Genomic DNA, 72089 nt, shown 5'->3' on the forward strand with positions numbered 1-72089 from the left:
CCCTGCAGTTTCCGGTTAAAATACATATCTTTGATGAATTGTGGTTTATTTTTCTTTACTGATGTTAGTCTAGAATGGAACAATACAAAACTGCTATCTATTTTTAAAATCTTTGCTATGGTAGTGATACAAGAAGGACTTTATCAAGTTAGTGGCTATAAAAAGCAAGCAGTCAATTTGGTTTATGATGCTTTGCTGTGATAAGTATTCTTACATTTCTTGATATAGGGCGAAATACAAACCATCAAAACAAATTCATTGCAGAAAAATACCCAACAAAACAAGCCAACACAACCATTGAAAGAGTATTATTGAGAGAAAAGTTCTTCACTAAATGAAAACACCCAGTACTCACTTTAATTCAGATTTAATTTTAAAATCAGGAATTACATTACAAGGGTATCCATGTTGCAGTTGTTTTGACTTTTACCTAGGTCTGGTTAACATAATTAAACTATGAGGACTGGAATCCCAAGGAATTTGGTCATGAAGCAGAATGGTGGGTGTTTGTCAGCTTTGTTTCTGAGCTTCTGTAGTAAAATTTATTACATTTGAAGTCTTTAATTTGAAGATATTGGAAATATGAATACCTTGCCTGTAAAAAGAGCAACGATGGTTCCTGTGTCCCCAAATAAAACCCAACTGTATTTTTGGACACTCACTAAGCAAATTTCAGAAAAATAGTTAAGTATCCATGAACCAGAAAGTACTGTCTTCTACAAATGCCAAGTATAAAAGTTCGCACTCTTTTGCTTTAGAATGAGCAGGAACAAGTAATATATAAGTACAGTATTTGGTGCAATAAGGGATCAATTGTCATTAATATCATTAGTAACCCCAACATGATTTGTTAAACATCTGAATAATCATTTTACTAGTTACATGACTACTCCCCAGCAGATGTAGTTGCTTGAGAAAGGTTAGTCAGAATTAACTTGTCTCTGAAATTTTATGTTGTAAAAAAAAGTTATATATTTATATACGCTATTATTATTTTTTCTATTTCTGTTCCATAGCTATTCAAGGTTTTACATTATATATATTTCATATCCATTGCCGTTGAACTATGTGAAAGAGCACTTACAGATTCTCATTTATATAGGAAGACAGTGATTTGTCACCACTGACCTAATCCAACTCTTCTGTCAACCAAGAAAGAACTTATCTCACTGAGTATACAGGACGGCTGCAATGTACAGTACCTGTGTTCCTGTACCACAGGAATGGCATGCTGTGCAAGGACTTTACAGACAATCACTTTACAGTTAATCTCAATTTGCACATCCATTCTAGAAGCTGTGGATTTATCGCATATGAGCTGATCCAACTACATTGAGTATGTCCCTGGGACAAAACAAACAAGCAAACAAAAGAATTTAAACATACAGCAAAGAGAGCTTTAATCATGCTATAGATGCCTATGCAATGGTTGTGGCCAGAGACGCCTAATTACACTTACATGGATTAAGAAGACATAAAAACCCTTCAGTTGGTTAACATTAGAGATAGGAGTATTTTTTACAGATTCCAACATGTAAATTGTCACAAACAGCAAAGTTTATATTACAACAACAATTAACAAGGTGATATTGCAATTCATGCAAATATACCATTGTCTTGTTTTATCCTTCATTATTCAGTTTGTTCAGTGTCTTCATGTCTGCGAGCCCTAGTCAGCAGTCTTGACTGGCTTTTTTCTTGTATGGAGGGTACTTTCTTTGTCTGTTTTTTACATGATAATCCAATAATCCCTCTCATCAAATGTATGGCAGTATGTGAAAACTTTAGAAACATATCCAGCTTGTCTAGCCAGCCAGTACCTAAGCAAATAAAGTGCAGACTTCTCATTCACAGAATCACAGAATATCTCAAGTTGGAAGAGACCCATGAGAGTCATTGAGTCAAATCGTACTAACACACAGTATCTTTACTGATGCAAAAATGAGCCTAAATGGCTTTTAAACATAAACATATTCCAACCAATGAGAAAATCAAAGGGTTTTTACATGAAACTCTCATAGAATGTGTGTCTTTGCCCCCCAAAACAAAAAGACCAAATCTCAAGTTTGGTGGTGAGTATGACTGACACAAAAGAGATTAACTTTCTACTTGAAAGTAAAAGATTTTATTAAAACCTGTAAAACAGTAGAGAAAAAGAAATAGATAAAAGACTGTTACTGCAAAAGCTTTCCTCAAGTTAGAAGTTCTCATGGTAGAATTTTGTCAGATTGATTTGATCTTCCTATTTTATCAGAAAGAGTTTGCTTTTAAGTGTGTTACACATTTTAGGTTTTATTTGGTTCAGTTTCTATTTCTGTAAATTATATGTCAGAAGCATACTTTATTTACTTATGTATTAAAGTTGCTCACTGCTTCTACAGTTCTTATCTCATCTATGTAATCAGTACTGAAACTGATCTGATGTATTGCTGTTGCTAATAGGCTTTCTCCATTATTATATGGGAGGAGTAGGTAGCAAGAAAATGGGAATTTCACCTTTGGCAAGTTGCTGGCAACTTTTAAAATTTTTTTTTCTAATTTATATTTACAGGCCCTGAAGGGAAACTTTGATTAATGTGTATATATTAAACACCCACTCACTAAATACTTTAACATTACACAATGAGCTAATTTGTTGATTTTTGTTACTTGCAAATTTTCATCACAGTTTACTTTTAAGAAAATACTTAAATATGATTTTATCATGCAGTAAAGAATTTGTAAAAACTGTCTGTAAGTAATTCACATTCAATTCACCACTTGCTACATGCAAATAGCCCCACATATACAGTTTATTTTATAGGTTCAGGTGACTGACGCTTAAGTTGCTTCTTTTCTTATGTTAATATTTGCGTGTTTGATGCTGCCCAACTTGTGGACATGAAGCTGATTACACTGTATATATGAACAAGTTTCTCAAGATCTGCTGCAAATTACATTACCAAACCTGTCTACATTACATCTTTGCAAACAAGGAGTCTGTACAATTAATTGAGTCATTAAATATATCTCCCCATATGGAACTGCTCAATGTATTGGCTACACTGATTGAACAGTCGGAAATTACCTTTACAATGTGAAAATAAGGTCAATATCCATTCACACAGCAATAGCTTTCATCTGGTATCTCATTCTATCTCTATCTCTGTTAAGAGTATTATATTTTGAGATTATGTATATTGTGAGACAGTATCTCGGAAGGTTTGTGACTTTCCCCAGTGGCTTTCTGTTTGGATTAAAATATGTCTTTGTGTTGCATGTACTTGAACCTGGGTGAATTCAAATACAGATTTAAGTTACTTGTACTTGAAATTTTATTATATTCCTTTTATTATATTCTCTTTCTTCAAACACAAAATGCAAGAATTTATCTTTAAGAGAATTTTTAATTGCTTGTCTCTGTGCTTTGGTTTTGATTAGAATAATTTAAAAGAAAATGTCAATATTTCATTTGAAGTTCTTATCAGTGCAGAGTTCAAATGCTGTCAAGAATTTTATGGGTTTGAGTGCAGATTTTAATATCTGCAAACTTGCAGTTTACTGATAGAAAAAATATTTCATTTTTTATTTATTTATATTTCAAAGACATTGGCTTCCATTAGGGTAATTTTTAATTCTCTCATTTCCTGAACTCAGTTTGGGAGAAAAGAGAAACCATCTCTTTGACAGGTGATTCTTCAGTTACTGTAATGAATTATAGTATTTTGGTACTATTTTAGTTCAAAAATTAATGTAATTCATTTATACCCTTTATACTTCATGTCTGTGTGTACTGAAGCAGAGGCCCAGCACAAAGTGTCTTCTGACGTCAGTCTACAATGTTTTTATATCTCACTTCAAGAATATTAGGGGGACGTTATCTGCTACTCTTTATTTTTACCTTTTCAATCTCCTTACACAAAACCATGAAATCTTCTCACACACAAGATGTCTTATCAAAACAGGCAGTTGCTGAGAACACATAGTGTAAGAAAAATATTCTCTGGGAAATAATCCAAAACCGAAATTTTCCTATTCTTTCCTGAGTATAGATCAAGATCAACTTCACTGAAGTGGATACAAAGTTGGAAGGATGAAGCCCTAAGATTGAAATTTTGTGACAGTAACAGAATGATGATATCAGATAGAGCTATAGTGGAGACTTTCATTGGGGAGAAAGATAAAAAGGAAGTAGGAGTGTTCTAGATAAATTATATTTTCTTCAAAGGAAATCAAGCTGTTTTCACTGCACTCTTTTGATAAACCATTGTCTCCTATGGACATGCAAGTTATACAGACAAAGAAATCTTAGCCTTGTGTTTTGCAATAGTGTTCCGAATTCAGAAAGGGAATAATTCAGAAAGCTGGTCACTATACTGCATCTTCCAATCACAGTTAAGAAGGTGGGTTGTGCTAAATAACTTCTGAAGAAAATCCAGTCTCATGTGCATACTTGTTAATTTTACCTTTTTTGTCTGAGGAACTTTCATTGTATAGTAAATAGATGTAAGAATTTCAGATAATTTTAAAATAGGTTATCTGAAATTTACCCTTTCAATTTCTTGAATTCAGATTATAGAGTCTTAACATTCCAGCTCCTGTAAGTTTATTCAAAAGTTATTTTGTTTTCAAAAGTATTTTAAATTAAAAACATTCAGAGAAAAAAAATACACAGTGAAAGGATAAGAAGGCAGCTGTCAAAAGGGATGATGTCATACCACTGAAACATACATGGGGACAGCCTGCTTCTGTGCCATTAAGACTTCCTTCTTGAAGAATGCCCAGCCTTCCTGCACCTCTTTGTCATTCAGGACCATCTGCCAAGGGACAGTCTCAACCAGTGTCCTGAGCTGGCCAGAATGTGCTCGCCAGAAGTCCATAGCAGTGGTGTTGCTGACCTACCCTTCTCACTTCACCAAAAATTGAACACTGTATCATTTCATGGTTGCTGAGCCCAAGACAGCCTCTGACCACTACATTTCCCACTAGTCCTTCTCTGTAAAGAGCAGGTCAAATGAGACACCTGGCTCTGGTTGGCATATTGACCCCTCAGAAGGGGATAGTTTTTGTTCTATCAGGTTTTCACTGATAATTAAGTAATATCTTTTCAATGAGAAGGTAAGAACCAAGAAAGAGGTTCAGTAACAAAGCCAGAATTACTCAGTTTTCCTATTTTTTCCCCATTTCTTTTTATTTTAATCCAGTTCCATGTTCTTGTAAAATCCCTTCCATTTCTGAAGATTAATTTCTGAATGGAAAGCAACATGTAAACAGTCATACTTTCCCTTTGGTAGAGTGTTTCACTAGAGTTACAAGCTCTAGATATATTCTTTATAGATCCTACCTGTTGTTTCCTCTTCATGTGCCCTTGGAGCTTGATAAACACTTGAAGAAGAGTTTTTATGTTGGCTTGGGAAATGGAAGAATATTTTGTAGGAGCTGGGTTTTCATTTAACAGAAGCTTCTGACATTTTAGTATTTACTTTTCATTTTTTAAACCAGATGAAACACCGAGCTTTGAATGGACTAGTTCCATTGCATTCTTATTAATTGTACTAACTCAGTTTATGCAGTGATATAAATTGCCACTCTGTAAAGTAAAAGCTCATCAAAATGCAAACCTCAAAGTTCCATTCCAAATTTATCAAATGGTATTTTATCACAATTTTCTCAAAATATATGTTTTTACTTTTAAAAAGTTGGATTAAAGAAATGTCTTCTTTTTATTTAAAAGTACTTAATGACGTTGACAAGTACTCAGCTGACATAGCTGATATTTTCAGTTTTGAGAAACACTGAAAAATGCTCTAGTAAAAGGTATAAACCTGCTATTGTTATGCCTTTTTAAAAAAGTCTGAGGGTTTAAGTTCATTGTTTGTCTTCCTCAAACAACAGACACAATATGTCTCCAAGCAATGTCATAGCTGTTACTTCCTTAGTAGGAATTCCTCCTTTGGTGTTTCTATCTCCAACATATTTAGACTAAAAAGATGAATAGTAGTTCACTTTCAGCTGAGAGCTCAATACAAGGCAGGACCTGCGTGGCTGGGGAGCAGCTTTGCTGAAAGGGACCTAGTGTCCCTGCCTGTGGCAGGGGGGTTGGAGCTCTATGATCCTTGGGGTCCTTTCCAACCCAGACCATTCTATCATTCTATGATTCCTGGTGGACAACAAGGTGAAAATAAGTCAGCAGTGTACTGCTGCATCAACAAAGGCAAATTGGATCCTGGGCTTCATCCACAGAGGCGTTGCTAGAAAAGATAGAGATGTCATCATTCCACTCTATACAGTGCTTGTCAGGCCACACCTGGAGTACTGTATTCAGTTCTGTTCTCCACAATTCAAAAGAGACACAGCCAGACTTGGATGAGTCAAAGGAGGGCTATGAAGATGATCAAAGCACTAGAGAACTTGTCCTGTGAGGAAAGATTGAAGGATTTATGGAGTTGTTTTACCCTGGAGAAGGTTTGGGGGCACCTCATAACAGTTTTCCAGGATGTAAAGAGAATCTATATAAAGAGGACAGAGGCTCTCTCTTCACAAGGAGCCACATGGAGAGGACAAAAGGAAAGGGGCAGAAGTTGATCCAACACAGGTTTCAACTCAGTATTAAATAAAAAATATTTTACAGTGAGAACAATCAGTCACTGGAAGAACCTCCCCAGAGAAATGTTGGAGACCCCATCACTGAAAGTTTTCAAGATACCACTGGACAAGGCACTAGATCACAGAATCACAGAATCATAGAATACTGAGTTGGAAGGGACCCGTAAGGAAGATCAAATTCAACTCCTGGCTCCACACCAGGCCAGACAAGTCAGAGCATGTGACTGAATGCATCATCCAGATGCTTCTTGAACTCAGTCAAGCTCGGTGCTCTGTGCTGTGACCTGGGGAGCCTGTTCCAGTGCCTGACCTCAGTAAAGAACCTCTTCCTAATACCCAGCTTAAACCTCCCCTGTCGCAGCTTCATGCCATTCCCTGGGGTTCTATTGCTGGCCACCAAAGAGAGGAGATTGGCACCTGCCCCTTCACTCCCCCCATGTCAGGAATCCATAGACCACAATCTCCCTTCAGTCTCCGTTTATCCAGGCTGAACAAACCAGGGAACTTCAACCTCTCCTCACAAGACTTCCCCTCCAGCCCCTTCACCATCCTTGTTGCCCTCCTCTGGACACTCTCTGATAGTTCTGTGTCCATCCTGTGCTGTGGTGCCCAAAACTGCACACAGTGCTCAAGGTGAGGCCACACTAAGGCAGTGTACAGCTAGACAATCACCTCCCTGGACTGGCTGGTAATGCCATGCTTGATGGACCCCAGGATAGAGTTGGCCTTCCTGGCTGCCTGGGTACACTAGTGGCTCATGTTCAACTTGCTGTATCTCATCTAGGATCCATTTTCCATGGAACGTTGGACCAAGTATCTTTCTAGATTACTTCCAATCCAGGCTGTTCTATGATTCTATCATTTGTGGCATTCTAATTATAACACCTGCCTGTGACCACCAAAAATGAGCCAATGTCTACTTCTTTTCTTATCCTCCTTCATATTCCTTTTTACTATTAGTGACCACAGTTATATCTTCAAATCAATATTTACAATACAGCAGTGTCTTTACGCTTGCACCTAAGTTTTTCCTCTAAGCCTTCATATATAATTTAGGTACACAGCATGGAAAGAACAGGCAAAGTACATAAGATAATAAAGAATCTGAGTTAAGATGTTAGTTAACCTTACAGTGTGCTGTGAATTTTAGCTTGGACTTAAGTTGTTGGTTACTGTTCATGGAACTGTTTGGCTACAGATGTCCAACCTACCACAAGACAAGATTATTTTTATTTATTTATTTAGGTAATGCACTTATTTGTGTAAGCATTTGTCCAAAATAATGGAGCTGTTTTGGTAACCAGTATCCTAGGCAGCATGTTTCAACATGGAAAACTACTGTGTTTGGAAGGTCTATAATGAACAATTCATTAGACTCTAGAAGTTACCTGAGCCACAATGAAGTATAAGCTGAGTAAGGCTTTAAGTTTCCTTTTACAAAGCTTTTTTTAAATTGTTGTTCTTTTTGTCATAGAAATAGTTATAATGCAAGAATGAGACTAGGTGTGGCAAAATGTAGTAAGCTTCATCATTTTACAAGGAAATAAAGATTGGTAAAAGATACCCTTGACTCATGATTATGAACTGTCATTCCAATAAGAGTCTATGTCTATGAAATCTTTGCATTTCCAAAGTAATACTAACTCATGTAGAGAATAGAAGGAAAAAACTGCAAATAGATGTAAAAGCATAGTTGTCTGTAAGAATATTTTGTATATGCTGGGTCATTCTCTCATCATCTATTACAGAATAGTGAGAAGAGACAAAAAATAATACCTTGCTCATATTTCTCAATCACTGAAAATTCAGCTTCCTCTTGTAATCACAGACACGACTAAAATATATTCCCCATCTACCTCTGCCTCACCTAGACTTTTATACTTTAAAATAACTTTGCTCCCAACCCCCACCCCTGCAACTGCTCCAGAACAAATATTTATGCTTATTTCATATACGGAGTGCAACTGAGAACTGTACAGTTGCAGTGACAGTGGCATAGTATTAGATGAAATTACATCACAAAATGCTTTTACTTGGGCTGAGGAACTGTGGGTTCTTTTCCTTGAGCTACCTTTCAGCTATTGGAGAAAAAAAAAGTGCCTTTGCTCTTCTTTTACTTTTCTTTCATTCATCTTTCCTTTCTGTTCACCTTTTTTATCACCTTCAAGGTTCTCATCACATACCTTGAAAAGTCTAGATTGAAGCACGTCCTTAAACCTTTTTATTAAAATACTATGTGCATGCATTTTGCCCAAATTTCTGAGAGTTGAATGTATAAGAGAAATGGGAAAATAAATATATCCAAAAATTTAGTGAAAATATTATGCATGTGGCAAATTATTTCATCAAAGGCAAGCCTTCCTTCCTTCCTTCCTTCCTTCCTTCCTTCCTTCCTTCCTTCCTTCCTTCCTTCCTTCCTTCCTTCCTTCCTTCCTTCCTTCCTTCCTTCCTTCCTTCCTTCCTTCCTTCCTTCCTTCCTTCCTTCCTCCCTTCCTCCCTTCCTCCCTCCTCCCTCCCTCCCTCCCTCCCTCCCTCCCTCCCTCCCTCCCTCCCTCCCTCCCTCCCTCCCTCCCTCCCTCCCTTCCTCCCTTCCTCCCTTCCTCCCTTCCTCCCTTCCTCCCTTCCTCCCTTCCTCCCTTCCTCCCTTCCTCCCTTCCTTCCCTTCCTTCCTTCCTTCCTTCCTTCCTTCCTTCCTTCCTTCCTTCCTTCCTTCCTTCCTTCCTTCCTTCCTTCCTTCCTTCCTTCCTTCCTTCCTTCCTTCCTTCCTTCCTTCCTTCCTTCCTTCCTTCCTTCCTTCCTTCCTTCCTTCCTTCCTTCCTTCCTTCCTTCCTTCCTTCCTTCCTTCCTTCCTTCCTCTCTCTCTTTATATTTTACTGATTCAAAATAGCAGTGGGGCTTGACTAGCCCTTTCCCAAACCTTTCAACAGAGAGACATGTTCATAGCATGGAAGATGCAGTTAGGCAGAATTGAAAGGCAAATCCAAATAATCTAGACTTTGTGTTCAGATCTACAGTTTATGGGCTGAAACTACTAGATGTTGCTTTTTTGTATGTGTGTCTATCAAACTGATGTTTTTAGATGTTTCTTTAGCGCAATGCTGAGACTGTAACAAAGACAGACACAGCTTTTAAACATGTTCATACTCTTGCTTCCTTAACTCAAGCTTACCGTGCGCACTTGGGATTCTCTTAATGGCCAGAATCTAACTGATAGGCCGCGAGATAGGCTTTTGAGTTAGTGAGTGAGATTCACCTCCTTGAAGGCTATAATAATAGCATTATGCTGCCCTCTTTTGGGTTTTGCTGCAAAATTAAAGGACAAATAGAAAGCTTTTTTGATAAAGGACAGCTGGCGATAAGGGGTCTACTACAGACTGCCTGATGAAGGAGAGACTGCTGACGAGGCCTTCCTTCCTGCAGAAGGAGCCATTGAGTCCACAGGCACTCATCCTGATGGGAAACTTTAACCACACAGATACCTGCTGGGAAAACCACACGGTGAACTACAAAGACATCCAGCAGACTCCTGGAGTCCATAGATGACAACTTTCTGGTTCAGGTATTGGACAGACCAACCAGAGGTGATGCGTTGCTGGACCTGGTGCTCACCAGTGTGGGAGAGATCATTAAAGGTGTTAAGATTGAAGACAGCCTGGGCTGCAGCGACCATGCCCTGGTTGAGATTGTGATCTCGAGGAATGTGGGCCTGGCAAAGAGAGGGATCAGGACCCTGAACTTTAGAAGAGCAAACTTTGATCTCTTCTATGACTTAACAGGAGCTATCTCATGGGCTATGCTGTTAGAAGGTAAGGGAACCTGTGAAAGCTGGGTAGCATTTAAACAGGGAGCCCGGGATTGGTGCATCCCTTTGAGTAAGAAATCAGGAAAGGGTGGCAGAAGACCTGTGTGGATGAGTAGGGAGCCCATGCATAAACTCAAACGGAAGTGGAAGGTCTATGAATTGTGGAATGAGGGTCTGAGCACTTGGGAAGAATATAGGAATGTTGTCAGGGCCTGCAGGGACACAAATAGGAAGGCTAAAGCCCAGACGGAAATGAAACTGGCAAAGGACATAAAGGATAATAAAAAGGGGGGTTTTAGACATATGAATAGTAAGAGGATGACAAGGGAGAATGTGGGTCCCCTGCTGAACAAGACGGGTGTCATGGTGACAGGGGATGCTGAGAAGCTGGAGATACTGAATGTCTTCTTTGCTTCGGTCTTCACTTCAAAGACCCCTGGGGACCCCCAAACACTGGAAGAAAGTAAGAGAGTTTGGTGGGGGTGGTCCAAGAGAGTCTCAAAGGAATTAATGCACACAAATCCATGGGTCCAGATGGGATGCATCCACGTGTCCTGAGGAAGCTGGCAGAAGTGATTGCTGAGCCACTCTCTACCATTTTTGACAGGTCTTAGAGAACAGAACTGCCTGAAGACTGGAGGATAGCCAATGTCACTCCAGCCTTCAAAAAGGGCAAGAAGAAGGATCTGAGTAACTATAGGCCAGTCAGCCTCACTTCTGTCCCTGGAAAGGTGATGGAACAGCTTGTTCTGGATGCCATCTCTAAGCAACTGGAAGAGAAGAAGGTCATGAGGAGCAGTCAGCATGGATTCACCAAGGGGAGATCGTGCTCAACCAATCTCATAGCCTTCTATGATCTCATCACTGGCTGGGTAGATGGAGGGAGAGCAGTGGATGTCATCTACCTTGACTTCAGCAAGGCTTTTGATACTGTCTCCCATGACATAGGAAGGTAGGCTTTTAAGTGAAGGAAAAGTATGAGATATTCTGTATCTTATCTTATTAAGGGCTTTTTTTGCCTTCTTTTAAATGGTAGTGCTATGAGAAAATGATATCATCTTGATGTAATTCCCATGTAAACCATGTATAAAGAGTATTGTTTACTCTCCATGTGTGTTTGCCCTGGGTCCGCAATGTTCAATAATTAATAGCTGGAGAGTGACCTAGAGAGTGCCTTTATGGAAAATTTATCTGAGATTTGTTCATGGGAGGAACTGCATAGTTATGGACAAGAAAGCCTTAAAATTAAACTTGCACAGATTGGAGAAACTGAGAATATACAGTACAGTTCAACAGGGAAAAGTGCAATACACTGAGGGCAGATGACCTTCACTGCGGTTTGGAGTCCAGCTTTGTCAACACAGTTCCAGAAAGATTATTACCCAGTAGAGAGAAAGTAGAAAAATGCTACCAGAAAAAAAAACAGGAGAAAAGCACGAAGTATGACAAGCAAGGAAACAATGACTAAACATATAAAATATTAAATTGCAAAAAGTTACAAAGATGCAGATTAGCCCTTAGAAGAGAGGTTTGACAGTTAAAGAGCTGTTTTGTTAGGATAAAGGATAGCAATGTATGCTTGAAATGGCTGTGGTGCATCTGTCATTGAAGATGGTTTACAATGGGCTAATCAAACCTCTGTCAAGGCTGACATACATAAAGGTGATTTGCGCCCTTGACAAGGAAGTGACTCTAAAGGTGCAGTATTTTTGAATTTGCAGAAACCTTTTCTTTCACTGAGCATTTTTCTTAAAACCTTCCTTTTGCCTGCAACTTTGGTCCAGCTCTAGTCTAAAGATTGCCCTTGGTGACTGCTCTTCAGCTAACTGAAGCTAACTTTCTTTGGCAGCAAAATGCCACCATTTGCAGTTTTTTTCCTTCTTAAATATGTTATCACAGAGGTGCTATCACCCCTGCTGCTTGGCCAGGAGTTAGTCAGCTGCAGGTCTGTCCTTGAGCCAGCTGGAGTTGGCTCTGTCCGACCTAATGAAAGCTTCTATCAGCTTCTCACAGAAGCCACCCCTGCAGCACTTTAGCCCCCACTACTAAAACCTTGCCACACAAACCCACAACAGTAACTGTTGTAGGGTCATCCTTCTGATGCACACACTGGGGCATTTACGACAGGACCTTCCTGTGAGCAAATAGCTGGGGGATGGCATTCTGACACTCTTGTTAAAGGTGAAAGGGGGCATTAGCTAGGCCATGGTGTGACTGGAATTAAAATATCTTAGCTCTTCTGCCTACTCAGTGTCATGAAGGTCTGTTATTACTACATTTGGAAATGATGAAAACGAAAATGGTTTTCAGCATGTATGTCTTTTTTGTGTGTTTCATGTGCAACATGATACTTAAAAATATTGAAGAACTTCTTTGCAGGTGATCTCTTAATTGCAGCCCTTACTCTTTCAAATGCTTGTTCTAATGTTGCAGTAGTTTGATAGTGAGCTACCTAAAAAAGTATAACTTTTTAGCCTAGTTGGTCTGGTCTTGGTGGGTAAGCAGCTTGGTACAAATGTGCTGGATGATGGCAAACAGACCTTCAGCTTGGCAAAAGGGAAGAAAGAGACAATTCACTTAATCCTAGACTTCGCTTTCAGTATTGCAAATTGCTAAGAAATGCCTTAAAATTAATATTGTGAAATAATTGTACCTAGTCTTCTCTCTCAAAAACAATAACACTTTTTATATTCTGTATTTCAATTACTGTAGATCTGCAGTGGAGAATAATCTCATTTTCACTGACCATAACACCATTATTAATGTCTCTTTCTATGCAACTCTTATTTATGTGTTTTGATAGTATGTATATTTGTACAAGTATCGTGGAAAATATTGTTAGCCATACATTTCTTCTAGCTATCCTACATGGTGGTCTACTTTTCTGAATAGTTTGAACACCAGTTTCTCAAAGCAGTGTTTCTGGAAACACATTTAAATCCCTTCAGGGCTGGCTCAGTCTTTAACATACTTGACATTACTATCATCCAGTGTGCTGTTTCTTTTCAAACTAAGGTTTATGAAAAACTTTGATTATTTATGCAAAAATGAGAGGTTATGTAGTCTTAATTTGTAAGTATAAAGGCTTTTGCTGTTGCTCAATGTGATATCAGTTCCAGAAATATGTGGAAAAAAATAAAAACAACAACAAAAGAAGACTAGTACTGTAAAATGACTTCTCTTAAAATTATTACTTCAGTTATAACAGTCAAATACTGGGAGTAGGATCTATCTTATGGCCTTTAAATAAGAATGTGCACATGTAAAGCCAAGTATATGTCAACTCATTAAAGGCATCCCTTAACTTTTCCAGTGGAGATGGTAAATTAATCATTGTTCAGAAGTGTTTGGGTGGTTACATTATTCATGGAGCATTTACAAATCCTGGAAAACCCTTAAACATTTAGGATGAACAATCTGACATTGAGATGAAGGGTTCCAGCTTGTTCCCTCTGGGATCTAAACCGATTTTTGGTCTAACCAGTCTCTTTACTCAAGAAAAATTCCATTTATGTCAGTGGAAATTTTGATTTCTAAGTGCAGCTAGATTTGACTCACTGAAATGAAATAATTCTCTTTCTCATTCTCTAGGGCTAGATGAATACCCTTGCTCATGCTTACTTATGCATTGTGTGGTCCCATTAACTGCAGAGGGGTCATTTACTGAGTGGAAGTTTGTGAGTAATCAGATGTAGTCCTTATATAGAAGTTAAATGCTGTGTCTAGTCATCAGATCTCTTTTGATATCTCAGTTAAAAACAGTTAAAATTAACACAGAATTAACCAATTTTTAAAGGTGAACTAAATGTGTCACTATCTCATATTTCTTCAGATGTCTTTTATATGACATCTTTATCTTGTTGGGTAGTTGCTAATTTGGCAGCATGTTTAATCCAACTACTTTCTCCAGGTTTCATTAATAGACTCAACTGGGATCAGCTGTGAAGAGCCCTGAAGCATATTTGGAAATTAGTCATTAAGAGCTGGCACTAAAATGGACAGTAAAAATTGTACAGATAACAAGGGGTAGGATGAAAACTAGTATTACAATGGCTACTACAGTGAATGTAGAAGAAAAGGTCATCCTCGGACCCCTTAGTCACACAAAACCACGCTCTGACATTATTTCACAGAGAGGGCCTATTGGAATCATGCTCTGTGGGAATTATTCTTGATAACAGATTCTACAAGAAATATTATTTCTGTGTTAGTTTTCATGTAACCTACACACTTTCATATTTCAGTGTATAAAGAGGCTAATTTATTAACCTTGTACAGACCTGTTGAAACCTATTTGGTTTCCCCTGGTTGACTGCTGAATCAGTGCCCCAGCATAATAGAAAAATCTTGGCTACAATGCAACATTTATTCATTTTAGATGTGTATCTCCCGTAACAGATAAATATTTTTAGACACACCTAGCAACTATTTTTGGACTGTGTTACAACACAGATTTTGCTCTTATACTTTCTCCTGCAAATCACAGAACACTGTATTTATTTATCAATCTGTACTCACACAATTATTGTTCTCACTATTATGGTAAACTAACTACTTGACTTCAAATAAAATATTCAATGTATACTCAATGCAGTGTAAAGATTTTTATGCTCATACTAAAAATTTCCATAGTTACCATCGATCCATTGAAATGCCATATAGCACATGTAAATAGAATATATAAACAAGTTTTAGAACATTAAGCCATTTATAATTGCATGTGCTTTTTTTTTCAGAGGTATTAATTTTCATTTTTAACAAGTTTGTAATGTGACTTGTCTACACAAAGTTTTGCCAGTTTACAGGAGCTGGTGATTATGTTATTCATTATGTTCTAGAGATTTGAAATCACTTTGAGATTTAAATTTTAAGGTGGAAACTTGAAGGTCTCAAATTAAGTGTTTCCTTTGTTCATAAGCTTGCTATGTAATTTATTACTGTGTATTTATTTCCAAGTTTGTTCCCAAGCAAATAAAAAAAATTGCCCCACACAAACCAGTAGGTAATTAGTATACATCAATCTAATTGGATTTGGATCAGAGAGAATGACCTACAATAGACAGATCTGTTAATAGATTGATAAAGTGATTGTGTAGTGGACAAGACATACCAAAGTACTCAATAGTGTGGCACACATTTCATATTAGCACATTTCCAGCTTTCACCACTTGTGGAATAATGGGAACCACCCATATACTTGCTCTTTTATTTAAAATTAATCCCATGTAGGGAATATCCTAAAATACAGTGCTAGCTGTTCAGTGAAATATATGTAGTTATACAAATTGCATATATAAACTTGAATCAGTTGTGATGGGGGGGGCTGTTAACTCCGCTTGACTTGATACTACATTAAATCAAAGGATTAAACCTCTCCAGACATGGCTTCAGGCTATTGCATCAGTGAACTGACAGATTGTGAGTGTTGAAAGCTTAACAAATCAATCATAGCCATATACTTGACTCCACCTAGAAGTGGATTAAGCCAGGGAATTCAAACTAGCTGGTTTTATGGATGAACTTATCTAGAAAAGTGAAGTCTGAGAAAGGTTTCTGTCAGTTCCTTTTCTGAAATTATAATCTTTTGGTTTTGGAGGCAAACATGATTTCTGCTTTGCTAGTTAGTGATCATTAGAGCTGTGTGAAGCTTGAAGATATGGTTTGAGGTATTTCAGGAACTACACTTACCATGTTTTCTATTCAATCTTCTTGTAGTGCATGCTTTTTGCTGAATTTATTTATTTGATTTTTCAGTTTTGGGTTAGGGTGAGAAGATTAAGTGTAAGAAACATAAAGTATTCAGATTTTCCCAACTTTCTTAACAGTCACCAGTCTCCGCTACACAATTCTAAGAATGTCAAGATTAGCAATCATTTAAGACTGATAGAAACTTTTTTAAATTAAGAAATTTTGTTCCAAATGTTTACCCTCCTTCAGATAAGTTTTCCAGGAAGTATCTAATCTAAATATCTTTTTAGTCTCAATATTTTTTTAATATTTCTGGGATAAAATATTGCTCACATGAAAATCAGAAAGAACCTTTTTTAATTTCCATGAGGGGAACAAAGTCTTCCTTTAATCTTAATCTAAGACTGGATAATATGTATTAGGGTTTACATGATAAAAGGTACATAAACACATGATAATGGGAGAATGCAGTCACAGTTCCTTCCCTGTAATTTTCTTAACCTCCATTTTTGAAGGGTAAGGGTAAGGATATGGTGGCATTTTCTGTCTGTCCTGTACGTATCTGTTACACTGCTGACTGGTGATCTGCAAGATGTAAGTAGCAAATAGTAAATAAATAATAAAAGTAACCTAAATTGTCACTTTCGTCATGAAAGATCTCAAATTATTTCAAATGTATAAGAAAATTTGTGGCAGTAATAATATGGAAAGATAAATGCTATAATTAGAACAGCCACATAAAATATATTATTGTAAACAGTAAATATGCATGCAGAAACCTTAGTTGTCTTGTTAATATTTATACTAGTTTACAACAATACAGTATTTAATGGATGTATGGTCTGGATCTTCCTCTCTGGATTTTGTCTTTCTATGACTGCAAGGTTCGGTAAAGAAATTTTGAATTGTCCGTTACACCATGTAACACATGGCTGGAGAAAATAAGACAGTGAAGAAGGTTAGGGGTAACATGACTTCACTTAGAGAAGGAAAGGACAGTCTGCTTCATTACTCTTGGTTTTATATGGAGGAAGATGAGTGGATCAAAAATACCTACCTTATGTAGAATATTCCAGGATAGCTCTCCCTTTCCTTACACACACCAGAAGGCTTGCCCTCTAGCCAAATACTTTAACCCTAGAAGCCTGAAATTCTCTCCATAACTTGCAGAAGATAACAACTTGCATTAGCTATGAAAGGTAGACAGGACTACTCTAGGAAAAAATAAATGATGGTTATGGTCAGAGGAGCCTTTCCTAAAAAAGGAAATAAGTGAAACTGTTCTCTTGGGAGCCTACCTTGAGCTAAAATTCAAAACATTACAGAAAAGTTACATTAATATCCATCATAAAAGTTTATAATAACTTTAGGAAAGGACTGAAATCCTGAAAATAATTTTAAAAATCCATTCTTGAAGTCAAACAACACTTAGTTCACACTTCTATCAAGACAGTGCACATTTTTCTTCAATGTGCATTATGATCATCATCATAATTTATACTTGCCCATTCAGTTTGGGGCCTGTTTGTGATTGCCAGCTGCATAATGACACAGGCAGGGGTATATCATGATCAACACAGACTCAAAACCAGAAATAATTTCAGAGTTCTTCCCCTGCAAAGAATTGCAGATGATGCAATGTGCTTAACATCAATAAGGCTTGTAGTGATTAGTGTTTTAAGGTGTATGGAAGGTCAGAGCATCTTTTAAGATTATCTAGTAAAGGGTTTCTTCAATACCAAGGAGATAATAAGTAAACGGCAAAGTGATAAACAAGAACACATGGAAACACAAACCTGGTACAGAGGGTACAATAACAAAGACCAGAACTCTCCATGGATTGACTGATTGGCCATTAAGAAACTCCAGATACAGCTTTGGGGAAGGTCACTGGGAACCTCTAACTGATCACTAACTGGTAAGAGGAGGGGAAAAAAGAGAAACATGAGCATGACAGACAATAAAGCAGAAATCTGTGCAAAACTTATGAAGCAAGGCTTAAGAGAAAGGGGTTGGTAAGGAACAGGAATAATAAGGTGTGGTGGTTTAGCCCTGGCTGGAGGCCAGACGCCCACCAAAGTCGGTCTGTGACTCCCGTTTTCAGTTGAACAGGGGAGAAATATATATTGAGAGGCTTAGGAGTTGAGATAAGGACGAGATCATTCTGCAATTAGTGTCACGGGCAAAACAGACTCAACACAGAATGAAGAAAACTATCTAATTTATTACACTACACTACACATACAGTGAAACCAGAGTCAGACAATGAGAAGCACGACCAGATCTTAAAGCACCTCCCACCCACCCCCTTCTCAGCAGACTTTAGTCATGGTTTCACTTCCCTCTTCCCACCCATTGTGGCACAGGGAGGGGTAGGGACTGAGGAAATGGGGTTCTTAGTCAGTTCCTCATGAGCTGTTTTCCTTCACCAAATCATCAAACACCTCTACTTCCCCCCCTAACCCCCTTCTTATCAAACTTCACTTTAGTCATGGTTTTGGTCCCTTCTTCCCCCTCATCGCAGTGTGGGGCGGGGCAGGGACTGGGAAAAATGGGGGTTTTGGTCAGTTCCTCACAAGTTGGTTTCCTTCTTGGCTGGGGGCGGCATTGATTCCACACACACTTCCCCTGCTGCACCATAGGGTTCCACCTACAGGAGACAGTCCTTCACGAACTTCTCCAACGTGACTCCTTCCCCACAGGGCTTCAGCTCTTCACCAGCTGCCCCAGCGTGGGTCACTGCTATGGCGGGCAGTCATAAATCACAGTGTCTCTCAGTATTTCAGTCCCAGTCCTCCACGGAGTCACAAGCCTCCCCCCAGCAAACATGCTCTGGCACAGATCTCTCTCCGGCACATCTCTGTGTCTCTGTCTCTCTCCAGGGGCTGCAAGTGCTGGCAGGGGCTTGCTCCAACACAGGTCACAGCATCTCCTGTATGTCTCCATGAGCTGTGGGGGGACACCCACTCCAACATGGGTTTCTCCAAGGGCTGCTGGGGCATCTTTCTCTCTGGGACCTGGGGCACCTCCTCCTGCCCCCTCACCAGCCTTGGTGTCTGCACAGCTTCTTACATATTTTCACTCCCCTCTCTGGTGGCAAAATGCAGCTGCTTGCATTTTATTTTTATCCTAAATGTGATTCCCAGAGGCTCTGTGACTATTGCAGATTGGCTTGGCCTTGGTCAGCAGCAATTCTAGCCTTGAATTGGATGATGTTTACTCTCTTGGGCCTGCAGACAGCCTATAGCTGCTTCTTGCAGAAGACATCCCTGCAGCATCCCACTTCTCCACCAGAACCCAGACACACAAAACTGTAATATAAGGAAACACTTTTTTACTGAGAGGGTGATCAAGGATTGGAACATGTTGCTCAGTTAAGTTGTGGAGTCCTTGAACATACTCAAAAGCTGTCTAGCTGAGCAGCGAATTTTGTGATAGACATAAACCGATATAAAAGGGGCTAGACACATGTAAAAAGTAGCCACTCTGGACTAAATCTGGAAGGTGATTACCACAGTCTGCCCTACCGCCTTATAATCTTTCTGTAAGCATCCCCAGGTCTGTGATGCTGGTAACTAATTCTGGGGGTCTCAGCATCAGTAGCTGAGTAGGGGATATCACTTTGGATTGTTCTTTGGGGTTCTACAGTCTTTGTGCCCTGAGTGCAAGCTACAGCCAAATAAAAAGGTGTTTTTTAGATATGTGAATAGTAAGAGGATGACAAGGGAGAATTTGGGTCCCCTGCTGAACAAGGCGGGTGTCATGGTGACAGGGGATGCTGAGAAGCTGGAGATAATGAATGTCTTCTTTGCTTTGGTCTTCACTTCAAAGACCCCTGGGGACCCCCAAACACTGGAAGAAAGTAAGAGAGTTTGGGAAATAAAGAGCATTCCTATGGTTTTGGTGGGGGTGGTCCAAGAGAGGCTCAAAGGAATTAATGCACACAAATCCATGGGTCCAGATGGGATGCATCCACGTGTCCTGAGGGAGATGGCGGAAGTGATTGCTGAACCTCTCTCTATCATCTTTGACAGGTCTTGGAGAAAAGAAGTGCCTGAAGACTGGAGGATAGCCAATGTCACTCCAGTCTTTAAAAAGGGCAGGAAGGCGGATTCTAGCCACTATAGGCCAGTCAGCCTCACTTCTGTCCCTGGAAAGGTGATGGAACAGCTTGTTCTGGATGCCATATCCAAGCAATTGGAAGAGAAGAAGGTTATGAGGAGTAGTCAGCATGGATTCACCAAGGGGAGATCGTGCTCAACCAATCTCATAGCCTTCTATGATCTCATCACCGGCTGGGTAGATGGAGGGAGAGCAGTGGATGTCATCTACCTTGACTTCAGCAAGGCTTTTGATACTGTCTCAAGGATAGGCAAATGTGTGTGTGCTAGTGAGGCTACAGGCTATTATATGTGTGCATACACATACACTGTATGTGTGCATGTGATAGTACCACCTTCCTCTGCTAACCAAAGAGGAGGAAAGGGATGCAGAAGTCTGTGTTTTTTCTTAAGTGGTTGCTCTATGTAGATGCTGTCAAAGGAAATGCTTTATCTTAGGCAGTGTGTGTGACTAGCCATGTCAGTGTCCTGTGTGTGTCTCAAGGACAGATTTCTCCATTTTCCTGAAAGTGGAAAAGTAGCAGGCACATCCATCAGTTTGGGGAAGAGACCCTCAGGTCTCTAGGCTGGGCTCCAGAATTCAGGCAGGAGGAATCCACAGCCTCCCCAGCTACTGGGGACAGGGGCCACCTATAACTTACCTTTCTGTGTCTCGATATGGTCCACATGGTTCATTCTAACACATATTAATCAGTTCTTTATGTGAAAAACAGCTGCAGATCTGGGCACAGTAATCTGCAGTCCCTGACCAGATGGTAAGTGAGGGTGTTCTGGGCTCACCTGATGGTCAGCAAGTAAAATTATTCAGGAAACTGCAACATTTCTGAATTTTGTCTGGGTTTTTTGTCAGGTGTTTATAATGGAAAGTACTTTGGTTAGTAGTTATTGAAATAATGATAAACAAAGTTGCTACCCTAGTTAACGAAGCAACAGGAGCAACCTCAAAATAGTAACCTCACAAAAATAGTAAACCACAGCAAACAACCGGAGAAGATAATACATGAGGAACATGCTTAAACAAGTCAGTGTAATTTGGAAACATTTGTAAACACCTTTGTGGGCTAATGTAGTCACAGATAACTGTTAAAAGCAAATATAGTATTCAATTTTTAAAATAATTAAAATAAACAAGGATCTAATAATGCAGACAGAGTCACCTTGATAAAAGATACTAGAGCAAACCTTTATGTGTGCAAAGGAAATGATAAATCATGCCTAAGATTGTAAAGAAAAAATCAGGTGAAATCAGTCTCTATTTCCTCTTTTTTTCAGACCACCTAGCTTTGTTAGTGTAAGATATATGTGTGATATACTACAACTTTAAAAACTAAGCTTTTACTTACCTGTTCTAATACATCAGACCTACACAAAACTGAGCCAAAAAATTGCATTACTTCTGCCCAACAGTGTCTAAGAAGTACTATATGCTGTGTAATCTCTGTAACAGCTGCAGCATGGAGCGTGCCTAACTTGGAAACAGGGACGTACAGTGAGCTAATTGCAAGTTTTGATGCCTTGTCCAGAAGATAAGCTTGTATTAATTGGTTAGCCACATCTGAGATATATGTTCTTCCCATCTGTAGAGCATACTTCTTGATGAAATTGTTGATGATGGTCAGCAGCTACGCAGACGGCTCCTATGTCCACCTACAGTATTCAGCATTGCTATGGATAGTGGCCTAAATGTTCCAGTGAAGATCCAGGAGGCAGAAGACAGTGTTGTTGATAAAGGAAGCACGAAAGGAAAGATGCTCGCAAAGCATGACGGTGTATGGATAGGTAATGGTAGTTTATATGGTGGCTTACTGCAGCATCAATATGGAATAGTGATTCGACATTGGAAACTGGATTCTTGAATGACCTACCTGCTTCTTTGGTTTGAAAATGCATGTCACAAGGAAACTAGGGAAGTATAATCTTTGTGCAATTGAAATAAATATAGGTGCATAGTGCTCTTCGAATTTCTTTCTCTGAAAAAGTATTTGTCGACACTTTCTTATCAAATGGTAGATCATTTTAATGGGAAGGGTTCTGTTATGATCCCAACTCTTTTCAATATTTTTAAATTAGTCTGAATGATGGACCAAAGGCTACTTTTCAGAATTTTGTAGATATAGTTATGCTCGGAGAGGACAGACATAACAGAAATTACATTAAATTGACTGATGACTAATTGGAAACAATGCAAAATTAGTTAGGAAGACTAAATAAAATTAATAGCAATGCTATATATATGTCTAGGGGAATTCAAATTTACAAAAGCATAAGGCAGAAAGACTGGCTGGACAGAAAGCTAGTGTTTAAAAAGTATGATGTAACAGCATGAGAAGTCTGTAAAAGCTCCATTGATTCTTGGAATGAATATTAGCAAAAAGAAAGTTAATTGTTATATAAAATAACAGTCAATGCTATTTCAGATAATAGGATTCCAAAAATCTTTTGATAGAAACTTGATCGAACATGATATTTCCTGCTGATTTCAAGTTTCTTGATTTGTATACGTAGAAGATGAGAAAATAATAAAATACTGACTGTTTGAACTGAGTAATATTTTTGACACAGCTAAGTACAATGACATTTAAATCCCTTTTTGTTGGGAAATAAATATCTAATATGATGCCTGATATTACCAATGAGTGATTGATTCCTCAATATAAACATGAAAATCATTCAAACCACTGCATTGATAATATTACCAACATCTCTTTCACATTATAGACAACTGTTTGATGACATTTAGAGAAACAGAAAGCACGTGAGAACCACCATAGTAGACATTTGTCTACTTATGAATATGACCGAATTGTAAGATTTCTATTAAAACCTTCAATTGTAGTAATTTAATGTTTTATCATTAAAACTGAATTATACCCTTTTACCCAATCTATACAAGTTTTTAATATTTTATGGGAAAAAAGTGTTTTTCCTTAGAAATATTTGTCAAAATTAAAAGTTTACATTAAAGTCTTCCTCAGAAACAAAATTCTACTTTCTTCAAAGCTATTATTGAAAAACTTGGCTTCAGCAACAAGAAAATGTCATTTTACTTGTGTGATTAGTTGCATGGCTCTATGAATGACTTGCAAGTATTCTAAAACTAAAGGCAGAGGAACATCTATTAATTTGATGGAAGTTTGTAAACTCAAATATTGTTGCCCCAGACAGTCTAAGTTCATCTGTTCACAGGATGCAAATAGAAAGAAGGGCTGAGTTTATCAGATTTTGAAAAGAGTCAGTAAAATTCAGTTATGACAACATCTATTCTAAGGTCTTCAGTGAGTTTATACTTGAAAGTTAAACAGCTCTCGAAGATATGGAACCAGTAAGACAGAATCACAGAATCAATCCCTGCCAGAGCAGGATCACCTAGATTCTTATGCATTCTCCTGTTTCTCCTGATACATTTACTGTCACCAGAGTATTCATTACAGGTTTTCATTACTGGCTCAGTTTCATGTTTAGGCTTGCACAGTCAGTGATCTCTTTCATCTTGGCGATTAGTCAATTTAATTTTTCTTCAGATTGCAACAGACTAGGAGAGGACACAGCTTGCACAAATACTCCATCCCTTCATCCGGGACAATGAAAAAGTAGAAGCACCCCTATTAAGTGCAGTATTACTAGAACTGTCTGCTCTTTTTGATTTTAAAGTTTACCAAACTGTAGTGATTCATACCCATCACAAAGTTTAAGACAGGAAGTGATCAGAGGCCAGGCAACCTAGCATTAACCACCAAGTCTTCCAAATGTCAAGGGTATATGTATTGAAAATCCCTCTAGGCAGACACAACTTGAGGACTGTTATTTTGAGAGATGTCTAGTTTGGCATTGCTGGGTGGAACACTCTGACTTCAGTATTTTCACAGGATTTTTTGTTTTGCAAGGGAAATGGAAGGAAGAAAAACAGAAAAAGAAATTATATTAAGAAACAAAACTACCATTAAATTTAATTGTAAGACTGGACTGCTGATCCTCAGGCACTGGGCTTTAAAGAAGAATCTAATTTAGAAGTTATAAGCCAAGTTTTTAAGAATGTAAAAATGTACATAAAGAGGTTTAATATATTTTTATCCACTGCTCTGTAAAATGAGAATGGTTTCCTACAATTGTGAGTTTATGAACTAGCATTGAAGTAATATCTTCCACTATTACATCCTTCAGAGACAGTCTTATCAACAGTGGCTGAAAAATAGCTGCCACTCTATAAAAACAGAATGGGAGGAAGGAGGGTGGACATAAGCAACTCCAGGCTTTTTCCCTCCACAAAAGTATACAATGCAATTTGACAGCAAAACTGGATTTAGAAAAATGTAAAAGGTAACACATTAGAAAATTTTCTACCTGACATTTTGATTTATGTCATGCTGATTTTTGGCGTTGACAAGATGTAGTTATCTAAATCAGTGTATAGAATAACAGATCAAAGGCAGACAAGTAAACAAAAGATGAAAGAGTCAGATAGACTGTTTCTGTATAAACCCTATAATTTTCCAATTTTTTTATAACATTTACAATGTATTTTTAATGCTGATATTAAATTATGACACAATACCTAGGCAATGGTAATGTAATAAATTTGTCGTCTTCAGTATTGCATCAAGTCAGCTAAATGCTGTTATAGCTCAGTCATACATGACATTACAGCAGTCAGTTTGGTGTAACATCACTTTCTACTGACACGGTGAGGAAAAGCAAAATTGAGAAAAAGTAGAATGTGAGCCTTTTAAAAAAATTTATGAAAGGTCATATAAAAAATTTGTGTAATTTTGATTCAGGGTATGGGAAAGAACTATTTCTTTTAGTAAGCACTCCCCAGACTCCATATTCAGGTTAGAAAAGCAAAAGCCCTGTTATAAATAAATCTGGCCAGGGATGTAAGCCACCCCTGCAGGCTGCCCTTCTCCAACAGACCCCAGCCATGCAAAACTACAACACTTCACTACGGGAAAATCATGCCTGACAAATCTAGTGGTCTTTTATGATGGAATAACAGAGATGGCAGACAAGGGAAGGATGGTGGACATCATCTTGGACCTGTGCAAGGCATTCAACACTGTCCAGCAGAACATCCTTGTCTCTAAACTGGAGAGACATGAATTCAACTGATGGACCACTTGGTGGGTAAGGAACTGGCTGTATGGCTGCACTCAAAGAGTTGAGGTCTACCGATAAATGTCCACTTTGAGGTCTGTGACAAGTGGTGTTCTGCAGGGATCAGTACTGAGACAAGTACTGTTCAATATTTTCATCAGTGACATGAACAGTGGGAAGGAGTGCACCCTCAGTGAGTTTGCTGACACCAAACTGTGTGGTGAGGTCAACATGCTGGAGGGAAGGGATGCCATCCAGAGGGGCCTTGGCAGGCTGGAGAGATGAGCCTATGCAAACTGCATGAAGTTCAACTAGGCCAAGTGCAAGGTCCTGCATGTGGGTCAGCACAATCCCAAGCACAACTACAGGCTGGGCAGAAAATGAATTGAGAGCAGTCCTGGGGAGAAGGACTTGAGGGTGCTGATCGATGACAAGCTCAACATGAGCTGGCAGTGTGTGCTAGCAGCTCAGAAGGCCAACTGTGTCCCGGGCTGCATTAAGAACATGACCAGCATGTCAAGGGAGGTGATTCTGCCCCTCTACTCTGCTCTCACGACACCCCATCTGGAGTACTGTGTCCAGCTCTGGGGTCCTCAGTACAGGAAAGACATAGAGCTGTTGGAGTGAGTCTAGAGGAGGGCCATGAAATGATCTGGGGGGTGGAGCACCTTTCCTACGAGCACAGGCTGAGAGAGTTGCGCTTGTTCAGCCTGGAGAAGAGGGGGTCCAAGGAGACCTAATTGCAGCCTACAAATACTTAAAGGGGTCCTACAGGAAAGTGGGAGAAGGGCAGTTCATCTGGGTTTGTAGTTATAGGACAAGGGGCAATGGCTTCAAGCTGAAAGAGGGTGGGTTTAGATTAGACATTAGGAAGAAATTCTTTACTGTGAGAGTGGTGAGGCACTGGAACAGGTTGTCTAGAGAGGTTGTGGAAGCCCCATCCCTGGAGGCATTAAAGGCCAGGTTAGATGAGGCATTGGGCAACCTGATCTAGTGAAGACCATCCCTGCCCATGGCAGGGGGTTGGAACTAGATGATCTTTGAGGTTCTTTCCAACCAAAACCACTCTATGATTCTATGAATCTACACAAATACACACATATATATACAGATATAGTGCAAGAAGAAAATAAGAAGTGTAATTTTGGTAGTTCAGTGTCTGTGAGTAAATGTGCAGTTTGAGAACACTTTTGCCATAGTTGCTAATTGAATCCAATGATTAATTTCAAAAGAGTTTGAGAAACAACAATGATATGATATCTAAATCAATCCTATGGCACAGCTGGAGGAAAGTATAATTGCTTTACATCCTAACTTCCCACACCTAACTTTCACAGTCTTTTTAGTTGGTCTTGTGGATTCCAATGTAAATGATCTGTTTAGGTTGAATCTTAATCTTGATGTCTTTAGTCATCATACTGTCTAAACAGATTTCTTAATATGTGCCTAAATTGTGTTGTTTCTTGAGTTTGATATTAAGTTACTGTGTTCTTCAGAGACTCCTAGACTCCTTGCTGAACAAGCAAAAGACCTTACACCCTTCCTGGATTTCAGGTTTCTTTATAACTAGTCTCATTCCTGGAGTTTAAGCTTCCTTACCCCCATGGTGTGTTTGATAAAGAGGGCTGGAACATTCATTCTTATATACTGCTAGGAAGGCAACATGTAATTCTTGGCCATAAAGCATTTAGCTGTGTCTTTGGGTGTGTCATCACCATTGTGTTGAAAGAACCACTAAATACAGCCTATTCAGTGATAAAATTTTGGCCTAGCAAATCTGTAAATGCAGTAATGCCCATATGAAGCAAGGGAATCCAGTGTGGTTCCAAGTGGTGATTAAGAAGTAACAATTGTACTCCAACAGGTGACAGGGGGAGTATGTCTTCCTGTAATACTTCTTTTATGAAGGTCAATGCATCTGAATCTCCAAAAAGGCAGTAGGGGGGGAGGGGAAGAAGGAAATTTTTTTTTTAAAGGAGGAAATTTCTTCTAGATTGGATATTATTTTTATCATTGTTACTCATGCATAGCAGAAAGTGGCTTTGTTCAGCAGAGCATCTTTGGGAAAGCAGGATGAGTATCTGTATTTCATAAATGGAAAGCTATGGAAGTGAAATTAAATGGCTCAACAACCATGTCAGAGAAAATCGCTGGCAAAACTAAAAATCAATGCCAGGTCTGTCATGTCCTTGTCTTACTGCACACTGGTGAATTCCTTTTTACTATTTATGATTCTTATTTCCACAAAATACTACCCTAGCCTTATGGAAAGCACTAGAAAAAGTGAAAGAAAAGAAAGACATGACTGGGAGAAGAGAAGGAATGTTCTTGTGGTGTGTTTTGGGAAAGAAATCCAAGAAGGACAAATACAAACAGTCTTTTTAAAAAACAGGCTGCCTGCTTTTCTTGCTTTGTTCTGATTCCTCCCACTCATCAGTAAAATGAAAATATTACACAAAAAAATTCCAGGAAAGTGATTTCAAGGAAAAAAGAACTAGTTGGCAACTTCTGTAAGTAGGCCTTTTTCTTTCAGCTTTTTTGCTTTGTGGTCAACGCTTTTCCCCCATCAAACAGGTTTGTTTTCTCCATGTAGTCTGCTTTAAGTATATTGAAATTAATATTCTGAGGCAGATTGTTTAAGGATTTGACTGTGTTTAAAGCCTGCCTACAGTTTAGTTGGCGTTGGTGTAGATAATTTCCCTCTAAACCAGGCTTAATATTCGGACACATGATAGAAGGCAACTGTTAACAGCAGCTTGATAGAGTGCCATTTGCCGGCAGAGTGTCTGTAGGATCTGAGAACTGTGACCGCTGCGCACTGAAGCAAACAGCTGCTCGTTGAAGATGTTAATGACCTCAGCTGTCTGGCCCTACTGTCAGACTCTGCTGCCGTTGCAGTGCTGGCAGGAGCTGATGTTTGCTTCCCTCACTCTCCCCCAGGTCAGACACTACTCTTCAGCACCCAATTTCCCTGGCAGTTTGTGTGAATGCAGCAGAATATGAAAGGGTGCAGCTAGAGTGTGTCACAGATTCCCCTCTGCTGCTCTTTTACCTTGGATGTGAACCATAGCTGACATTCAGACAGGCAGCCTGAGGAACTGTACCCAGTACAGTTATGAACTTAAGGCAGGCATTTGCTAACATTAACTTCTTTTTTCCTTCATAAGGCAAAATAGAGCTGCTAGTTTATAAATTGACATAAAATGGAGGTGGATATGGGAGAGAAGTCCAAAATCCTGCATTCTACAAGATGATGTTATTACTTTAAAAAATAAACATAATAAATACGATACTTCAAATTACTTAGCTTATACTAGGACTGAAGTTTATTATAATCAGTTTAAATTACAAAAAATATTCAAATGGTAACATTGTTTTATCAAAATGAAATATCAAATAAACTGCAAGACAAGATTTAGGTCAATTAAGTTCTTCATAGTTATCAAACTAAAGGTAAGGAGAAAAATAAAGCAAAAGCCTACACATAGAAAAAAGGAGTAAAGGAGTACACTTGAAGTAATGATACTGGCTTCCTTGCTAGTTTCAGGTGTGAATAGAAGTGCTCATTTCTTTCACTTTGGTTCAAGGAAGTGATTTTTGAATTAAAGTCCACAGATCTTTGGTAATGTTCACATTACTTCTACCAGGCTACAATAATAATTGAGAAAAGAAATCATTAATAGGTTTAATTTTGCCTTTTAGGAGTGATTACAGACGGGGAATTTGAAATTATGTGACTGGTTGACTAAGGAGCTGACTAAGGACTAAGTCTCAGGGATGGGCGCGGAAGAATGATAGCATTTCTCCAAGAGAAATTTGGAGGGGGTTTTGTCTACTTTTTTCCCACTTAGGAGATATTTAATAGCTGATTTTTTTATGACTTTTCATGTTTGCGCGGCAGTCCGCGTAGGGAGAGCAAGTAGGCAGAGCTAGCCCCACTCCCCTCCTAGCTCACAGGGTAAACTGAGCAGACCAGCTAGTGCTCGCAGAGTACGCAGGACGAGCCAAGGGATTCCTGTCTGCTCTGCGCTCAGACAGTTGAACCATGGTCTCCACCAGCAGAGAGGTTCCCCCTACACAACTGGGGCAACCCCGTTGGAGGGCCTGCCTAGGGATGCCGCGGCTCAGGTCTCTGGCTGCAGGGAATGCCTGAGTCTGCTGCTGCCAGGGAAAAGAGGCAAACACCTCACCTGTGCAAGGTGTGAGCAGGTGAACGATCTGCTATGCTTGGTAGTTGAACTAAAAGAAGAGCTCAAAAGAGTGAGAGCTATCAGGGAATGTGAGTGGGAGATAGCTCCCTGGCATCCCAGAGGGAAGAGTGCCAGGAAGACACCTCAAAACTGAAGACAGTTCCTCTGTCACATCCTAGTCAGGTAAATGGGAGTGACCTGAACCCTGAGGAGGGCTGGAAGACAGGCCCGTCTCGCCGACGTAGGCACTCCCACTGCCTATCTACACCGCCCCCCAGGTTTCCCTAAGCAACAGGTTTGGGGGCCTGGAAGTTGAGGAGGGGGTATGTGAGGGGATGTGTGCAGCCCCTCTGCCTCAGAGGAAGCTGAAGCCTAGAGTGAGGCAAATGTCTGCACGCCTTGAGACTTCGTTAAGCCAGAGAGAAGGGTAATTGTGGTAGGGGATTCCCTCCTCAAGGGGATGGAGGGCCCCATTTGTAGACCAGACCCTACACGAAGGGGGGTGTGCTGCCTCCCTGGAGCCCAGGTCCGTGATATTACCAGAAGGCTCCCAGGGCTGGTAAGACCCTCTGACTACTATCCACTATTGATTGTTCAAGCAGGCAGGGATGCTGTCATGAAGTGTAGCCTGCGTGCTATCAAAAGGGAATTCCGGGACCTAGGGCGCTTTGTTGAGGGAGGGGGAGCTCAAATAATATTCTCGTCTATCCCTACTAGTGGGAAGAGGGGTTCGGAGCAGGTCAGGAGAACCCAGGAGTTGAACGAGTGACTGAAAGGCTGGTGCTGGCATAGGAACTTCGGGTTTTTTGGCCAAGGGAAGGTGTACTCTGCTCCTGGCATGATTACTGCTGATAGGGCTCATTTGTCCCAAAGGGGAAAGCGAATCCTTGCCCAGGAGATGGCAGGGCTTATTGAGCGTGCTTTAAACTAGTTAGGAAGGGGGAAGGGGATACCACGAAGGCTGCTGGGGTCAGGCAAATGTTTCGGGAGACATGACGTGAGTTGACGGTGGAAGAAGGTAAATGCCAGCAGCACAGTGATGGACTTGGGGATGTTGTTCCACGTGATAGTAGGGAAAATTCTGTGGATTGCTCTGAGGACTCCTCAGTGGAGCCACCATTGCCAATCCCCTGACGGACATCTTACTGCAATCTGTTGAGGATACCTGTACCTGCTGCCCCCCTAAAGTGCCTTTATACAAACGCACATAGCATGGGAAACATGCAGGAAGAATTAGAGATCTTTGTGCGGTCGCAGGGCCACGATCTCATTGCAATCACAGAGATGTGGTGACACAGCCTGGATGACTGGCACGCTGTCATGGATGGCTACGTGCTTTTCAGGAAAGACAGGCTAGGGTGGCGAGGTGGGGGAGTTGCTCTTTATGTGAGAGAGCAGCTAGAATGTGTTGAGCTCCACCTGGGGAAAGATGAACCATCAGTCAAGTGCTTGTGGGTAAGAATCAAGGGTCACACTAGTATGAGTGACACTGTTGTGGGTGTGTACTATAGGCCCCCTGATCAGGAGGAGCGGGCTGATAGTGCTTTCTATAAGCAGTTAGAAGTAGCCTTGAGATCCCAGGCACTGGTCCTTATGAGGGACTTCAATTACCCAGATATTTGCTGGGCAAGCAACAGGGCCAGACATGTGCAGTCCAGACAATTTCTGCAATGTGTAGAAGACAATTTCCTGCTGCAGATGATGCAGGAGCCTACAAGGGGAGGGTGGGTGCTGGACCTTGTTTTCACTAACAAGGACGGGCTCGTTAGGGAGGTGAAGATCTGGGGCAGCTTGGGACATAGTGACCACGAAATGATAGAGTTCAAGATCCTGGGTGGAAGAAGCAAGCCAAAAAGCAGGATAGCTACCCAGAATTTTGGAAGAGCTAACTTTGATCTCCTCCACAACCTATTAGGAGCTATCCCGTGGGCTACGCTGTTAGGAGGAAAGGGAGCCTGTGACAGCTGGTTAGCATTTAAACAGCACTACTTCCAAGCACAGGATAGGTGCATCCCTTTGAGTAAGAAATCGGGAAAGAGAGAGCTAATGAGTAAACTCAAAGGGAATCAAAAGGTTTATGAACTGTGGAAACAGGGTCTAAACACCTGGGAAGAATATAGGGATGTTGTCAGGGCCTGTAGGGAAGTGACTAGGAAGGCTAAAGCCTGCTTGGAAATGAAGCTGGCAAGGTACATAAAGGATAATAAAAAGGGTTTTTTCAGATATGTGAATAGTAAGACGATGACCAGGGATAATGTGGGTCCCTTGCTGGATGAGGTGGGTGTCCTGATAACGGGTGATGATGAGAAGGTGGAGATACTGAATGCCTTCTTTGCCTCGGTCTTCACTCCAAAGGCCCCTCGGGACCCACAGATCCTGGATGAAAGTAGGAGTGTTTGGGGAATTAAGAGCTTCCCTCTAGTTGAGGTAGGGGTGGTCCAGGAGCGGGTCAAAGGGATTAATGCACACAAATCCATGGGTCCAGATGGGATGCATCCACGTGTCCTGAGGGAGATGGCGGAAGTGATTGCTGAGCTGCTCTTGATCATCTTCGACAGGTCTTGGAGAACAGAAGTGCCTGAAGACTGGAGGATAGCCAATGTCACTCCGGTCTTCAAAAAGGGCAAGGAGGATCTGAGTAACTATAGGCCAGTCAGCCTCACTTCTGTCCCTGGAAAGGTTATGGAACAGCTTGTTCTGGATGCCATCTCTAAGCAATTGGAAGAGAAGAAGGTCATGAGGAGTAGTCAGCATGGATTCACCAAGGGGAGATCGTGCTCAACCAATCTCATAGCCTTCTATGATCTCATCACCAGATGGTTGGATGGAGGGAGAGCAGTGGATGTCATCTACCTTGACTTCAGCAAGGCTTTTGATACTGTCTCCCATGACATCCTGATAGCAAAGCTGATAGAGCATGGGATAGATGAGTGGACAGTGAGGTGGGTTGAGAATTGGCTGTCGGACTGGGCTCAGAGGTTGGTGATCAGTGGAGCAGAATCTGACTGGAGACCTGTGACTAGCGGTGTTTCCCAGGGCTCGGTGTTGGGTCCAGTCCTGTTTACTATCTTCATTGACGACCTTGATGAGGGAATAGCATCCACCCTCAGCAAGTGCCGATGATACAAAGCTGGGAGTGGCTGACACGCAGGAACACTGCGCTGCCATCCAGCGAGACCTGGACAGGCTGGAGAGCTGGGCAGGGAGAAACCAGATGAGATTCAACAAAAGCAAGTGTAGAGTCTTGCACCTGGGAAGGAATAACTGCTTGTATCTCTACAGGCTGGGGGATGACCTGCTGGAGAAGAGCTCAGTGGAGAAGGACCTGGGGGTCCTGCTTGACGACAGGTTGGCCATGAGCCAGCAGTGTGCCCTGGTGGCTAAGAGAGCCAATGGGATCCTGGGTGCATCAGGAGGAGTGTGGCCAGCATGTCAAAGGAGGTGATCCTCCCCCTCTACTCTGCCCTGGTCAGGCCCCACCTGGAGTATTGTGTCCAGTTCTGGGCTTCTTGGTATAAGAAAGACAGGGATCTCCTGGAGAGAGTCCAGAGAAGGGCTATGGAGATGATTAAGGGCCTGGAGCATCTCCCCTGTGAGGAGAGGCTAAGTGAGCTGGGACTGTTCAGCCTTGAGAAGACTAAGGGGGGACCTTATTAATGTTTATAAATATCTTAAGTATGGGATACAGGGGGAAAAGGCCAGCCCCTTTTCAGTGCTCTGTGGAGACAGGACAAGGGGCAATGGCTGCAAGCTGGAGCACAGGAAGTTCCGCACCAACACATGGAAGAACTTTTTCACAGTGAGGGTGACAGAGCCCTGGCACAGGCTGCCCAGGGAGGTGGTGGAGTCTCCTTCTCTGGAGATATTCAAGATCCGTCTGGACGCCTCTCTGTGCAATATGAGCTGGGGAGCTGCTTTGGCAGGGGGGTTGGACCTGATGATCTCTGGAGGTCCCTTCTAACCCCTATGATTCTGTGATTCTGTGATATCTTATGCTAGCTTGGCTGGTGAGTTCAGATTATCTGGGAGAAGGAATTGCTGTCCAGCATGTTCATAAATATTGTCAATGGACATTCCACACTTGCTCCAGGTAATCCCTTCCGCTGCTTCACCATATTTTGTGCTAGGGACTTTGCTCTTATATATCTCTCTAATCTACTTTGACGTAAATTATGCCATTATATCTTTCCTTATGCACCAGATATGAAATACAGATAATTGCTTCATTTTTGCTGCAGCATATTATCACTCCTGTCAATTTCTACTTCCTTAAATTAACCAGCCACAATTTTATACATCTTTTCTTGTAATTAGCTTTTTTCAACTAAAATTTTTTGTTGCTTTCCCCTGAACCCTCTCCATCTTTCTTACAGACTGTTGAAATCTGGATGCTGGATTACTACCAATATCACATTACTTCTGCACAGATAAATTTGCATTTTTCTTTTAATATGTATATAACCATGTATGGGGTTTTGGGCAATACTCTAGTATGTTTTACTCCTTTTTAGCTTCTGATTATGCCAAATAATACATAATCCTTTCCTGTGGAAAAGCTACCTAATCTCTACTTTTATGTTCCATAATTGTCCAGATATTGCCATAATGCAATACTCTGTTGTTTCATCCTTTTTTGCAGCTGTTACATGAAGCTGACAGGAGAACTTTAATTGTCTACAAATAGGCTATTTCCTAAAAAAATGTAAAAAGGTATATTACTGCATTTATATACTTTGTCTCAGTAACTGACTGCAACTACCTTTGTTATGTTTCTTGCTATAGTAAAAAGGTACATATGAACTCATTATCTACCACTGATAAAAAAAATTCTTCCACTCTCTTGTGGAATAGAGATCCGTTAGGAAAATAGCCTAAATCAAATATTTGTTTAAGAACCCATTTTACATTATGATAAGAATACTAAGGAAAACAAATAAAGCTCAGTCTTTCTCTCCATGAGTATAAGAGATGCTCCAAAATTTAATTAAGGTACTGCTCCAGATTACCTGTTCCTGGAAGTCTTCCTGGCTAGGAGACATTCTCCCAGTAATTAGAAGCATTTCAGACTGTCCTAAATGTCAGCTCTGGGGTTGCTTTCTCACTTTCTGGGAAGAGCTGCCATTTACATCGTGCTTCATAGAAAAAAATCTCTTAGGTCGTCTTCCCCTTCCTTTCAGCAGCTTTCACAAAGTTCTCAAAGGAAGCGTTTTTTTCTCCCTTCTCCTTTCCTTTACGTAAATGCTAAGGTAGCTATTTTCAGTCCTTTCCTCTGTTTCCCTACAGCTTTGGAACTAGACAGGATAAAACCAGACTCAGCTGATCCTTTCCCAAGGTGGAGGGAATAAAGGGAAAAACTACAACAGCTCCTAAGGGAGCAGAAGTGACTGCTTATGAATGGAAGTGAACTGGAAGCCAAAACAGTGGATAAACACATGATACTGAAGTTGAACTCAAGTGAATACAGAGTTGATTTGGGAGTTGGAGGATGAAGTGACTTCCTGAGCTGAGGAATGGATAGCCAGAATGGCTGGTACACAACGCTTTTCAGCAATGTAAACTATTGAGCACTGGATCTTCAGAAAGATATTTTTGTATCTTTAAGATTTGAAAGACTTTCAATTACAGTTCTTGAAAGCTTTTGAAATTTTTAAAGTATCTGTGAAAAATAGACTGTTCTACTGCTATCAGTGGAAATTTCAATGGACTGTAATTTGGAGGTTCATGAAAAAATTACTTCATCTTTTCAGTTATAGTTCCAATTTATTTTGAAGGATTACTTAGAATTTGGGAACAGTACTAGTGAGCCTCTCTACAGAAGTCTTTCTTTCGGGGAAAATGTTTGAATTTAAAAAATTTTCATGTTTTTAGTTATTGTAAAAAAATAATTTGGTGAATGTTGTAACTCTTCCCAGGTTTCCTTCTTCTGTGAATGTGAACATTGCTGCGTGATGTGAACATTAACCAGGAACATTTCAAAATTTGTATGGTTTCATTTTAACAATTAAAAAAAAGACTACAAAATAGGCAAAGTCATCAAATTTTCATTGCACTTAAGATCTTTTTATCCCCCCAAAAGTGTTCATAATGCCTCATATGCTGTAATTATTAATCACTGCATGTATCATGGCTTGGTCAAGAGAATACATACAGTGAAGAACAAAGATTTTAACTTAGTAAGGTTTGAATTCATCTATCTAACAAAAGGCATCTTTAAAAATCTTGCTGTAAACTGCTCTAAGCACCCCTATCCATCTCAGGAATGAGCCTGAAAGTGTCTGTTTCTTCTTTTCTATGGAATATAGAAGGAATTTAGTATAATAAGCATAATAAGTTGGATATCTCAGTTGAAATCTTAGATTCTGTCCTTGTTTTGACTAGGACAGAGTTAATTTTTACAAGGAGCCATCACAGGTGAGCTGAGCTGGCCAGGGATGTTTTCCACACCATTCCATATCAAGCTCCCTATAAAAGGGGGCTGGTTGGGGAGGAGTATCTCAGTGCACCTCTGGGATGGTCTGAGTGTAGGCAAAGCGCCAGTCATCAGCAAGTAAAGTGTTTTGTGTTATCATCATTTGTGTATTCTGTAGAGAGTTCTGTTGTTGTTTCCCTCTCCCTGTGCTCTGTCAGTAAACTATCCTTAACCCACAGTGGCTTTTGTCCACTTCTGGTCCCCAAGTGAGGGTGAGTGAGCAGTGCATGGTGCTCAGCTGCTGGGTGGAGCTAAACCATGACAGATTCATATCATAGAATCATAGAATGGTCTGGGCTGGAAGGGACCCCAAGGATCATAGAGCTCCAACCCCCCTGCCACAGGCAGGGCCACCAACCTCCAGGCCTGGATCTACACAAGGTTGCCCTGGGCCCCATCCAACCTGGCCTTGAACACCTCCAGGGATGGGGCATCCACCACCTCTCTGGGCAGCCTGTTCCAGCACCTCACCACTCTCTCTGTAAAAAGCTTCCCCCTGATATCTAATCTAAACCTTCCCTCCTTCAGCTTTAATCCATTCCCCCTTGTCCTGCCATTATCTACCCTTGTTAAAAAGTTAATTCCCCTCCTGTTTATAAGCTCTCTTCAGGTATTGGAGGGCTGTAATGAGGTAAATCCAGACATCAGAATTTTGCTTCTCAGTGAATTGTTCTGATAGTTCTGATGTAATAGGTGATGAATTGGTCTACTAATAAAAAATTTCACATGTTGGAGTATCTTGCTTCTGTGCAAGTTAAATTAACAAGGCAGCTGGTATTTAAAATAGCACTGTCACATGAGATTATTCAGCAGCTTTTATTCCAAATTCACTTGGGATCTTAATTTTAAGTTAACTTTCATATAGATACAGGGTAAGGTTTTTTTGAAATCTTGTTACTTCCCATGCATATACAGTAGCCTTAACCATTCCACACCTTATATTACTTGTTTTCTGATGATTTGGTGATTTTATGCTTAATATACAAATAGTTACATTTCACACAACATCTATGGAAAAAAGAAGGGATAATTGTATAATTTGGTTCTACTGTATTTCCAATTGAAGAATAACCAGGTATTAAATAAAATGGTGGGACTACTTCAGTTATCACAGTTTTGTGTATTAAGTATTCAAGATAGTAATTTAGAGACAGTGGAATTTCTATTGCCTATATATTTTAATGGCATTTTCTGCAAAGTAGTATTTCCATTGAAAATGTTAATGAATAAGACAACTGATGATTAAGAACCTATTGGTTTAGTGAGTAGTACCTTAATATATGGTTACTTTCACTTAAAACAAACTGTGTGTAACAGTTTAATAAGCACAGATGTGCTGCACATTTTGAATAACTTCATAGAAAGGTAATGCAGGATAAAGGTTTCTCCTGCAATATTTCTCTCATGAATTAGTATTATTTGCTAAGGTAATTCCACTAAATTTTCTAGTTGAATTGCTATGCTATGTAGTGGTGAAGAAATTAAATTATCTCAAATGTTTGAATCAAAATAGCAAGAGCTGCAAAAGGAAGTAAAACATGGAAATTACCAATGAAGTGAGGAGGGATTACTCAGTATCAGGTATAAAAAGGAGCCAAAACATTAGTTTTGGTAGGAATGTGTCTTGATAATTCCTTGTTTGCATGGAAGTCAATCAGACATTTTCTTGTTTTTGAAGCAATGAGTTAAAACACCTGAAATAAACCTCATCTGCCATTCTCTCAGTCATTTCCATCTCTCTCCTTCCCTTGCTACATTCTTGGACCTAAATAGGCAGTGAATGAAAGTGAATAGCAGAGTTTCATAGTATTCAAGTCCTGCAATTTTCAGAGACACTGTTACTGCTTTTTCCTAATGACATATTACTTCAAAATACTATGCAAATGTTTAAAATGTTCTGCTTTTTAAAGCCACTTGATAGATCTATTAGCATTTTGTAAAGCTTCCTTTTTAAGTTAGACTTACTGCCCACCCTGATCCTAATCTAGTAACACTGAGATAGCACCTGCTGTTTGAATGGTTCTAGCTTGAAAGTATGAAGTTTAGTGTCTGATTTCTGATTTTTAATCACAGAATTGGAACTGAATCATGTAAATGTATTTCCATGTTATTGTATTCATGATGGGCTAGATTCTTCCAAGTATGACCTTGCTAAGCCTTTCTCAGCAGAAATCAAGATAGCAGTATTTCTTTACAATGCTAATCCTGCACACTTATAGTCACATACAGAGACTATTAATAAAAACCAGGTTAAAGCAGTATGTAATTATTTAGTTCAGATTGCTTATTCCATGATTGCTTATTACATAGTCTCATAATATGTAGACATTATGAGTTATGCTTCTTACTCTGAATTCCTTTGTCTTATTTAGGAATCCTTCTGGGAAGAGAAAGATGCAAGCTTCACTATGTCTGAAACAAAAGTGGCTGTATTTCACTCGAACTTAACTCAAGTCCCACAAGTTCTGGGAGTGTTTCCTATTCTTTCATCTATTATGTCTGTTCAGATAGCAGAACTGCCTGCAGACTACATGCAAAGGGATGTAACAGAAGTCACGAGACTAACCTGTAGAGGTATTTCTCTTCTTGCATAGCTAGGTAGAGGGAAAAGGAAAAAGAAAAAGGAAAAAAAAAAAGGAAAAAAAGGGAAGACAATCTTTCAATGCTCTAATGTACAGAAGGGAATTTACTAGTGCTAGGTGCAGTGAAGAGTGAAAAAACAGTAGTATTCACCAAACATTTTGCCTTTTGTCAGAAAAATACAGTGCCTTTTGCACCTTTTGTGCCTTGGCTTGCAACACTGAAAATGGCCACTGGAGGAGTACCTCCTTGGCATAAAAAATTTTTGAAACTAAGTATCCAGATGCACTAAAGCTCTTGAGTCTCAGAACTGTTGTTTTGCATTGTTGCCATATGCAAAATGGCCAGTGAGACTGGATACAGGAAGCTGGAGAGGTAGCATGACTACACAGCTAAAATGTCCTTCTGTTTGGAAGTTGTTACAGGCCTGTCTGTAGGGCTTTTGGGCCACTGAACACCCTGGCCAACCCACATCTCTGGGAAGAAAAGTTACAGAGGTGAATTTTGCAGAAATTCATTTTCATTTAGGGAAGAAGTAGTTTTTCCTTTCCAGGCAACAAGTGCCAGATCCCAGCTAAGGTTACGTGGAGAGCTGGAGTTACCCCTATGGGGTATAACAGTAAGTTGTCTGCTCACTTTGCTCTCTTTTAACCTTTCTGTAATTGACTTGTATTCATAGACTCATACAGTTTACAATGGCTCACACCTACTTTTGGCTATCCAGAGTTCAGGTGTTCAAAGAATCTTTTATTTACTCAACTGCTCTGTTCAGTCTCATTTTTGGCTGAGGACATGCTTTCTAGCTGTAGATTTAATGTTGTGGTGAGATTCTTGAAACTTTTTGAACGTTCTGCACAAAGAATATGATTGTGAAATTTTTTTCCATGAACTGTACTTTAGGGGATTGGTTTTAATTAATGATGGGATAATAACTTTTATATTAAAACCTGATTTTGTGCAGGGTAATTGCAGCAGATGAATGAAACATGTTTACTGAGCATGAGGTAATGGAAATTGCTATGGTGTTTTTGAGAGAAAGGCATCTCTTTTCAGATGAAGAAAAGGAAGAGAATCACAAAGGCTCTCAAGACCAAATTATTCTGACACAAAACAAAAAGCATATTTATATGGAAATGCAGAAAAGTCAGAAGTGGCAAAGGCAGTACTAAGAGGAGAGGGAAAAGCTTCAGAGAATCAGTGACAGCTAGTTTTGACAAAAGTGCAAAAAAATTTTAAGAGAAGAACATTTGTATCTGGAAGTTGAACTCTAGTTTGAAGTCTATAGTGGTTAAGATTTAAGGTTTAACCTCTTGAGTTTTACCATTACATCCGTGTGGGTAGTTTCAGGGTCACTCTTGTTTACACAGAAAACTGCTTTCATGTAATCTGAAGGAACATGCTATACTGGAGATACTCAGTCAAATCTATATAATTCTGGTCCAGCAGTTCAACACATTAAGAAGAACCTGACTTTGACACAGAAGGGAAAAATGAGTAATCACATTAAGCTACATTTCATTAATAAACTAGGCTAAAAATAGGTGAGATAGCTTTGACACCTGAATTGTGAACTAATAATATTTTACATCTTGTAGATAGGTATGAAGAGACAGTGACAAAAAAAAAAGACCTCAGAACTTCTTTCAGTCTATAAACTTATTTAAGAGGGGAAAAAAATGTGTCAACATTTAGAAATATTTTTTGAGATATGAATATGGCCATTTTGTGGTCATTTTCTTAAAGATTTGCTGATTCCCCACTTTGGTGATGCAAAGTAGTCTATTTATTACTGTGCAATCACAACCAACCAGCTTATCTTTAAATTGAAGGAATTACTGGTAAAAGCAGCATAGAGAGGGAAGGAGAGAGAAATTAGGCTAATTGTTTAAACTCTTCTGGTGTTGTGACGAATTCAGTTTTATTTCATATATAAGGGAATTATTTAAATGCATGTAATGGCACAAATTAATAAAGATAGTATTGCTAAAAGTGGCAATCCTGATTATAGTAACTACTAAGGAAACAATCTCCTTTTAACAAATTTTCCTAAAATTCTTAATTACAAAATGGTAAGCCCAAGACATTTAGCATGAAATTTCTACTTATGTAGACATCTCAATAAGTGGGTAGATTTTCAAAATGCCAAGTAATCTAGCAAATCCCCTTGAAATGAAGTGTTCAGTACTTTAGAAGCCGTTTAGCATGCCATGTAAACATGTAATCTGAAAGTACATGTAGCAGCACAATTCAGGGATAAATACTTGGTTAGCATAATCTACCATATATTTTTCCTGGTATTCTGAGGATGTTTTTCTAAGGATAAGTGCTGGTTTGGAGCAACAGGAGAATATGGATAAGAGATAACTGTCCAAAGTTAAAAAGAAAAAAATCCATACTTTAAAAATAATTTTTACAAGATTTGCAACTAGTAGGGGGACTTGTTTAAAAACTTTTCTTAAATTCAAGACTTTGAATTTGCATACCACTATTGTATTCACAAAGATACCAAAACCACAAATTAATCTGGAAATTAATTTAAAATGTGATAAGTGATATTGTCAGATCTAGGTCTGTTAGCCATGGTAACAAAAGAGAACTTCAAAGGGTAATTGCTTGAAGTTGTAGTCATAGTTCTGTAGAAGTAAAGTAATCCTTGAAACTCAGTGATTGTGCTTGAGACTTGTGAAAGATGAAGAGAGGAGACGGTAAGAGATGGGCAAACACAGCTTTTTTGGTTTTTTAGAGGAAAAATAAAAACTCTTAGAGATTGAATTTCAGACATACTTTGACATTCCCTTAAACAAGTTAAGGATATGCTATCCAATTATAGCTACTGGAAAGAAGGTAGGAGTAGGTTCAAAATTCCTTTGAGAGAAAGGGATATCTGAAGTTGCACTTGTTCACATGCTTTCTCTACTGAACTCAAAATGGAGAGTAATGAACTCAAAATAGGGTTAGGCAGCTAAAAAAGATGTCCTTGTTGTTATCCATGGGGCCATAAATTAAATATAGAGCAACAGCATGAAAATGCTGGAAAAATGTTGGCTAACAGGAGCTTCATTAACAGGAGTTTTTTTTGGCAAAACAATGAAAGAAGTTAAAAGGCTTAGGTTTTCTTAATCTGGAAAAGTGAAGCTGGAGGGGACACATGATGACTGCTTTTCCAGTTGGTTCTCTGTTGCCACTGAAAGAAAGAGGAGAATATATTGGGTCAATCTTCAGAAAAATAGATTTTTGGCTTTTTATTAGGAAAAAAATCTAAAAGGGTAGGGAAACTGTGGAGCAGGCTAGGTATAGAGCTTGTAGAATCCATTGTTGGAGATTTCTAAGAGTAGATGGTGTACCTGTTGAGAATATGCTAGGAATCGGTAATGCGGTGTGGATTGTCAGACTAGATGCACTTTCTACAGCTGCATTTCTGTGAATCTTTAACGTAGAATTGCCATATCCAAGAAAATGATTAAGTCTCTAAAGAGGAATAGCATTTGCACATGAAGTCATGAGGCTACTGACATTAACAGCATGTCATGGACATTCCTATGGAAGTCTTCACAAGGACTCATTGCCACATTCCCTCCATGTGCTGAAAAACACTCAGACAGCAGTGCTTGACAGTGTAATAGGACCTGCCACTCAAAGTAGGAAGGAGCATACACTCCATCTGCTGGAAATTCTGATCCCTGACTGCTGTAGAGGACAAGCACATAGAATATGAAGTAGGAATTAAGTCCCCATTTACAGTGGTCAATCAAACTTTTCATCATAAATGCACTTCCTCTGAAAGCAAAAATCCTTTCTTCTGCAAGTAGATGCTAATTGAAGAGGTATAATATGAAAACTATCTTACTGGTTGTTATGTGAAGTGAGACCTCGGTTCTTTGATGAAATAATTTTATTTGATGTTGCCCCTGTATATTGCAATAATCTACTTTATAACTCAATGTGTAATTTTCTAAAAGTTTCAAGTTTACATGTGACAGGGCAAGTTTTTATTTCAATATGTTGAATCCTGTAAAAGTCCTATAAGGCACAAAAATGTTTTCTGTTAATGTATGAATGAGTAATTTAATGTTTACAATAATGTGGTTGTAGACTGTGGTGATTTAGCCCTGGCTGGAGGCCAGACACTCACCAAAGTTGGTCTATCACTCCCCTTTTCAGTTGGACGGGGAGAAATATATATTGAGAGGCATAGCAGTCAAGATAACAACAGGGAGAGATCATCCTGTAATCAACGTCATGGGCAAAACAGACTCAACACAGAATAAAGGAAAGAAAACTCTCTAATTTATTACACCACACGACACACACAGTGAAACCAGAGACAGACAATGAGAAGCGTGACCAGATCTTAAAGCACCTTCCCCTACCTCTCACTTATTAGCAGACCTCCCTTTAGTCATGATTTTGCTCCCTTCTTCCCACCACCCACATTGTGGCACAGGGAGAGGCAGGAACTGGGGAAATGGGGTTCTCAGTCAGTCCCTCACAAGCTGTTTCCCTTCTTCAGATCTTAAAACACCTCTATCTCCCCCCAAACCCCTCCCTTCTTAGCAGATGTCACTTTAGTCATGATTTCACTCCCTTCTCCCTACTAATTGTGGCACAGGGTGGGGCAGGGACTGGGGAAAATAGGGGGTTTGGCCAGTTCATCACAAATTGGTTTCCTTCTTGGCTGGGGGGGGCATTCATTCCACACACCCTGCCCCTGCTGCACCATGGAGTCTCATCCAAAGGAAACAGTCCCTCATAAACTTCTCCAATGTTGAGTCCTTTCCCACAGGGCTTCAGCTCTTCACCAGCCGTCCCAGCGTGGGTCGCTGCTATGGCCGGCAGTCATAAATCACAATGTCTCTCAGTATTTCAGTCCCAGTCCTTCACAGGGTCACCAGCCTCCCCCCAGCAAACGTGCTCCAGCGCTGATCTCTGTGTCTCTGTCTCTCTCCACAGTCTGGAAGTGCTGGCAGGGGCTTGCTCCAGCACAGCTCACAGCATCTCCTGTATGTCTCCACCTGCTCCAGCGTGGGTTTCTCCACGGGCTGCAGGTGAGGTCTTGGCCTTTTCCCTGGGCTGAGGTGGGGACACCCGCTCCACCATGGGTTTCTCCAGAGGTTGATGGGGCATCTTTCTCTCCAGCACCTGGTGCACCTTCTCGAGCCCTTCACCAGCCTTGATGTAAGGTATAAGGTGTCTGCATAGCTCCTTACATCTTCTCACTCCCTTGTCTGGTGGCAAAATGCAGCTGCTTGCATTTTTTTTTTTTCTCTTAAATATGATTCACAGAGGCGCTGTGACCATCAGTGATGGGCTCAGCCTTGGTCAACAACAACTCTGGCCTTGAATCTCTCTGGGCCCTGCAGAGAGCTTCTAGCTGCTTCTTGCAGGAGACATCCCTGCAGCATCGCCCTTTTCCACCAGCCCCCAGACCCGCAAAACTGCAACATAGATGAAGATGGACATAACTGAAACACTTTTGAAAGAAAAGCTGCCTGTCATTGCTGCATGATCAGAAATATCATACGATTCATGACATCCCAAATAATTTTTCATTTTTCATAATGATTTGAGTAATATAGTGTACTGAGTAATGTTAATGATGCTTTTCTTGTATCTTACTCAAATTAGAAGGTGTATGCAAAAATACCCTTACTTTTTTGAAAATACTTCCATTCTGCATTCACAGATGCAAGTTCAGAATTTATGAAATACTTTTTAACAGGGAGAATAATCACCTGACACTGGCTTCTTTTTCTACCTGCTCACTCAGTACTTGATTCATGGTGTAGTTATTCTAGAATTTTTGGTTTGTTCAGTCAGTCAATATTTGGGAGGTTAAAAACAAAGTGTTTCCTGTTTTTTCAAGTTTCTATTTTACTTATATTAACAGTTTCCTATCGTAGTTTACCTAATCTTGTGTTCTCAGAAACAATCATCTTTTGTGAAGGTATATTTGCTTTCCTTCTGTATCAAAGTTTTGCTGGGGTAGATTAGATCTTTACTTTTATTGTTCCTCCTTCCAGTCTTTTATCTTTTATTGAAAAAGATTAACTTAGAAACTGTACATTTTTTTTTCTTTTTTCCCCCATCCATAAAGAAGAGTAAAAAGCCAGAAAAATAGAGTAAAGAGTTCTTTGTATTCTAGGTAAGATGTAACCCATAATTCTTTCTTTTGGGCAGTTCATGAGTGGGCATTTAAGATTAGTGAGTACTTTCCTTAAGTTTGACACAGCCTAAATGGAAATGCTGATACACATAAGTAAAACATTTAATTATTTAATTTTTAAGGCTCTTGGGAGCATGAGGCACTTTGCAAAAAGTACTGTTTAAGACATTTAAACCAGTCTTTATTCTGCTAAATAAAAACAAGCAAGACAATGTAAAGTTAAAATTTATAATTTCAGGACAGTAAAGTTTCCTTGACCTATGAATTTACAAGTGTAGAGACTAGCAGAAGGCAAATGGAGGCAATGGAAGTGCATAGGTAAGATTTTAACATCACTGATAATCTGCTTTAAGAGGCCCTTCTCCAAGCCCTGAGACACTGCCACTTCTACCTCCTTGGACAGACAAAAATTTTTTCATTTCAAAACAAAAGTCAGTAGCCTAGATGTGCATATAACCTGTTACTGTAAAGCAAGCAGTCTGCTCTTTCATTTGAAAGTCTTTTTTACTGTTCATCCAATATTTTATTTAGGACTCAATTCCATACCAGATATTTTATTTTAAAGGTGCTACTTATCCTTCCATTTTTCTCTTTGTGCTCTCTTAAAACTCAAACTTCTTGGAAACAAAGAATGAAATATTCTTTCTGTCCAAGTTCTTCTCTCCATATTCTTCACTTCCTATCTAGGACTTAGGCTGAGTTCTGTAAAGTATTTCCATTTATATAGTCTGCCTGATATGAAAATTACCTGCAAGAACTATAGAACATATTAGACTGATATAAGTATTTGCAGAAAAATGTTGTGTCCAATTTGGATTTTTTTTCAGAAATTCTCTTCAGGAGGAGAAGAGATTTTACTCAAAAGTTAGAAGTTGGAGTTTATCTAGATAGCCTTTCATCAGGATGGTGAAGTGGTATATTATACAAAATCATGGTATTTCTGTTGACAGAGAATCAGCCCCTATGGTTGGAACTAAATGTACAGGTATATAATAATAATATAAAATAACTGGTTATATCAATGATCCTCAGTTTCAGCAAGAAATTTTAAAAGGTTTAATTGAGATTACAGTCTTCAAATAAATATGCTCAGCTTCTTTGAATATTGAATAATTCCATTTTTTTTCCTCAGATAAATTTGATTTTAATGGGGTTTTGTTTAAATTTTGCGTTCTGTTCTGTGATTATAAGATATAGCGGTTGTGGGTTTTCATGTCAAGTTTTTGGTGGTTTAGGGGGGTCCTGCAGGAGTGGCTTCTGCAAGAAGCAGCTAGAAGCTTCCCCTAGGCTCAACAGAGTAAACACCAGCTGGGCTCAAGGCTGGACCCACTACTGACCAAGGCCGAGCCCATCAGTGATGGTCACAGAGCCTCTGGGAATCACATTTAAGAGAAAAATGCCTGCAAGTGGCTACTTTTTACCACCAGAGAAAAGAGTAAGAAGATGTAAAAATTGTGCAGACACCAAGGCCAGTGAAGAAGGTTAGGAGGCGCTCCAAGCACCTGAGAGGTTCCCCTGCAGCCCGTGGACAATACCATGGTGAAGAAGGTTGTACTCCTGGAGCCCATGGAAGATGATGGTAAGTAGAGATCCCACCTGAAAGCTAATTTTACTCAGGAGAATCCCCCTGAGTAAATTCAAAGGAACCCTTCTTTATTCTGCTGTTGTTTGGCATATTTATTCTTCCCTGTGAACAACTATCATCTTGAGGTATCTCATTCTTCCCCTTCACTATAGTAGAATTTTAAGTGTTTAACTCCTAACCTTCACTACCTAACAATGCCAGGGACCTAAACAAATTTTAATGGAACTGGGACTTTTCCTTAGGTGTCAGACTTCCCTTGTTTGCCCTTGAAGGATAAACATATTTTTCACCAACCTTTTCTCTGTTACTCTCCCACATACTAAAATAGGTTTTCTGGAGACTAGAGGCATGATAGCCATCTCCTCTGCTAGATCATTCGGCAGTTCAACATACACAGTGGCAGAGGGAGCTAGCTTCTCACTCACTACCCGTCCACACATGACTGGACACAGTAATGCATGTTTTCCCGAAAAGTCAGTGGAGAACATTAGGAATCACACTAGGACAAGTCTCGCATAGAATCGTAGAATCATCAAGGTTGGAAAAGACCTTCAAGATCATCAAGTCCAACTGTCAGCCCTACACCACCGCAACCACTATACCATCTCCCTAAGCACCTCATCTACCCATTTTTCAAACACCCTCAAGGACAGCAATTCCACCGCCTCCCTGAGCAGCCTGCTTCAACGCCTCATAATTCTTTTAGTGAAGAAATTTTTCCTAATATCCAATCTGAACCTCCCCTAGCACAACCTGAGACCATTTCCTCTCATCCTATTACTAGTCACTAGGGAGAAGAGGCCAAGAAGCACTCACCAAGCCCCTGTGTTGTATGCCCAATTACTTGCATAAGTTAGTATTTCCAAAGGCAGGCTGAACTCCATATGGGTTATGTACCCTAAAATCTGAAGGTGGTGACAAAAGAGCTTCTCTGTCCACTAATAGAGATGCTTTTAATAGCTTCTCAAGAAATAAGTAGAGGCATTAGAGAGCTACAGGAAAATGAACATCAATTCATTGTTTAAGAAGGGGATTAGTGAGGAGACAAGATACTGTAGACGAATAAATCTGAGTAATAGACATGCTTCTAATGACATCAATAAGCTTCTAATGAAAAACAAATAATGTTAAAATAAACCAAAATAAATGCTGTTAGTCTAGTTGCTTGCAGCAATAGTTTCAGAGGGAAAAAAAACCCAAAAGCTTGTGAAATTCAGACTGGATAAATGAACGCTGATCTAGGGATCAGGGTCAGCTTGGTAAGCCATAAAATAATAAATTTCCTGAGTAACATCCTTTCCTCCCACTCTGTCTTCCAAATGTCATCATATTTCTGGCAGTTGACGCTGAACTTCTGTGGTCTTTCCATCCTGGTGGGTGTTATACACATGTGCACACTGGACAATAAGACTTTATTTTGCAGACCAGCTTTAAAAGATAATATTTTAAAAATATATATTGGAAAATTAAACTAAATGCTGATAGAATCATTAGGAGACTAAGGCATAGTTTCACTGAGTAACTTAATAAGTAGCTCAATATTATGAAGTAAAGTTAGAAGGGAAAATGGGATAAAACCCAAAGTTTTAAAACTACAAAACTAACTAGGGTTTCCTGTTAAATCATCGCATGGAGTAGAGTGATATCTCCATAAACACGGTGGAAGTAGGAACTCTCTGATATAGATACAGATCTATACAGTATATATGAAATTACTGCTATTCTAGAAACAATCAATTTAAGCTGCCTTACATTGCATTTATTTTAGTGGGAAGATTTTTTTTGCTCTTTGTATCTTCATATTTTCCTTGTTTCTTTGAGGACTTTGATGATCTGGGGACAGTTATGAGGATATGATATCTAAACCAAAGAATCCTATTTAATGACTTATAGTCCTTTTTTTCAAAAGGATAGTTAAGGCAAGCTTAGTTATACTCAACATCATATTTATTCAGCAAAGTACATACTGATTTTTAAGTCACTAAGTTTTAAAATGTTGAGCATTGCTTACATCTTTTGATGAATCAATACTTATATATGAACTATGAACTCTGTGGTTAAAAAGGTTAGATGATTACTGTGAAAGGCATATTCACTTCTCTCTCACCCACCTAGTATACCTTAGTTTAGTAATACATTAAAGAAAGTCTTCTCTGGATGTTGTTTAGTGTATGACTAATGCATTAGAAGTTTATTATTTCAATTAAAATTTATTATCTCAATTGGAGATATTGAATGGCTCATATTTCAAATAATTGTTATTTTCAATGTATTATCTATCTGAAATATGTATGACTATCATTGCTCACTAGTCAGGACTTCCCAGGAAAGAGGAAGACCTTCACAGAAAGGATGTCTCTCTGTGTTCACTCATTCAAATCTTTTAGAGTTTCATCTTAGATGTTGCCTGAGTATTGGCATGAATAGAGAAAGCACTGCTATGTATAGCTGTTTTCTTGCTCAACCTAATGACTTTATTACCTCTCCTTTGTGGAAGAACCTTCAGATCTTAAAACAAGCTATGGTCCCTGGTTACATTTTTTATATTTCTGTTCCAATAGTTGCATTCCTTTTGTATTCCAGCAGTCACACAAACTGTGTTGCACAAGACTATTGAGGCAGCCACATTTTTAATAATCAGTGAACAGGTTCTATGCAAGGGTCACCCTGACTACATGTTATCTACCCTTAATTCAGCCAGAAGTCTAGCAAAATATTTTTCACTATTGCATGGCAGCAAACAATTATGAACATACAAATGCAAATATCTGTAAGACAAAAGGTCTGTCCAGCCCTACATCCTGTCTCCAACAACAGCTGTAAGCCTAGGAATGAGTAAGAATAGTGCATATGTGTACAGAAGTACTCCTGGTTGTGTCCCAGGCCCCAAATATACTGAAATTGGGGATTTCCTACACTTGATGTGCCTTCTGCACAGTTAAATAGAGTGATTTTGGTTTTCACATTCTTCTCAAGTTTCCTGATTTGGCCCATGTAAACCTCTAAGTTCCACAGCATGCTATGGCAAAAACTTCTACAGATTTGCATCCTGTGTCAAGAATCACTTTGTTCTTTTTTAATTTGACTCTTCCTGGCTTTATATGATGTTTCTGGAATGCTGGAGGAGAAGCACTGACCTTTCTGCTGCACAGAAGAAAATTCCTTGAGGCCAAACCAGAAATGCTCTGCAGAAATATCTAGAGAAAAACAGTTCATATCTCATAAAACTTACTGCACAAATTTAATGAATCTAATCTTCTTTCTTTATAAAGTTTATGTGTTCATCATCATAAGAAGGATTGCTTATGATAAATACTGCATCATTCTTACACTTGAAAAATGCAGAGAAAAAGTAAATATTTCAACTGCTGTGTTCAACCATGATTCTTTAGTGACATATGATCTTTCAATGTGCATACTTTGGTCTATTTCCCTGGAAACATAGAAGTTTTAAAATCTAAGCCTCGGTTTAAAAAAAAACAGCTATCCTTTGACAACTTTTAAGAACACAGCTATCATTAAGCATGTGCTAGAACTATTCTTAATCTCATGTCCAGGATTCCTCTGAATCAGGGCCTTCCACATCTGTCAAAAGGGTTCATTAAACAAAGCTGAGTATTCCCACAGAACTCAGACCTGATAGCTATTGTATTCATGTGAGGTTTTTGGAGCAGGGTTTTAGTTTAGGAAATTCAGTACAGAGAAACTCAAATAAAAGTCACTAGTATAACTAAATCATTCTTGGTATATTTTTTATTGCGGCACAAAATGTCACCATCTTTGTAAGTTGATATTTTGCAGCCTTCCATTTTCAGTTGTTAATTGTTAACAATGAATATTACAAACATTGACTTTTGGTTTTGGCAGAGCTTAAGTCCCCCTTTTCCTTCTCCCCTGGGTGTCTGTTTTATCCTCTATGGCATAGTTTGTACCTTCCCATTTGAAAACTTCACAAAGCTCTAACTTAATATACACCATTTGCAAAAAAACTTGAAATGAAGTTAGAATCCACTCAGTTATTTTTTCCCCACATTAAATAATGATTGACCTTGTATTCCCTAGTCTTTACAGAATAAAATAACAACTTAAATATCTGATACTTCATCTGAATGTAGGTAGCACTAAATAAATGGATGCATACACTAATCTAAAAAAACCTGAAGGCAATTTGTATTTAAAGATAAAGTATTCTCTGGAGACCTTTTCTTGGTATAGTTAGATGCCAAGAGAAAACATACATGTTTTCTCTTTACTTAAAATTGATAAAAATTACTCCATGAGATGAAAACTTAACCAATAGTAGTCTTGTATTATTTTCTTTCTTTACTATTTATATATGGAAAGTTCACGGTTATATATAGCATTGTATATGGCTGTCCTGGTTTCAGCTGGGGTAGAGCTAGTTTTCTTTCTAGTAGCTTATACAGTGCTGTGGTTTGGATTTAGTACGAGAATCATGCTGATAACACACTGATGTTTTTAGATGTTGCTAGGTAGTTGTAGTGTTTATACTAACTCAAGGACTTTTCAGCTTCCCACACCCTGCCAGGTGCAAAAGAAGCTGGGAGAGCATGGCCAGGATAGCTGACCCAGGCTGGTCAAAGAGATATTCCCTACCATAGAACATCATGATCCACATATATATTTGGGGAAGTGAGCTGGGAGATGGGATTGCTGCTTGAAGCAATCTGGACACTGGGTTTCTTTTCACTGATGGTGAGAAATTGCATTTGTGCATTTTTTTTCATATTGTATTATGTTATGTTAATTGTTATTGTTACCCTCTTCCTTTTTTTATCCTACTGAACTGCCTTTACCTCAGTCCATGAGTTGCTTTTCTTTCCATTCTCCTCCTCATCCCATGGGGGGAGAGAGGGATGAGTTAGGAGCTGCATGGTGCTTGGCTACCAGCTGACTTTAAACCATGACTATTACCGTCCAGAAATCCTTTTTCTCCATGTATTTTCATGGAGCTAATCCTAGTATTGACTTTAGTTCTAAATATTCCTACTTTAAGACACCAGTTCCTCTATTACTGTGACAGACATAAGTAATCATACTTTCTATACCTGTTGTCATAGGCCCCAAAGATTTCTGGAACCTTTGCTGGAACATGGGTATCTCTGTTCTACATGCATCACAGATTTCTTTTGGTGCTAAGTTTCATGAGCATGAGTCCTTTTCTGTAAGTGTCTGGATCCTACATAATTTAAATCCTCTTTTTCTGTGCCAAATCCCTGCCTCTTTCCTTGTCTTTTGCCTGATTCTTCTATTGTTCATTATTTCTTTCACCAGGATTATTGGTAGGGGGGTTATTCAAGGTGGACACTTAAGTTTTGTTGCTGTCCTAAACATGGTTCCTCAGTCATCCAGAGCAATAAGCAGGAACAAGCAGCAGGTGCAGAGCAGTGACCATCTAATGGCTTCTTCAGCATTCTGTGTCAACTGAACTATTATTCACTCTTAGGCCAGTCAGTTCACAAGAAAACTTGGAATAACTACTATAGATATGTTGTAGCTCCTGTCTGTAGTTCATTATACTGTCTTGGAAGAGACATCAGCATGAAAGTTTTGAAAGCTTGTATGTGACCTAACAAAAATTAGCTTTGATTTTATGGAGATAAAGAAACTGTCAGTAAAACACTGAATCAATATAGGTGAAAAATGTCTATTTTGTAAAACTGTGTAATCCATAAATTATATCTGTTGTTAACTTTTGTTCATCTGTACAGAATAACAGTTCTACTGTTTCTGGTAACCATCACCATCACCCTGTAAGACTTTTGTTGATTTCCATACACAGTTCCTCTCTCTACCATCTTTCCTGTTAGACCTTAGTATAGAAACCCTGAACCATGCTGAATACCACTTTCTGATATGAGTAATGCCACTGATTTAAGTGCTGATTAACAATAAGTAAGAGTTGGCACACCTTTATTCCAATTAAAGAAACCACTCCTCTTCAAGGCAATTAGGCACACAATGAAAATGCCTAAATCATTTTTATGAGTGCATTATTGTAGTTTTTTCTGTTCCTGGAATAAAAGAAATATGAAAGCATAAAGTCTTGATCTTTTAGTAATAAAACTTTTAATGACTCAACAAAACCATTATTTTAAAGCTGAACAATCTCTCTTAGTAGTGGTATTCAAGGCTGATATATTTATTCTTTCTATGGTTATCTCTTGCCTATTTTACTTAGTATTAGTTTTAAAATATTCACTATTGATATTGAAATATTCCTAAAACAGGAATATACATATGTGTGTGTTTGAGGTGATAGCATTGATTTTATTTTTTTCACCACTTGTGGAAGAAAAAAACATCAAACTAATCTCATGTGTGAAGGAATTCTTGTGTATGTTTTTGGTATCTAGGAAACCATTGAGAAACAGATTTCTTGAATCATTCATGCAAAAAAAAATATTTTTTGTAATATAAGTCTATTAGCAATCAGATATAACTAACATACACACTTTTCACATAAGGTTCTATTTTTGTTAATATCCCAAAGTGGGCAGCTATAGAAATGAGCACATTTAATACCAAATTTCTACTTCCCCACTAATACAACACCCCTGATCACCATAGATCATACTTCCTATCTCTATTCTGAATGTGATTGGGAAGACTAAAACTGGAGCAGATATGGCACTGGACATATTGGCAGTCAGTTTAGGCTTTCTTCTTAGCACTTCCATGGACATTCTTCATACTCCTGGGCGTATTACTGATTTTCTACAGGTCTCTATTTTCATTCCTATTTACATTAGCTCTTCTATTTTAAGCCATGAAATTTTTAATCAACTCTTACTTTGTGAAATTAACTAGGACAATAGTTTAATGTATTTCTCTGAGGCAGCTTGTTAAGATAAAGATTTTAGAAATAGTTTATAAAAGATTAATTTTTTAAAAATTAATTTAAAGCAAAACTTGCCTCTGTCTACATTATGCTTATTCTTACTACAAAAATATTGCATTCTCTTTCATTGTTAATTTCAGTTGTTGAAATCTGTAATTAAAAAGTTGCATTTCTTTTTAAACTGATCTTCCCTTGCTATTCTTTTTACCCAGCATTAGCACCTTGAAGATTTTGTTCTAGTAAGTGTGGTGCAGCGATCATTTACATCTCTTCTAATTTTAAACTATTTCTACTATTAATCTGGTTTGTAGCCTATAGCCATTTCTCAGCTTTTGCCTTTATTTGAGATATTTACTTAAGTTCACTGCTCTGGTGCCATCAGAAATTTTCATTTTTCCTTCTTTGGAAAATACAAGAAATGAAAATACTGACATACAAAAAATCCTTGCAACATAATCAAGTTTTGGGTTTTTTTTACTGTGTGCACTGATTTTTTTAGGTAAGCACATAAGGGTACAGTGAAAGGTCAGTACAGCAGCTCAGATATAGACTTTCATTTTCTAGCAGAAAATGTACTCTTCCTTTTCTCTCTCTCGGGAATTACCAATATAATCCAAAATACACTGGAAGTCAATGTCTCCTCTGTGAGACAATTGCCAGGAATTAATCCAGTGATCAGGTAGATCTTTTCTATCTCTAATCACCACACTCCTATGAACTTCAGTCCTATGGTAAGGTGTACCAGCTAATCTCTAAACGTCCTTACCAGATGTAAGGTTTTTTTGCTGCTTTTTTTCTTGAGAACAAGAGCCTGGGACATTTAAACTCACAGCATATTCTATGACAACATTGGCATGGTATCTTAACTGTATCTAAGCATCAGTGAAACAAATAGATCAAAAACTGGCACTGATTTATTTACTTAATTAGTCAGCGCTACATTATCATGACCTATACTGTGATGCTCTGCATAGTCTATTCATCTCAAATGGATGGCCCTTTGTCTTTATGTCAGTTATACACCTTTCATCCTCCCAGTAGGATCAGCATTTGATGAGAAAAGTGCTTCAGTGTTTTCCAAGAGGCTAGGAAAGGTATTTCTACTGTTGCCTTTTGGATCTTGCCAGCGTGTAAATTAGTTCTCAATGCACAAGAGTCTTAAGAATCCCTGCTGACTATTCAGAGGTCCTTGGTATAAACAATCAATTTGTTTTCTTTAACCCTCTTGTCCTTTCTGTAATAAGAAGAACAAATAAGGACAATGCAATGAGGACTAAATTGCAAAAGCTGCTCTGTAGTGAAGAAGCCAAAGAATTTTGTTCTCTTGACTGTGGAAAACGATGAGTAGATAACTGAAAATCAAATGTTTTTTTAATTCAGGCCAGATACAGTCCAAGTAAAGCTAAAACAAAGTGATTCAGTGTATTAAAACATAGGGACATAGTAGCAAGTTTAAACTTTTACATATAGTTTATGTTTAATATTGCACTGTTCAAAAATAAATTACACTACCAGTCCAAGCAAGGGAACTAGGAAAAATGCACAGTGAAGTGTTGTTATTTTTCCTTTCCCAACTAGGGTGTTCACAGTGGGCTTGATATTTGCAGATGTTGAAAGACTTTTATCCCTTGCTCCTGCCACAGGCAATAGGCAGTACTTAAGGCCATGCAAGCAATACTGAAGGAAAAATATAATCTATGTTCTGTTTAACCAGTTTTGTTAACATATAGCTGTCAAATAAAAACATTTAAAATTGGAATATCATTTTAATGGATTCAGAAAATTTAGTACTTCACCAGATAAAAATAAGTCTCTGTGCAGATAAGACTCACCTGAACCAGAGAAGGAATCTGAATCTTTTGATGAAGTCTTGATTATGTCTGAATCTGTTAGTTGTGTTCCATATAAAATTATTCTGCCTAAAACTTATTTGTGGTATTTTGATATTCTAGAGAGAGCTATGGGGTATATTATCTATTTACAATTTGTTGCTGTTTCAGAACACATGAGCAAAACCACCTTTTTTCATTTTTTTCTTTTTCATTTTTTCTTTTTTCTTATTTTTTTTTTACTATCAGGGGATGTTTTTCCCAATGCACAGTATTTGCTTTGACAAGCTATCTAATAGCTAAAAGTCTGGGGATAGATCCTGTCAGATGCTGGTGTACAAGTCCTGTTTGACTAGGGTCCTAGGCAGAAACAGTCAAGCTGAAGTACTCTAATTATTTATGATCAAAAGTCATCCCTTTTCTTATCCTTCATGAGTGAATCACCAAAGATGATGCACTTTGGGGACAGATGGACCACAGTATGTTCCACATCCTGGTCCTTGAGTCAGCCACACTGCTATTGTGTTAAATGCTGCTCTTCCACTGGATATATCAGTTATTCCTTTTTCTTCAATAAATTAAGCAGAATGCTATTCCTATTGCAAGCTAGTATGTCTTTCATGGTTACAGCATAACTGCACGCAACAAACAGATGCTACCTCAGTGACTTGAAATTTTTGTTGTAAATATTCCATAGGTCAAACTAATATTTTTCCACTCATTTTGGTACTGGTGAAAGCACTTTGCTACCTGCTTTCATCATAATTAATGAATCATGCCTAAATTACATAACAGCTTAAAAAATACATGGGAAACTATGTTTTACCTGCTTTTCACTCCTCTTTTTTTGTGAAAAGTTGAATGTGACATCACAAGGCAATATATGGAACAGCTGGCTCTGGCCATGTTAATGCTGATGGACAATCAGATCACTGAGTTCTGTAAAATGGTCCACAAAACTGTATTTTTCCTTATAATTTGACATTCTGTTGCAGACAGCTAAATATTGTGGCAGGGCCTGGAACACATACCCTTTTGTTCTTTTTAGAAGAATTTTGGTGGACCCGGGGAGCCTTAATTCCAGGTATTCAGTGACTGTACAAGGCTTTAGTGGAGATAAATTAGTATATGAATTGGTTTTACAAAACATTCATAAGGCACTAGGCTTTGAGAAACAAACTTCTATTAAATATTGCACTTGTACAGTTAGTTGTACAGTTTCTATACATCCTTGTGCAGGGAGCTGTTTTTGCTCTTTGTGAAAAGTTTTCTGTTGATTCTTTGTCTATGCAGCACACCTTTGTTAGGCATGAGCTAGCAGAATCCCACTGATTGCACTCAGTGGAAAGTGCTAGTTACAAGTGACAGCTTGCTCAATGCCAAGTGAATTTCTTCACAGAACGCTCAAAAGAATAAGCCGTTTCTGGAGAATAAGCATGAAGGGCTTGTAGCTAAAGCTGGTTGCTGCCGAGATTGCAGATGGAGGGATTGTAAGCTTTACCCTGGCCCTGCACTTAAGTGGGAAATTAGTGATTTAACTTCAAATATGTTCCACAATTTGTGTAGGATGAACATACCAAGTAACTTTCAACAGAACAAAATGTGTTCTGTTTTCCTAGAATGGCAGAGAAGACTTCCTGGAATGCTGGAAGAACTGGAAGAACTCTTTATAAATCTGTTACTACCGTCAGAAAGCAGCAACTGAAAATCTATATGAAGTATATGGTTGGTTTTCATACTATCTGTATAAAAGAATCCATGTTGAATGACTCCAGAATGTGTAAAATGTTCAGTAACAATGGAAATAGCCAATGGGATCCCCCCTTGAAATAAATCAAAGTCCCTTCTCAAATATAAAAATATTCTTGGAGAAAACTGTCATGCATTCCTTCCGAAGCAGGACTTCTAAGAGTAAAACATATTCAGAGCAAGCGTCATTCCAAATGCTTTTTTAGACTGTTTTGTTGCAGTATCCAAGGAAAAGCAAAGATAGATATGGTACTATTTTGCCACCTAATATCCTGCAATTTATTCAATCTGAACATAAACATTTTCTCTGGACTAATGTCCTGGCAGCATTTGCTGACTGGCCCAAATAAGACATGCTTGCTAATGGTTCAGAGTCAGGTTATTTTGCCCATTCGTTTCACTTTAGAGTGGCCGCTTTACACCAGGGAATAGTAATTAAGCACCAACATCTGCTGTCTCTTACAAGACAATAAATCAACACTGTCCTATCACCACTTTTTTTTTTTCCTTTTCTTTTTTCTTTCTTTTAACTTGCAGCCCAAAATAGATAGCTAAGCAGTGCCATTTCACAGGCCAGACTCACGTACAAAAAAGGCTTGCAGGATGTGGAATTCATTTCAGCAGAAGCTGGAACTCATAACACAATAAACCAAGTTTTCGTCATGTTTGCATAGATGGGAGGCAGTAGTGTGTGGAATCATAAGCACCTACTCTCAGGAAAGTTGGGGGTACTTAGCCCTTTGCCTTTCAAAAATCCTTAAGGGATTCCATTAACTGCAGTCAAGTTGCTGTGTTTATATCAGTGTAACAAACTGGAGTCAATAAGGCTACAGTCCAAAGCCCACTTAAGTAATTGTTAGTGTTAACATTGAATTTAATTGGATTTGGATTGATGCCTGAGAGAGGAATCCACAGAAATATGTTCATTTTAAATGTATTTTCCAGCTGTCCATTTTCATTTTATCCTTTGTTCATATGTCAAAAGTTTAGCCCTTGAACTCTCTATGTTTTATTAAATGATCTATGAGAAGTTAATCGGTTGTTTATGGGTGTTTTTATTCTGTCTCAGTGGGCCAAATTGTGTCCATTACTTGGTTTGAGTATTTGACCCAGTGAGACCAAACAAGTAACCATATTTCAATTCACTCATGGTTATTTTTAAGCTGTGCCCAGTTGGGAGGTGAAAATGTGTATCTTAAACCTCAGAATTTTGTGCTTATGTCTTTCCTCAACTCCTGTGTTCAGTCCACATTTTCAAAAGCAGTTTAACTGGCAGGATTTGAAGCACCAGCAGCTAAGACATTGACTCTACACAAATTCCTCTTAAAATCTGCTTTAATTAACAAATTAACAATTCCTAGGCTTTTTGTTCACAGTTTAGGTGCTAATAAGGTAGTTTGTCTAGAGTATTGTCAGATGCCAGTGAAATTTTTAGACTAAATCCTAGGAATAAAGACAGTGGTATAAATGCCAGCAATAAACAAAACCTTAGCATGTACATGAAACCAGATCTGAATTATAGTCTAAACTTTTTACCTGTTTCAGTTTCCCTTAGAAGTTTGTTGATGAGATATTTTTTTGTTTCTGGCTTACAGTGCTTTATAGTCTGCTGGAGAACTATTGAATTTTGACATATGTCATGCAAATCTGAGATCTTATTTTGTGACATCTTTCCTGTGAAACTGCTGTGCATTTTGTAAAATTTGTGTTCTACAAATGTACAGTAATTCTGCTGTAGCAGCAACAGCAATTAACAATCTCATTGCTGCAAAACTGTCTTTCTAAACAGTGTCAGTACAGAGCTTGTGAATTTAGCTGATAGATTATATCTTAGGGCATTCTTCTGCTAATTTTAAATTCCAGAAATTCTCCAAACAGGTCTATGCAAGATCAAGACTCTTAAAAGTAAGCACCCCATATAGTCTATAAAAAAAGATCAAAGCTCTCTTCTATTCACTCCATCTTTTCGACAAGAAACAGGTACAAAGGAGATTTTTTTTAAAGCATTCATGGATTCAGGCATGAAAACCAAGTATGACACCTTTTCAAATACGTCAGTAATTCACAAGTTGTAATGGTTTGGAGTTATTAGAACAAGTTTAATAAGTATAAAGATGAAATATAATGATCTTGTACAGCTGATTCTCTTTTAAGAGCACAAAATATAAGAGTGTTGGGTGGTTTTTGTATTGGGAGAGAAAAAGTTAAATTCTTCTTGGGAGGATTCTGTGCTGTACCGTTTTATGAGACAGGGAAAAAGCAACCATGAGTGAAAAGACTATCCTCTAAGAGAAATGATGCACCATTCTATGGAGTGGGGTTTTTTTCACTTTCAGGGCTGTGTATAGCAAGAGCACACATGGCTGTGGGAGTTACAGTTGGGAATAGGTGTTGAAATCAAGCTGACGGCATTAAGCTTCAAGCAGCTGACATGAAACAGCATATACACTCCCTCTGTCCTCCCCAGCTGAGTCCATCTGCCAGTTCTGCTTTGCAGTGCTCCTTTCAAATTGTTCAGAAATCACCTGAATAAACAATTTTGCCTCTTTCATCTTGACATATCCACATTGGTCTACTAACCCATCTTGGTCCCAAACTTCAAGGTTATGTCATTGCACCAAATAACTTTGCTGATGTTAAAAAGCATCCAACATCCAGAGCAGAAGCAGGCACTAGCTTTCCAGATAGACTAGCTGGCCTGCTGTTCTTTCCCTCCCTGATCCCACTGAGCACCCTGTGTGTACTTTTGTAGTAAGAACCAAACCAAACCAACTTTCTCTTTGATTTAGAGTAATCCTCTGTTTCACCTATTTGAACTCTTCCTTCACTGTAACATTTCTCATGCTTAGGTGGACTAGTTGCTGAGTAGTTCAAGCGTTTTTGTGTGTCTTGGTGAGGGTGACAGGTTCTGTGGGGTACAGCTGCATTTAGAATAAAATCATGCAATGAAAAAATAGATTTAGCCTTTGTATGTTATTACTATAAAATATGGTTCTGGACATCAAAACAGAGGCCCAAGAGGTTGTTGCTTCCATTCTGACTCTGAATTATGAGAAATCTGGCTCACATAACCCAAGGCAGAAAACAGAGGGTATCTATCTCCCTTGTGGTTCAGTCTAATACCAGTTCTAATGCTAAGTTTCTAAAAAAAAAAAAAAAAAAAAAAAAAATTATATATATATATATATATAAATGAATATATGTGTTTGAAACAGTTGGGTTTCAAAGATTTGTAATTTCTTTTGAAAACAAAAAGCAAACTACAGACTTTTCAACAGTCATGGCATTCCTATTATCATGCATGGCCAATGAAATACAGATGTTGCAGAATCAGCATGTGAAACTTTTTGGAAAACTGAACTGTGTTTTAACAAAGGTTAAATAGGCCCAAAATTCAAGACAGGTTCAAGGAAGACACAAAGCCCATCAGACAATAATTTATTGTTTTCTGGTTTCATTGAGGAATCAATAAAATCTGTGGGTTTTGGCAATGTGAAAAATTATGTGAAAATTGTGTGGAAAATTATGTGAAAATTATTGAAACAGAAACATTAAAGTGAAATACAAATAAGTGCACTTAAGAAGTTGATTCAGCAATGATCACTGCAGTCCACTCAAGTCTCCACCTGCTGAATTGTGCTGGGTATCTCTGAAGCTGTATCAGATACTAGATTCTGCAGCACCTATTTCATAATTCAGAGCGTGTATTATGTTGCAACATGCTACCAAAATGTTCTTCAGGTTAAGGAAACAGTCTAAAAAACCCCAAGAATTGCATATTTGGCACGTGTTAAAAGAACAGAAAAAAAAATCACTGTCAGGCTCAAAAGTCACTTCAATAAAAATTTGCTGTATTGGTATACACACTCTTAGAGAAAACTCAGTAAGTTGAGTGTGCTTTTGAGCGTGCTGAGTTCTTTTCTGTGATTTTTCCCAAATGAAAAAAAAAAGTAAAAAAAGGGAGAGTCGACATATAGCAAGATTTTATTTGAGTGAGGTGGAAGTAAAGGCCCTCCAGATTTACACACTCTGCCACTAGAACCTTCCAACTGTTACTCATTTCACAGTAAAGGACTTTTTACTCTTTGCGCTTACTTTTGCAATCTGGAACTTGCCTCTTTTGTCTTGAATAATTTATGATTTCACAGGTTTCCGTTCATAGATGCCTGATTATTTTAATTTTCTCAATTTCTGCTAGTTAATTCTTTCCCATAATGTATATTCAAATTGAATCACCTTTTCATTCCTCCTTCACTATATGAAATATTCTTTACTTATTACTGAGAACACATGCTATAAACCCATTGATCTTTTAGATAGAAAGTAATTCCTCAAACCCCAAACTACATTTTATGTAGGTTCCACTCTAGTACTCAAAGTTGCGGACTGTTTTAATTTCAATGTACTTTTTGCTTTGATATCTATGAAGATAACTCTAACTCCAAATAGCACTCACTGAAAATTTTTCAGCTATTTCTCTTGCTGGTAAATCTGAGAAGTATCCAAATTTCTGAAATTTCTTGTTACAGTTGGTGCATGTAGAATAACCAGGATCAATACACTATGATTGGGGTTTTTTAAACAGCTTTTTAAAACAAGGTTTCTATCCCCTTATCCTATTCATCTCTTGCCTGTCCTTCACCTCCTCTCAAATAAAATGTATTTTTATCCTTTAAATTTTACCTTTGCAGGACCAATGGTTTAGGTGGTTCCACACTAACAGAAGAAGAGGGGAAAAGAAGGTTAATGTTACAAAACAAAATTAACTTCCTGATGATTCTGTTGACAGTGCATGGTAAGTGACTGAACTCAGATAAAATTCTCTACCCATGCAAGTATTAAAAATGTACAAAAGAAAAAATTTAGCAATTAAGTTACCCAGTTCATATTTTAGATGTTGGGGTTTTTTCACTGAAATTCACTAAAATGTTGACGTTCTTCTCTATTTTAATTAATACTTCACTACTGGTTGCTGTATGTAATATTTGCATTTAACAGTTCAGTTCACGGTTGGTATGAATGCAAAGTTCAAGACTGTATCTGCAAAATAAATCTAGATTGCAATTGTTTTAAATTAAGTTATAGATGTCTGCATTGTCACAAAGAAAACAATTTTTTGTGGTAAGTCCTGATGGAATCTTGTGTCCATATAAACAATTCTAAGACTTTGATCTTCAAATGATGATTGGCCTAGATTGACAAATATCTTCGAAATTCATTCTGAAGAGGATAAAAGCTCATGAAGCTCTTGAAGGATCCGTAACTCTATACCTACTCGTGTGTGAATTTCTGTAACTAGCTATTTCAGCTGCCCGTTTGTTCTATGCTTTGCACTGCCTTTTCTCTTCCCACTTCTGATCAGACTGGAAAAGAAGCATGAAAATATTGAAAAATAGACCGTTTCTATGACATTTCAAGCTCAAGAAGAACAAGATGTACAGGACATTTTCTGGAAAAGTAAGAGATTTAGTCAAATTACACTGGTCACCTAAACAGCTCCAGCTGCACTGGCTTTTATTATGACAACAGTACATAGGGGCCACAGCTGGTAGGTGTTCCATATATGAATTGTTGTAAGTGCAAAAATAGAATCAGTTTGGTCCAAGCTAAATACCATATAAAAAAAAAATGCAGTGCAAACAGAGGAAGTTAAAGAACTATACACTATATTTATATAATTATTCATAAGGGATTTTTATTATTGCTTAAAAATAGAGTGTCATTTGTCTATGTTAACTCATCTGTCACACTCTCAAGTGTTCCTCCATTGGTCTGGCTTTCACTTAAAATTTGAAGGAAAGGGAAAAGGGGTCTTGCAGATCGTTTTAAGGAATGTGCTTACTTCAAAATAGTATAGATAGACAAATACACTGAATGCTTCATTATGGGGGTACATGTATATGTATATAGGTGTGCATGTCTTTCATGTAACCAGCTCAACAAATTCAATCTTTAATGTGTATTAACTAATTATGATCATTTCTATGCAGAAATACATGAACACATCTATATTCTGCATATCCAATGCATATTCAAAAAAACTGCTGTTAGCACTGAAGAACAGCGGTATCAGCACTAAGGGCTGTCTAGGTAAATTTACTGAATACCTTTTGACTGCACTTTCATGCACAGTGATACAATAAAATGCCTAACTGCTCTCGCAAAGATTAAGGATTTCTGCATGACCCCTCACTTAGTCATTAAGGTTTTGTTTTTTCTCCTTCACCACTTCACTGCAGTCATCCCCTACTTTTGTGAAGGAATTAGTTTCCAAAGAGGTTTTGCTCTGGCACCCATGACAGTATTATAGTGCTTCACTCTTTTCACAATGATTCATCAAAGTTAAGCAGTAGTAATATCCCCAATTTAGAAGTAGGAAGCTGAGTCACAAAGAGATTATGGTCAAAATTATTCATTAATTCTGAATGTCTAAATGAAATATGAAGAGCCCTAGTTGAAAAACTTATGTTCAAGAACTACTTTACTTGCAAACATGACAGCATATCACTTCTGAAAATAATTCTGCAAACAGCAAGGAAAAGTTGCTTAATTAATGACTACCTGTAAAAATGTTTGGTTAGCATTTGAATTCTATAGAAAAGATAAACAGGGAATACAGCAGTCCAGGTTATCATGGTTCCTTTAACCAGGAACGCATGCTTTCTTTTCTTTCCTTTATGCCATTTGTTAAAAAGTCTTTCACTTCTGCAAATACTTACTGTTCTATAGAAATCAGTTTTCTTTTTTAACAACCAGTATTTACTCCTGTAACAAATGTATCCTGTGACCTGAAAGATGTGCAGTGTCCATGGAGAGAATTAGTGGTCATTGCAGAAGAATTAAACACTCAGAAGAAGAATAAATTAGGAACATAAAGACAACCTTAATGTTGACATCCCGTGAATGATGTACATGTGACTTTGAAAATTCACGTTAACAAAAAGTTAACATATATATCATTCCCTACTGAACTCAGAGGACCCAGCAAAACTGTTAATGTGGCACTGTCTTTAAGCTCATACTGATCATTCTTGATACTAGGACCTGTCATGTAAAGGGTATGAGTCTGATGTGTGGCTGAGGGGGGGACGCTCCTGTTGAGTCAGGAGTTTCAGAAAGGACCCCCTTACTTCCTAAACTCTTCAGAGAGGAGACTAGATACAGTTAGATCCAGTCTTAGTCCCCGGCTTGGTCAAAAGTTTGTGTCTAAAAGATTATGCATAAAACCATGTATCAGAGTCCCTGAAGGACTTTCACTGAGACAGTTTTGAAAAGTTGAAACTAACAGAAAATTTATTAAAGCAACAGATATAAACAGTTCAGGATCAATATTGATCAATGCACTTAATGCAATAGAGCTAATATGATTATAATTAAAATGCTAACAAAATCCTGTCCTGACTATTCTCACTGGAAAGCATGAAATCACAATCGCTTACCAAGGAGGCATCTCTGTCTTGACCGGTATAGAAGGAGCACAGCCCATCTGCTTGCTCTTTGGGGTCATCAGTTCCTTCTCTCTCCCACAGGGGTAGCTTGCTCAATACCCTTTATACTCCAGTCTTAGTGATTCCCTCCCAAGGGTGATGTTGATGAGTGCTATAGTCATCCACGTTTAGCATGTACTGCTTTTTGCTCAGTAGCATCTTTCAGGGCCTCGACTTTAATATTAATTTTGCAGACAGTGAAGAAAAAGGTCTCACTCCAGGAACTGTGGCCTTAAAAATTCTGTGTAGAAACTGTCTATGTTTTTATTCCACAGCCTCTAGACAAACAGGGCCATCTTGCTGCCATAAGGCTGCCTCCTTTGGTTGCTTCTCACAATATTGTGAAACTCTAACCACAATATTTGCATAACAGATAAGCACACACCTGTGTTTTTAACCTCTTAAGTGCAATTCCCACAAGGCCCTCACTTCAACAGGTTCACCTGGGTAAGGAATGGTCATCTCCTATGTCCAATGCTAGAAAAGAATGCAAAACTTTGATTTCAGATTTTACAGCTATTGGGTGACAACAGAATTATGAGGTTTCAAGCCTGCAGTTAAAATGCACACCTTTAGTGATTCAGCATGTTCCCTTCATTTTTTTCCAAGAAAGATTTAATCTCTCCCAGAGAGTTTATTACTGATTTTTTTGCTGCCTCCACCTCACCTCTATTTCTGATCTCTGTCCAAATGTTTTTCAATCTACATAGTCTCAATTTCCATTGTTTTTCCAGTATAGTATCTGTCTCCTTGCTCTTCAGATCTTAGTCTCATCTCTCCAGACCCACCATTACCTTTTCCTCTGCTTTGCAACCTCAGAAGAATGTGCAACACATTAAGGAGTTTTCCTTCAGTCTTTGTTTTTCCTTTTCATCTCCAGTGGCTTGCAGAGTCCTGTTTCTTCTTTCATCTCTTTTGTCAAATTGTTTCCACCCTTCCCCATCTCCCTGGTTTCTGCAACTCCTGACAAAGGCATATTTGACCTAAACCATGTCTGCAAAGACTGCCTCTACCTTCTGGTTACTTGAACTACAATAAGGAGAAGGAGGTTGCTTTCGAGCAAACAGCTTAACCCAGCCAGAGATAATAATACTCGGGAGATATAACTGCAAGAACAGATTGTGCAAACAGCAGATTACAATGTTTTACAGACAAATTTGAGAAATGTAATCATATTACTTGTTTTACTGGGTTTAACTGTCTGCTTCCTACACTTTAGAACTGATTTTGACTTTTTCCCTTGCTTCCCTGGAGCTCTGGCTGCATAAAATCCAACCCCATGAGCCAGATCCAGTGTGGGTAGGCAGAGCTAGGCATGTGAGGCCTACTCATGACAGGAACCACTCAGCTGAGGCATGCCTCAGGCAAATTGAGCTTTCTGGAATCTCAGAACTCTAAGTATAAGAGGCAATTATTCAAAAGCTTAGAGTCTGCAGAACTGTGAGTAAGTTTGTTTTCAAAAGCACTGGTTCATTATTGTCTCACAAGCCATCATTCTGTAGCATGTCAAGTGTCTGCTCCAAAAAATGAGGACCACAGTAAAAATAAGTTAGAAGAGTTTTCACACATGGACACAAAGTTATGTTTATCACTGGCCTCATTCTTAGAAACCTCTAAGCTGTTTGTGCTGAAATTGTCCAAAAAAATTCATCCCAAGCTAAAGCTTGGAAAATTTCAGTTCTAAAGATTTTTTTTCAGTTCTAAAGTTTTTCCAAGTTATTAACAAGTGAAAAATCAGTCTAACAATATGGCGTGCCAGACAATTCTAGCAAATAATATATTAGTAATATATTAGTTACTTGTTTTTCCATACACAGATGGAACCTCAGGTGCTCAGTTACTTGGCCTACCAACATCAGTTCAAGTAGTGCCTTCAATTTTGTGGACCATGCTTAGGCAGTTGCTAAGAAATTGAGAAGTCAGCAATTTGTACAATATTTACACATGTTTTTCAGTACTTTTTGATGCAAAATTGTAAAAATAACAGTTTAAGTAAGTATGCTCATTTCCTTCAAATGGAATCCCAGATAGTTTATTTAATATAGCTCTTGCAATTTAAATGGTTGGGTTTTCTTCTTTGAGTTTTTAACCACATGTAATTGCAGAGTGGGTGAATATGTATACAGAACTGTGACAACCATGACCTGCTTTGCTTCAGATAATAATCTCTTTCAGACTGGGAAAGATGTTTTGTAGAGCTGATCAAGAACATCCAGATGTACAGTAGAGTGATTTACCAGATTTCTTATCTAATAATCTTTACTGTGAAAGGATGGTTAGGCAATCTTCCTATTAGAAAAGCTAAAGGAACTTTTAATTAGTTTTTCTTTGTTTCTAAATCATTATGACATTTCTGGCCTCACATATCATTAATAAAGGAACTGCATATAGTAATTAAAACTGTATAGATTTGAGTAATCTATTAATATCCTCCTCTTTTCAGCATGATTTACAGAATGGCACTCAGCTTGCTCATTGACATCAAATATGATGCCCTGTATATACTTTTTTTTCCCCAATATAATCAATAGATCTTTGGTGTTTCACAAGAAATACAATTCAGTGTAAAACATTCACTTCTACATCAGTCAGTGAAGAAGATAAAATCTTAACAACTCCATGATTTTCCTCATTAATAACAAATTAAGATGACCGGATTTATATATTTTTTATGAATTGTAGACTTTTAATGTGCTACAAAGAAACACCCCATTATCAAGGGAAGTCTGCTGGTCTGGGTCATGCATCCTCACTCCTGCATATAACACACAAATTGAGCAAAGACAGACTGCCTGCAAGCAGCTCCATTTAAAAAAATCCATTAATATGTTTTCACCCCACAGAATACACAAGGTAGTTTCAAGTATCTTGCATATAGAATCATAGAATTATCTTGGTTGAAAGGAGCCTTTCAGATCATCAAGTCCAAACATCAACCTAACCTGACAAAACAAACAATAAACAATGTCCCTAGGCACTGCATCTACCTGTCTTTTAAATACCTCCAGGGATAGCAACTCTACCACCTCCCCAGGCAGCCTGTTCCAATGCCTAACAACATTAGGCACATACTTACCTCTCACATATGTGAAAGAAACAATTAAATTGTACTAAATTGAGACATTTCTGTAAAGTTCGTCTTACATTGAGGTTTGGTTTGAGGACTAAAACACCGGGGATCTTGGGAACCTATAGGGAGCTACATACATGCACTATGGAACACGCCAAGAAAATTCAGATGGAGTATACCAAGATGCAATTTACCCAGCCTCCCAGGAAAATGCTCTGATCACCAGCTTGACAGAGGTGAGTAGTAGCTCTTAAACTTGCTCTTGGAGTTGCTGGGCTGGGTAAGTAATTAAACATTCAGTGGAGCAGGGGCTTGCTCAAATAACTGCTCTCTAACTTTGTGGGACAGCGGTTGCTTTTTCCATAAAACTGTTTCAGTGGACATTTTCTAGCATGTGAGCCTTTTTCAGCTCACTCCATTTTTTTCCATAGTTCTAAAGAAAAATCATAGAATCATAGAATGGTTAGGTCTGGGAGGAACCTTAAAGATCGTCACATTCCAACCCGCTGCAATGGACAGGGATACCTCTCACTAGATCAGTCTTCTCAAGGCCCTATCCAACCTGGCTTTGAACACTTCCAGGGAGGGGGCAGCCACCACTTCCCTGGGCAACCTGTTCCAGTGCCTCACCACACTCACAGTAAAGAATTTCTTCCTAATATCCAATCTAAATCTACCCCTTCCAATTTAAAAACATTCTCCTATCATCCTATCCTGCATACCCTTTTAAAAAGTCCCTCCCCAGCTTTCTTTTAAGCCCGCTTCAGGTATTGGTAGGCCATAATTAGATCTCCCCGGACCCTCCTTTTCTCCAAGCTGAACAACCCCAACTCTCTCAGCCTGTCTTCATTAGACAGATGCTTTAGCCCTCTAATCATCTTTGTGGCCCTCCTCTCTACCTGTTCCAGGAGTTGGGAGATTCCAGAGCTGGACACAGTACTCCAGATGGGGTCTCATGAGTGGAATAGAGGGAGAGAATCACCTCCCTAGACCTGCTGGCCACACTCTTATTGCTGCAGCCCAGGATATGGTTGGTCTTATCATAGAATCACAGAATCATAGAATGGTCTGGGTTGGAAGGGACCCCAAGGATCATACAGTTCCAAAACCCCTACCACAGACAGGGACACCAACCTCCAGGCCTGGATCTACACAAGGTTGCCCAGGGCCCCATCCAACCTGGCCTTGAACACTTCCAGGGACAGAGCATCCACCAACTCTCTTGGAAGCCTGTTCCAGCACCTCACCACTCTCTCTGTAAAAAAACTTCCCCCTAATATCTAATCTAAACCTTCCCTCCTTTAGCTTTAATCCATTCCCCCTTGTCCTGCCATTATCTACCCTTTCAAAAAGCTGATTCTCCTCCTTTTTATATGCTCCCTTCAGGTACTGAAAGGCTGCAATGAGGTCCCCCCACAGCCTTCTCTTCTCTAGGCTGAACAAGCCCAGCTCCCTCAGCCTCTCTTCGTAGAGGAGGTGCTCCAGCCCTCTAATCATCTTTGTGGCCTCCTCTGAACCCTCTCCAACAGTTCTACATCTTTCTTGTATTGCAGGCCCCCAATCCGGACCCAGTACTCCAGATGGGAGCTATACATATAAATGCAATTGCAGTTCTACTTGCCTGTGGAAACTGTTAATACAGTTCATTCATGCCACTCATTTGCTTTAAAGTACAGCACATATAACAGTGAAAACTTCACTCTTCTAATTCTTCATGGGATCATTCTCCCATTTCTTACTTTGTTAACACTAACCTGTCTAGGCAGAGCTGCTAAAATAAGGTTTACTAAAACTGATGACCATTAGTGAAAAAAAAGCCCTGCTTGTCTTCAGGTTTCTGCAGTGCAAAAGTAAAGATGAAATTTCTCTATGTATTTTATTTGATTTCAGACCATGGTTAAGTCCGTCTGATCTCCATCCCGTTTGCAAACTTTCGTCAGGAGGCAAAAGGTTGTTTATGTATGTATGTAAGTATGTATTTATTTATTATTTTTGGTATGTCTCATCTTAAGAACCCAAACTCATGTAAACGGCATAAAAATTTGATTAAATTACTTCTGTGGAAAGCATGGGGGGATATAAATGTGTAGTACTTAAATATACAAATTTATGGAAGCTGAGTTGGGAGAAGATGAGCTGGTGGTATGCTTAAGCAATGTTTCTTTCAGTGAAAATCTGCAGTTCTTTCTATGGATTTTTTAAAGATTTCACACTGAAGTCCCTCAGGACAAGATCACTTTCATCCAGAAACCTTATGGTGTTACATGTCTTTTGTAAAGATATAGACATTCAGTTTCTCAGCTACTGAGAGGAGCAGATTAGCTTTAATTTTATGAAGTAATTCTACTTCCACAATCTATGGTACCAGTTCTCTCTTCTACATAATGTCTTTCTGTTGGCTCTTGATTCCCACCCTTCCTATAGTGAGTATGGGTAAGTTGTTGGGTTTGAGGACCTTTCTCAGTGTGCAAACCAGCATTTGCACCAGGATGTCTGTTATCTGAAGAAGTTAAAATTTAATTACAGTGCTCTGGAGAGATATACACAGCAAAAGACAAATATGGTATAAAGTGGTTAAAGATGTAATGAAAATAGAAAATTTTATATATATATTGTGTTAGCAAACACAAAACAGACTTCCTAAATAATGATTCTCCAGGAATTTTCCTTAGAAAAATTTCTCATCCCCTACTTCTAAGAAAGTGGACGCTAGGCACTAACTATCCTTATATAGTGTTAATAGCTTTACATCTTACTCCTTTTGATATCTTTCTCAAGTGATTTTCTATTTATTTTAAAATAAAGGAAGGGGTTTTTTTGGGTTTGTTTTTTTTTTTTATTTTTACTTTGCAGTTTATTCAAAGGAAGGACCAGTGTGTCTATGCAAAAATCTGCATGGATTTTCTACTAGCTGCTGGTACGTGGGAGGGCAGGGGGACAGATCCTCGCAGTAGGAAAACAGACTAATGAGGTGGAATGAGGCCACCAGTATAGTACTTGGCTTTCTGTCTTCTACCAGTCTACTTGTAAACTTGAGATGTCTGAACACACACAAGTGTTTTCTGAAGCTGGCAGGACTACTAAATTCTGGTCTCTTTCGTGGGGAGCTAAACATCTTCTATCTTCAGTATTTCAGAATGTAAAAACAAAGAACTTCCCCAGCCCTTAAAAACCTGTACTCTTTAAAAAACACAGGTTTTTTTAAAAAAAGCTACGCAACTATGCAGCACCATTTGTAGAAAACAATTGTTCCTCAAGAACAATCACATTTAATACATAACTTCAGTGAAAAGAATGGATATATGTAAATGATGTAATTATGATGTTTCCAAGTTTCATGTTCTGTGAAGCAAATTCTTTCATTATTTCAGGTCATCATATGGATTGCACACCTTAACCACTGAAGGAGTTCCAGCATGTGGTCAGACTACATTCATGGTTAATAGAGGAATGAGTGTAGCTGCCCAAATACTTGTATTTTATACAATATCTACATAGGGTGTATGTATGTAGGTCTCAAATAGTTTTAAGAAAGCAGTATATACTGAATTATCTTCTTTTAGAAGTACACCTATGGATAAAAAATATGTAGTCATAATAGAGTACACAGTGTCCTGAAATACTCCTTTTTAATGTTTATGTACTCTTAAGAAACATCACTGCACTAAGCAGGGTATCAATACTTGAAGAAGCTGATCATGTTGACAGCTTGATTTCTAAAAGAATCTGAGGTTTTCTAAATGATCTAGTGCTAAAGCACTAGAGAGAATAGATTATTAGAATTAGCTGGTGATGACCAGATCATCAAAACAACAGAGTTGTCTGAATTGCAGGCTACAAAAAGGTTTTAGCTTTCAGTGAAGGCTAAGGTGACCCTTCAAATTCTGGGAAGCCAACCACAACTTCACATTGCTGCTAGATATTATCCTACCAAAAAGCTCCAATAAGATGGGATACAGGCCTCTTTTGAAACATTTTTAGAGAGTCCTATCACCTCTGATGGGGGCTGAGAAGAAAATGAGGTAAGCTCCTGATCAGCTTAAGGGAAAGGCTGAGTATTTACCACTTGGAAATTTGTATGTGTGGAAGATGGCCCCTGCCACTCTAATGAAATGCAGACAAAAAATAATGTTCCACCAAGGCAAAAGAGAAATTGTGGGCAGACATTATTCTGCATAAATATTCAGAGAGAAGGCCAGCAAATGTCCTCCTTTTCCGTTTTTGCACCAGAATAAACTCAGATGAGACCCTTACACTTCCTCCACTTATCCATACCTGCAGCAATTATTTTTATGAGAAAAATAAAGTTTATTTCCCACATTGATTCAATCCTTAATTGAATTTTCAGGTGCGCCTGAAAGCAAATTTTTCTTCTCTAGATATATGGTTGAATTCAAATCTTGCTTCAAATGTTTCATTGTGCTGCTTTGAGATAGGACAGGCTTTGCTGGTCTTTTGACCTTTGCAAAAGTCAAGCCATTGGCCTGCCTTGGGAATGTTTGTAATGTACATACTGAAATGTGTGTGTGTTGACAAGAGTGTTGTTGAACTCCATAAATTACATTAAACCAATGAGAACAGAAAGATAACAATCAGACTTACATTGCCATACAACATTATCTAATAACCCTTTATAAAGAATGTGAATAGAAGTATTTGTATCCTATATATCTTGGAACAAATCTTTTCCAATTATAGTACTTTGACCTTTTAATGTTTTGTTTGCATTGTTTTTTTGGGCTTAATCTCTCTTGTTTACAATGATATTCAGTAAGGAAAGTGCAGAGCAGCCAACAAATAGTAATGGGAAATATAAGT

This window comes from Gallinula chloropus (assembly GCF_964237585.1).
Source record: "Gallinula chloropus genome assembly, chromosome: 2".
Taxonomy (NCBI): domain Eukaryota; kingdom Metazoa; phylum Chordata; class Aves; order Gruiformes; family Rallidae; genus Gallinula; species Gallinula chloropus.